Raw genomic sequence first — 72,089 nt, 5'->3', positions numbered from 1 at the left:
GCAAGAGTATCAGACTAGACTGGACTACTCCTTCTATTCTAAAAGCAAGCCTAGAGCCCAAAGCCAATGACCTTGCTTGCAGTAAGAGTTGGTATCAGAAAGTTCAGCCTGGTTCAACAACAAGGTATGTCCTTTTGATAAGCTAAAAACATAAATTATATTACCATTAATGATACCAAGAAAAACACCCCCTAGACCATGACCTGGGACAGCATTGGACAGGGAGTTGATTTTCTCTCAGAGAAGCATCAGTGAGAACTGTATGGAAAATTACCCCTGTTCCACACTTCAGCAAACTTCAACAGTAGCTCTTCTGTCACCTAAAGAACCCTAAGACACACTGCCCTCTTCCAATTTTTAGGGAAGTTGTCTTTAACTTTTTTGAAATGAAATAAAAGATTTGTTCCATTTCCTTCCAAAGAGTTAGGATGAAATGGTTCTACCATGTCTAGACAGCTAACTTTACTTTCTGAAAAGAGAAAAAAAAAAAAAAGTCTCTTAAATGAATGGAGTAAAAATACAGCTCAAAATAGAAAACTTATTGCAATTGTAACTATGTAGAAATTATCGGTCTGTATTAGACTTTCTGGAGTAGAGCTATCACCTGAGAAAGCGCATGTTTTCCCCAAGAAAATGATTGTGCTCATTTACTTACCTGCCAATTTTTTCAGTGTTCTTTCTTCCATCCTTTTTTTAAAAAAGTTCTGATGTTATCGAAAATTAATAATGTTTTACATAATGAAATAATTCATTGCAGTTGTTGATTTCCCGTTATCCTGTGGTTTTTAGTGAGGGGGTTATTTTTCTTTTTAAGTAGAAAAAAATTATTTCTTGGTGACATCTTGATAGGAAAATAGGGACTGATAATGGGTGAGTGAATGTCACTTGGTTGAGGGTAAAACAAATGATCCAATCATTTCTAACAGGACTACTTTCTGTTCTGAGAAAGTGCTAACAGAACTAAATAGAGGTGATCAGAAAAATGAAAGAAGAGTACATACTGGATACTTTTGACTTGCCTACAGCACATTGTACTTCTGAATTTATGGCAATTTGTGATAAGCTAGGACCGTTTCACATTTAAAAAAAAAATAGTTAAAATTATCAGTATATTCTAGAAGATACACTGGAAATTTCAACAAATGAACTGCAGTCAAAAAGAAATATAGAAAAGCTGTTGATATTAGAGGAAATGGCTCTATAAAAGGTAGAGAAATAGATACACTGAAAGTGTTCAGGACAGGAAAAAAGTTTGATAGTATGTGAGCACTTACACAATGAAAATGACATTCTAACAGGAAAGAGATAAAACAATAGAGGGATAAAAGAAATCTAAGAAAAAAACCCAAACTGCAGTTACGTTTAAAGAACCTGTAATAAACAATGCAAATGCAAGGATTTCACACTTATAATCAGTTAATTCAATAGAAGCTTTAAAATATTTTAAAACTTTATTTGTATGCTTGCGTTTTGTTTATAGCATAAAACTGCTCACCTCTGCCTATTTGTGAGTAGGAGTTTTAAAGGATTATAAAGGATTATAGATTATACTGAGTTTAACATACTCCTAGGACACTTGTGCAGGCAGCCACACTTCCTTCCACCTCTTATGCTCTAGCTCACCATATATCATCTACATGGGTAGCCACATTATTTTTGTACAAGAAAGTGACCCTGTTCAGGCCAAGGTAGCTGAACCATCTTTGTATTCCAGTCTTAGTGGTCACTAAGCTAACATGGAAGACTGTTGTCACTCAGATGCACATACTGTCCCTACAGACTTTCCCAAGATAGACAGTGAAAGTGTCTCTGGTACCACTTTTCCAGCTGATGAATGCGTACTATCTATCGAACTCATGTTTTATGCCTGCATGGTACCAAACAGTTTTATGATCAGTTTTCTACAGAGTTGCTGTAAAATGCATTCTGAGTTAATAAATCAATGCAAAGTGTCTAGTTTAATGAGGAAATTTGAGGAACACAAAATTAGTAGTTACATTCAGTAGTAACAAAGTGTAAGAACTAAGATGCTAATGCAACTTTCAGTAGATGTCCTTGTGACTAAGTTTTGATACTATCATTAATTAGAAAATCACATTTATTGTTTCAGAAGATGCTTGGCTGACCAACACATAGGACAGATAAATCAGTAAGACATCATTGTCTATAAAAGACTTTTCACTTGGGGACTGTAGTTCAGTTAACTGAAGGAAGAGTGGAATGACAAAGGAGCTATCTATGAGCTATGACGATCTATGAGCTATCACCACTAAATATTGCTATAGAAAATTGTAATATCCCTTCCCTCCAGGCTCAGGAAACAGAAGAATCATATCTTCTCATGTCCCTTTGTATGTATGGATAGCCTTTTATTACACCTTTTAATGCACTACTATGTACAAAGCACTGTGCAATGCTGTTTGATGCATAGATATACCTTGGGTTCTGAAAGCTCCACATTATCACAGACCATGATAACACTCGGCATATGCTTGCTCTTGCTTTCATATTTTGGCTGCCTTTCCTAGGCTAGTAAGCTCCTTACAAGCTTGCATGTCTTCTTGTGCTAAAGAGATTTGTTGTGCAAAAAGGGTGTAGAAGAATTTTCACCATCCCTATGGCTACAGCACAGGAACAGGAAGTGGTGGTGTCCCTCAGGCTTCAGTGTTGTAGGGTATTTCGGTCAATGTTTCTAAAGCAAAACCAAGCCTTTCATTTGCAACATTTCATTGTTCTAATTTCCTTTATTCTTTCTTTTTTTTTTTTTTTATTAAAATATTACAGCTTGAATCCTATTTAGAACAACAAAAACTCAAAGGAAAACATACTTGAATGCTAAGAAATTGTAGGATTGCATATTTCTTTGTAAGTATTGCTGTACTTTGGTAATATATTTTAATCTAAATCACTTGAAAAACTGTCCACTGTACAGCTAATGGATTTAATTGCAAATAATACTGTTCTGACCTTTCTCCATCTAAATGTAGACATTTCACGCTCTAGCAAATGCGTTTTTAAAATTCACTGATGACATATTGTTATTAATAGACAAAAGACCATTGATGATATCCACAGATCTAAGCTTTTGATTTAATCATCATGTTCCCTTGATTAAAGAAACTGCTTTTCTTTGGTCAATTATTCCTGCTATTATCTTGGGTTGATTTTCGTGGGCCATTGTAAAAATGTTCAAGAGACAAATTTTCATAATACTGGTACATTTGTGTGTTATTTGAAAATGTTGATTGACCCTTATTTGTGCTGGAAAAACAAATCATTCAATAAAGAACAGTGCTCTGAACTGAATACAGAGGCCTGGGAATCTCTGTTCTGCCATAGATCAGTTTGGCAGAACAGATCTATACAATCCTGCATTTCAGCAGAGGTTAATGGTACCTCGGGGTTGCTGTAAATGATGCCAAGTAAATACATTTCTGAAAGAACTATATGTTAGCTGAACATTGTTGTGCACTATTTGTACTAACAGCATGACATCTGTGCTACGACTGATTGGCATGGGTCTGTCAGAAAACAGCTTGAGCTTTGTCTCAGGAAAAGGTCTTTATACTTGGACTAGGCACTATGCAGGAACCCCTGGATGTGCCTGTACCTCCCAAAGCTCTTAATGCAGCAACCTAGTGCACCTGAAAGGAAAAGATTTTACCCTTTCTATATAGCAGCCCAGCTGGGTCCTTCAGGACTAAGAGGCCTTATGTGAGGAAGTTTTTAATCCTGTGCTGGCCTGTTAGGGTCACCTGTGCAACACAGAAGGAGTTGTGTGCTTGATCAAGCCTATGAGCTCTCTGTATTACCTTAAATAACAGAAGACAAAACAAAATGTTAAAAAAAAAAAACACCTTGTGAAAATCCAAATCACATCAATGAAGACACCAGCTTTTCTGTAACTAGTTATGTGACTATGCCAAACAACCTACAGGTTGTAAACCCCAGTGGAAAGTTACATTTTCATCCTACCTCTTTACACAAACTTATTTTCCAGTGAAATTTCTGGCTATGCAAATACATTATTTTTGCTTTGAAAAGCTCAGTAAAACTTAACAAGCTTACTCACTTAGTCTCACTGAGTTCAACTACACCTGATTCAAAGTCTTGCTTTTTCTGTTATGGACTGACACTCTTCTTCACTTCATGTATCTTGAAAACACCATTGATCAAGTAAGTTTAGTCATGAGGATTTATTTAATATACTCCATATTTAGAAACTTACAGCTTTATTTTTGCTGAGTTTGTTCCTACATCCTGCAACTGACCCTATACCCTTCCAAAGAGAAATTATTAACTTTCAGTTATGTTAAATATGATCTATAATTATAATGCCACATTAAAGGAGATATCTGTACATATATAAGGTGGGTGAGTGTGTAGATGGCAGAGGGTGGGTGAGGTATATGACCTTTGCCTTTGACAAAGATTCCTAAAGTAGTTGTGTTCTTGCAGATTTCCCTTGGACATAATCACACCACTTCAGGACATAACAGACTCTGCCTGGAATACAATCTACTTTAACTAAAGATTTTGAAATAAATATACAAACTGTATATTATGACTGTTGTCATAATAGCAAAATATTCAGTGACCATGAAATGCAAACACTAACCTGACTGCATATTTGCCATAATATACTGAATAATACTCTGAAGCTAGCTAGCTTCAGAAGAGGAAAGTAACCTCATCATGAGATTCAGTCATAGAATCTTACAAATTAAACTGTGAATTAATAATTAGAGCACCCAAGTTTTCTCACTCTAAAGCTAGATTATTTCTCAGTACATACATTTGATAATGCAGCCAAACTTCTTCATATTGCCCATATTATAAAACCTTTACCGATATTGTTCAAGTTACTTTTTTGTCTAATAGATTCCAGCCTTCAAGAGCATTTTAAACACCCAGTTTAAATTTTCCTGTAATTTATTTCTTCTTTCTTATGAATACGTACCCTAAAACTATGACCTTAAAAAGATTTCCCTTCTACGTATGTGAAAACTGTTACCATGTTGTGCTTGCACACTGCTTAATCAAACTAGATTTATTCAGCTTCAGAATTAGTCCCAGATTATTCTTCCCATTGATCAAAATGAATTATCTCTTCTAGGGCTGGCTTAAAAACTTCAAAGTTTTACACAGATTTCTCTTTGGCAAATTTGCCACTTGTTTCCCTATGAAGAACACTTCTCCAGGTTAGCAGTGACAGAAATTCATTATCATATAATGGCAGCTGGCATTATTACAGATTTCTTTCCCCTGTGGCATATGTTTTCAATACTGTTATTTATGATACAGCTTGAACGCGCTAACAGATAGTCAAAATCACGCAGCAAGCGTGCAAGGTTCTGAGCCAGATGCAAATTTAAAATAAAGAAAGCATTTCAGTGTCAGTGCCATGATTCAAATGTTCTTTTCTCAGCCAAGACGGACTCACAACTAGCATATTTTGTTATTGTGCCTTTAGAAGATGTGTTTTTCTCTCACTCCAACTGTATCAAAAATCTTTCTTAGTGGTATTTTCGAAGTACTTACAGGAATTAGGAATACACATTCCATTAATTTTTTTTAACCTGTTTTGTTTCTGAGGCACAATTTTGGATATTTGCTTTTTTTTTTTTTTCTTCAGTCAGCCCTTATACATACAGCATTATTGATGCATCTGATCCATTGTCTGTCATTCCCACTTCTCCTCATACCTGCCAAAACTTGAAATTTGGCCTATTTCAGCCAAAGCATGAGGTCAAAATCTTAAAGAGAAATTTTGCAAGTTTTGCTGTTTGGTGGCTACATAGAGGACACTGAGCCATATTTGTGTTCCACTAGGAATAAAGCATCAGTCATAGCTCAGCAGTTATCTTTTTTTGAGTCACCTCTTTCTATCCAGTCAGCAGGTATTCTGCCAGCACGTCAATGCAAAAGTATCTCTGAACTATTGAGAGCACATAATGTGTTCTGCACAGCTGATATCTGAAGACAGGAAAGACAGCTGAGGGGGCTGGTAAGTCTAATGGAGATGGGTATAAAGCTAAGCATAAATGGACAAAACTGCTAAAATGTGGCAAAAGAAGGGACTCAAGAATACCATATACAAATCCTCAGAAGATCACTATTATCTCTGTTTTTCTCAGAATAAATTGTTTTATTATTTCTATTAAAACAACAGAAACCAAAACACAGCCAGGGAACTGTGACAATAAAATGACTCCTTATTGCAATGAATTCTGAACATGAACAGGAATGGAAAATAAGCTCAGGATCTAAAAGCAAATGCATCTCTTTTTAAACTGTATAGATTGAACACAGCCAGCTAAGTCATCAGACTATAGAATTTTGCAGAGGAGCTTGGAGGAGATATACAGCTATATGATATTGCAGTTAGTGTGATAGCATCTGAGGAGTCCATCTCAGCACCCTGCTGCGCTCAGCACAATGTACACACATAGAGAAAACAAATATTTTCCACTTCCCCTGTGATTTTGTTTTCACCCATCTTCTTTTATGTCTCCTCCATCTATACATAAGGATAATTCCAGGGGATGAAGAAGAAACCCTCATTCACAGCAAACATCTAAAAAAATCCACTACTGTTAAGTCAGTTCCCTGTAATGGCTATTCTGGTGACAAGTGTGTTAGGGTTTTAGTGGCATAAGAGTAAGATAACTGTGTGATGGACCCCAGAGTAGTCCCAGCAGTATTCTGTCAACTTGCTGTCAATTTTCACTCCTTCTCACGCTACCACTGTCACACTTGTAAGACCGGATGCTATGTTACTGATGCAGTGAGATCAAGTTGCACTGATATTGCAGAGGTTTGTGAGTAATTAGAGAACACCAGACTACTGAGCTCCTGACTGGTACTGTCTGGGGCAGTAAATTTATCTCAGAACAGAACTAAAACCAAAATCAGTTTGGCTAGTTGCTTGACTGACTAGCTTGAAAGAAAAAGGAAAACTAAAAGGGGAAAACAAAAAAAGAGAGGAAAAAGGAAAAGGTAAGGAAAATATAAATGGAAAATGGAAAGACAAAAAGAAGGGAAAGGGAAAAGGAAAGGGAAAGCTAAAGGAAAGGGAAAGAGAAAGAGAAGAAAGAAGAGAAAGAGAAAGAGAGAGAAAGAGAAAGGGAAAGGGAAGCAAAAAGAGAAAGGAAAAGGGAAAGAGGGAAAATAGGAAAGGGATAGGGAAAGCGAAAGGGAAAGAGGGAAAAAGAAAGGAAAGGGAAAGGGAAAGAGGGGAAATGAAAGGGAAAGAGGGGAAATGAAAGGGAAAGAGAAAGAGGAAAAAGGAAAGGGAAAGGGAAAAGGAAACAAGTTTGGTTTAGTCCAGAAAATAAAAAAGGAAATGTTAAAATTTTTAGAAATAATACCCCTTAAAACCACCCCAGGAGTTCATACTACATATTGTTGGCTTTTTTTTAATATTGTAAGACATAATACAATCTCTCAGTCAAGAAAATATTTAGAGACATCTTTTTCAAAACTTTTTTTCACAAGTATGGAAAAATTTATCCAAACACCAAAAAGATTATAAATCAAACGTCATCCCTCCCCCCCGCAAATGTCATGAGATCCCTTAGAAACAAGTGATTTTCAGAAAATAGTATAATTTCAATCCTTGTTTATGTTTTCTGGGAGTTTGGAAAACCTTTTTACTAGTAAATGAGAAGATTCCTTGTTTTCTTAACATTAGAGTCCCACTTTGTATAGCACAGGGAGTCAGTCTTTATAAGACCAGGGACCAGAATTACAGCCAGCACCAAGTATCTCTCAGGCTTGTAGAGTGGTTGTGAGAAATACATTCTTGGGAAACTTTCACTGCTGTATTGGTTCACAAACATCTCATTAGCTTCCCTTTATCCTCTCTGTTTCGAGGGTATCAGTAATTCGGTAGGAACCTATACCAGCAAGACATTTCTAATACAAAAAGTTATAAAAATCAACTGTAGGGGACCAGCTTCCTGCTAGTCTCCTACAACTGCTGCTGCGATGTGCATTGTGAGTGATAAACAGTGCCTTTTCCCCAAAAACTGGAGCTCTAGGCAGAACCTCCTCCCCCTCAGCCATGGGATAACAGCATGTGCAGCATAGATAGGGGCTGGGACGCAGCCTTACCCTTACCTGATAGAGAGGAAACATTTTATCCAGTTTGTGTCACTTCACCGTTAGACAGAAGGAGAAAAAATGGCAGACCAGTTTCAGATAGGATTGAAAAAAATCAGGGCTGCAAAACCTTATTCAAAGTACTTCCCTGAAAAACTTCTAGGAATAAGAATGCTCCACACTCAATAGAAAATAGCTACGGCTTGTTCATAGCTGAGGAAATGCAGCGGAGAACTGTTTGTGATAAAGCAAAATACCCCTTTTTTTTCACCTTTTGCGACACCTTCCTTTTGTGCTCTGGATGTTCTTAATGAAAAACGGACACTCAAAAGATACATATAAGCTTTTTACAGTCGAGCATGAGCAAAGAAGCTATTCATAGAGGCAAATGCCCAGCAGCTCATTTGAAATACTGTTTCTGCTGATAGCAGAGCAGCATTCAGAACAGGGAGTTTGTGTTTTGGACAAAACATTTTTTACAGTTACTATGTGATATGCCAAAAAGAGAATACAAAGAAAAGCAATGAGTGGAAGGCAAGGACAGAGCTGATGTGGTTTCATCAGAATTACTGTAATTACAAAAGTTTTCAGCAGTACCGTGCGCGTGGGTGCACAGTTCTTTATTGAGTTCCTGAAATATATCACCTGCACCCCTGAGAATGCTGACAGCAAGTTCAGTACTGGCAGGAAAGTGTGGAGACCTGATGCCATTGCTAGCCAGGCTGTGATTCTCCCCAGCCGCCATGGTTTCATCCCCTCCACTTAGGCACTGTGTTCCAAATCCCTAAGTGGAGTCAAACCACCCAAAGTCACTCGCAGAAATGGGTCCATAGCAAAGCAATTAGATCCCAGCAACAGTTTTGCTGGCTCCAGAAGACTTAAAGCTGGGTAGGTGTTTTTCTGCTCTCTGGATCTGGACCCAGTTCTCATATTCAAGCTTAAACATGCTGCAAAACATTTCCAGAGAACACTTCTCTATTTTTTAAAACTGTGTTTAGCCAAAGAAATGCAATTAAGAAAGCGTGTTTGGACTTCACTTAGTTTTTTACTGGATTTCAAGGAAAAGCAAGCAAAAAAATATTTTCCTAAGTCATCCAGAGCAATAGAGCCAGGGGAGACCATGTTATGACATTCTTGTATTCTGATACTGTCCATAAACCTCCCACACGGGACAACTCCATTTACTAAAATGTTGTTCTTTCTTGCTTAAAGAAGCATTTGTTTAAGAGTAATGGAAAGTATTTCACTGGCATGGCTTGATTTGTTGGCTGGTTTTTTTTAAATAAGGAACAGCTTTTGTGTCAAAAGTGTGTTGAATTGTCACAGCACCTAACAGAGGAGTCATCCTTGTCATCAACACACTTGATTCTGACTTTGGTAAGTCATACAACAAGCTAGTAACATGTCAACCGGCTAATGCATCATGGGATAAAGTTGGGGTTTTTTTTAATAGTAATTTATTTTTATTTTTTTTCTCTGTCCAAGCACTAAGGATCTTATATGCAGTTTCCATTAATGTAGGTACTTATACCATGAAATACTACTGAAATCAATGGGACTATTTATGGAGTCATTCGCTATTCAAAGGGCTTGGTTCTCTGATTATTTATTCTGGTTTTTCACCAGTGTTACTCTGCTTACTTGAACAGAGTTACTTCTATTTTAGCTGATGCAAAAGAAACTACAGTCAAAGGTGACAAATTCTGGCAGTAAATCACTTTGCATATAGTTGCTTCAAAATAAAGGAAAATAATACCTTTGAATAAGTGCAAATCACAGTTTAATAAAAAGCCCGATCTAGATTTTGTATGTTCAGTTGGATATTCCAAACAAAAATTAATGCTCAATGGTAGCATTATTTTTGAAGCTCAAACACTCCCTATGCGCTTGACAAGCAGCATCTGTCTAGAATTAAATCTTGCCTCACTGATGTCATTAGGAGACCTTAAACAGAGATCAGATTTCATCCTGGGGAAGCAGGCTTACAAAGGCTTTTGTTAACAAAGTTCTTTGTTTCCTAATGCAGAGGTGCCCAACTCATGGGTCACGCCAGCACATTTCAATCATTTGAGTTCACAATCCATTTCCAGCTACCTCCTGTCCCAGGTGCCTCAAAGATGTGGATGGAGACCAAGCCACAGATGAGATGGATAATCCTAATAGTTGCAACCTCCTATTTCACAGCCATCTTGACAATTTGGTCTTCTGCTCAAAACACAGGTTTTCTGGTTGCGTGATGGGTACAAACCTCATCCCCCGGCAGGGTGAGGTTCAAAGGGTCCCCTTTTTGACAAAGGCAGGGAGGCAGCAAGAAACCATCTACAACTGCCTGTATATGAGCTATTGCAGGAAACAAAAAGGCTTATAAGGAGCACCAGACTTATTGTGCCTGCTTTGTACAGGCTCTGTGTAAATGTGTGCATACTTTCAGATTTTATGCACATGTGAAGATCAGCTGTCCCGGCTATGCATGGTGGGTGGCATGCTGTGGCAGGAAGAATGGGCTCCACAGTCGTAATTGGTAAGCTTCTGATGAGCTGACTGAGCACAGTACACACCATGTAGCACTTTTCACATTGCCAAGTTAACAGCTATCACCAGAGGTAGAATTTAAACTGCTGGAATAAACAAAGTCAAGGGGAAGTATCTTGCTGAAATGTCACCTCCCACAGAGCTTGTAGAAAGCCATTACTATTGTAAAGATGCATATATGGGATTTCAAAATGTATATTATGCCTTAAAAGATATACTTCAAGAATGCAAAACATACAGCAAGGGCAAACAATTATCTTTCCCAGAGTTTAAACAAGATTGCCATTTTTTATACATTGGAAGCTTCCCGGTAGCTTTCAGATGGTTTATTATTATACAAAGTAATCTGTCTAACTCAACTAAAATAGTTCACCAGAGGGGAAAAAGGAAAAAAAAATAAAATAAAAGTAATTTGTGGTTTAAACTTTATGGAGGTTTAACTTGTCTGCCTTACTTTGTCTGAAAGATAGGGCTATAATCTCAGACAGCTACCAGGAGAATTAACTGCCTCTCAAATTGGAAGCACTTCACCTATGCGCTATGCACTATGTCACAGGTAGAGCTGCTCAGGCATTAACCCTGTGCCAAAGCAAACCCAGGACTGTGGGTCTCAAGAGCAAGTATCTTCTTCCTTTATTCTGTCCCTTCTTTCAGGACTGTAAACATAAAGATACCTCCAGCTACCATGTTTCTCTTAGGGACTGTGTCTCCTGAGAGAACACAGAACCCCTTCAGCCAAACCAGCTGGTTCTGCCAGGCTTCGGAAAGGTAGAGCGAAGGGCAGGGACAGAAACCAGGCAGCCCATGCAAAGTCAGTCCTGTATGTTCCCAGTCCTGAGCAGGCTGTGCTGCAAAAGAGAGAGCTGTGCTGCATCACAGGATCTGCAGGGCTTGGATGGATCATGGACCAGCTGAGTGTTGGAGTTTCATCTCTGGCCCTTTTCCCTGTCCTTCAGGGCCAGAGCAGGCGGCTACGGCCCTGAAGCTCACTGACAGCGTGTATCTCTTGGTGCTAATGGGACCTTATTTGGGGGGCAGCCCCAATCACAGAACAGGGAGGAAAATATTGAAGGCCCTGAATCCGCCTAATACTGTCTGATTTACTGTTTTGGGGCACTGAACAAAGACTAGGTAGCTAGGGAAAAGGGCAGCACATTGTTACCCCCAAAGAGAAAACAGACTGGGGACCGTATTTTTTCACAGAGGGTTTACAGGCTGATACAAAAAATGCATTTCCAAAAATAACAGCTGTAGGGATTGATGGGCTGCCCTGTCCTCTCCAGGATTTTTGCTCTTGCTCTGGCAGATCCAGCAGCAAGGTGCCTCGGTCTATGAAAAGAGTCAGCTTTACCTGAGGAACAACTAGAAAGGTGGTAGGAATGAGGGAAGAAAGGCATGGTTGCAGAAGCGCAGGTTTCTGGTCAGAGAGCTCCCAGCCCAGCCCAAAGCAGACCCACAGACACGGTCTAAGCCTGGGAAAGCTCTGGCACAGCAGCCCCATGGCACAGAGGGGCTGCCTGCTGTACGGGAGCAGGACAAACTGAGCCAACATGCAACTCACTGTAGAGCATTTGCAGGCAACCATGGGCATGCCAGGAGTCATTTTTCTCTTGCCTGTTGCTAGCATGGGTCACCCAAACTGGGGCACTGTTGCATGCGATCACTAGCAACAAAATAAATAGCTGGAATATGGGAAATGAAGCAATTTGAAAAAGACTAAGAGCCTGCAATAGGGAAGTGTTACCTTGGTATCAAGCACTATTCTATTTGATATCCTTGACACACACAGAAGAATTGTATCCTTTTTTTAATTCTCCTCTCCCCCCCCCCTTCCCTCTCCCTCTTGTTGAGGTGACCCTGATGTATGCAGTGTATGTGATATGTGCATGTGAATATGCTGTTACCAAGACTGTGAAATCCCAAAGCAGGGTGTATTGCCCTGGCATCATTCTCCACCTTGCACTGGGAGCTAGGGGAAGGCAGCTGAAGTGCTGCTAACAAATTAGAGAAGCTAATAAGCCTCAAAAGGGACAAAAGCAGGGCAGGAGGCATTAAAGCAGCCCGCAGCCCTGCACCGAGGAGAGGAGGTGATACTCAATACCCAGGCAGGAAAGAAGGAAAGGGGATTGGGCAGGGCCGGGGGGAGAGTAGGGCTATCAGGGCTGTACCCTGAGAGACCCACCTGGGCTTCTGCCCTCCTGCCTGTTTGCCTTTGGATTGTTCGTTATCCCCAATCCGAAAGAAAGGAAAAAAAAAATGGAAAGGAAAGGAAAGGGAAAAAAAGAATGAAGGGGCAGACAAGTAAATGATTATTTTCCTTCTTGCTTGACTTGAGGGCTAGAGACTAATCTATTTAGCCCTTTCGTTGGTTTGAATTAATGTCAGGAGGAAGAAACGCACCCGGGAAAATTAGACAGGAGAAGGATCGCCTTTTGCTAAAAACGTATTTTCGTTACTCTAATTTATTTGTGCTTATTTTTCCCACGTCGGACTCCGATTGTAAGGAAATATACCAAGTGTGAAATAAACGTTTCGACGAAGTAAATAACTGTTATTACTTCTACCCGTCCACAAATATGTTATAAAAATAATAATCGATCACATTACTTTTCATTTCCCTGCTTGCACTTACTGAAGGACACGGTGCACCGAAAGTCGCCGCTGGTGCTGCCGAGGCGAAGCACGCCCGGAGGGGAGGATGGCCCTGTCCGGGGGGGGCGGTCCGGCTCGATGAAGACGATACAAGACCCCTTCCCCGCTGAAGAGCTCGGGAGGGCTCTCTGAGAAGTGGGCCAACGAAGGGGCCGATTAGAAAAGAGGAGGGTCGGGGAGACGATCCCCAGACTGATGGCGAGGTGTAAATTACTCCCAGGGGCGCAGAAGCGGTCCCCGGGCTTCAGGACCCCGCTTACCCCCAGGGGCAGGGTTGAGGTGGCACTCGGCAGGGCAGAGGCACAAGTGGGGTCGGGGGAGGAGACGGGGACCCCAGGGCCAGCTGGGGTGGGGGGGGGGGGCGCCGAGGGAGCGGGGCTCCTCCCTCCCTAGGCCGGCCGGAGCCCGCCGTTCCCGACACGTGGAGGGGCGCCGGGCGGGAGCAGTTCCCCGAGGCTCCCCCGGCAGCTCCGCGGCGCTGTTCGGCTCAGCACGACCTGCCGGGGCGGCGGGGCCCGGGGCGGCGGCCCGTCTTCGCCAGAAGCCGGGCAGCTAAGGCAGCACACACCCGGGGGGTGTGCCGAGGTACACCCTTACGGACACCTCCTGCGATGGCACCGGTGTGTTGTAGTCTCCTCCCCCTCGAAGCATCTGAGGGCAAGGGTCTGTTTTGCGTAACAGCCCTGGTAAAACTCAAACGTAAAACATACAGGCAGGCTCCAACCACCCTCCAGAGAGGGAAGCTGACACTACGGCTGGGATGTGACGTCCAGCGGACACCTTTCAGCTCACAAGAGACCATCAGTCCCGTTTCCCTACCCTCCGAGGATGCAGCACGAGGTTGTGGGTAATCTGGAGAACCAGGCAGCCAAACCTACCCAATGCTGCGGGGGGACACAGGGAAGGTCCAAAAAGAAAAAAAAAAAAAAACCCACAACAAACCACACACAAACAAAGGAAGAAAAAGATGGAAATTACAGATCTCAAGTTTTCCTTAGTTTATCTGCCAAGGCTTCCAAGCAGGAGGGAAAAGAAGCCTTTGGCTTTTTGCTAAAGGAATCTCTGCATTCCCGACCGGAAAGACGTTTCTATGCTGCCAAGCACCTCTCTTTCGGGTATGCTCACATTAGGTATGATGATCATAATAATAACAACAACCCTGAGACTTATGAGACAAGAGCACGTTTGACAGTGTTTGAGAAATTCAAATACAGCTGCATCGGCTTTGTCTCTGGTTCAGTCACATTTATTTCCCCAAGCTAGGCAGACAGCCTGAGTGAAGCATGACAATGAGTTTTGTAAATAGCAAATGGAAGGGTTTGCTGGGTTGTTGGGTTTATTGTGGGGTGTTGGGGTTTTTTTTCTTCTTCCTCCCCTCCCTGTTTGATTTTACTCTCGATCCAAATAACCTTCCTCAGTGAATGTTTCAAACAAGAGAATGTGAGCGGGAGGGGACGAGGGGGGCTCATAATTGCAGACTCCCTTTGGAGCTGGAATTAAAACGCTGACGGCGTGTGTTGCAGAGGAAAGGTGCGGAGGCAGCCTCCGCTCTGACAGCAGGACGGCTGTGTTGTTACTGCCAGAGAGCTTATTTACAGCCAAGCACTTGAGAGCAAACGCCGCTTCACAAGCGGGAAAGATGTGGGCCCTAATCTCTATGCCCGAGGCGACAGGGTGCCCCTGGTAGGAAAGGGACCCCGGCGGGAGAGACATAGAACCAGGGCCCTGCTCCCTTCCCTGGGACGAAGCGTTCCGATACCGCAGCCGCGCAAGGAGCGCGCCCGAGCGCGGTGCTATCTCTGGGCAATTCCACATTCTCACCTTTCCTATTGAAATCTGCGAGCCCCAAAGCGGGGTGGAGGGGGGGCTGGGGGGAGGGGGAGTGGACAGCTGGAGATGGCTTAAGAAAGTCTTGTCCAGTAGAGCAAAGACATGAACATTAAGGAAGCGTGTTTCGGTCTGTTACTCTTTACAGGTTTAAGTGTCCTGCCCTTGAACAGACTCGTACCGCAGCGAAGACATGGAGGATGGGGTAAAACGAGCCATTTCTTTTCCGTGCACCAGAATTCTCTGCCTTATTCAGGTCAGGTCGCCACTCCCTCTTCCACTGTCTCAGGAAAGCGAATAAACAAATTTTTCTTTTCTTTTCTTTTTTTTTTTTTAAGAAAGTAAAACCCCACACAACCACAGTGAGGGGAAAAAAAAAAAGAAAACAAGACCAACAAAAAAACACAAACAAAAACCAACCACATGTACAAAAAAAAAAAACATGAAAAAAAGAAAATAAAAGAAGAAAAAAATAAAAAGCTTGTTCTGTACAGACTGCAGTTCTTCAGAACTTTCCCTGCTCCCTTATCACAGCCACCTTGCCGGTGGGAGAGTCGGGAGAACTTGTTTGTTTGTTTTGGGTGGTCTGGAAACTCTCAGCTTGCCGTTAGTCCCTGCCCTGGGCGCCTGTCTCCTCCCGCGGCTTCCCCGGGCTGCGGCTATCCTAGAGCGGGACCCGCTGCGCTGAGCGCTTCACCTGGTGCACAAATCACCCCGAGTTCCAGCAGAGACTATCGTGCCCTGCTAAGCTGGGCCGCACATAGCGGAAACTATTTTTCTTGGTCTCTTCTTAGCCTCCTCGGCTCCAGTGAAAAATAAAAGGCTTCAGCCTTTTCCTGTGGCTGCCATTGCAGCCGCCACTCGTGAGGGAGGGCAGGAGCCTGACGCCGGAATCCTTAACTTTTCCTGAGAGGGCAAGGCGGGAGGAGCGGGAGGAAAGCGCTTTCGCTTCGGGAAGCCCCTCACCATGCCGGCGAAGCCCTTCCCCACTCTCCGCGAGGCAAGGAACGAGACTGTAATAATAGAATACAAACATGTGTTTTCTTTTCCATTAAGTCGATAGACCAGACAAGGTCTGCCCGGGGGAAAAGATGACTTGAGCTGTTAATGAGAGATGACACGAAGATTTAAATAGTAAGGTCTCTCTTCGCTAGCGGTGTCTCAACAGTATTGCTTTTTCTTTTTCTTTTTCTTTTCGTTATTTTTCCCCTTCCTCTTCAAAGCTCCGGGCAGTGCCCATACCAGCCGTGGGCAATGCTCAGGGAGGGCACGGGCCCCGGGGCCGCCTCCGAGAGGGGAGAGAGAGGGACCGTCATTGCTGCCTTTGTGCTTTGCTTTCATTGAGAAGCGTTTTTTGTTGGTTTTTTGTTTTTTTTTTTTTTTGGGGGGGGGTGGGGGGGCGAGGAGCGTAACGAAAGCTTTTAGATATTTTTTTCTCTCAGTGTCCCATGTGTGCAAACACTCGAAAGCGGCACCTCGAAGAGGGAGCACGCGTTTTGTACCTGTACCAGCGCCGCACAGGGAACTCTGGGGCGTTTGGAGGAGCGGAGAGTTATACAAAGGTGCCTGATCCTTGGAAAAGCAACGGGAAACGGCCTGTCGCGCGGGGAGTTTGTAACGTGCGTTACCGCCCAGCGCAGACTGGGGAGCGCCTTCCCCGCCTCGTCCGGTCCAGCCCGGCCCTGCCGCTCCTCGGGGCAGCGCGCGGCCGGCGATGGCTGCTCTCGGCCGCTAGATGTCGCCGGCGCCGTTCGCATGGGGCTCCCTCCCCGCGGGAAGAGCCTCCGCCGCTCCCCCACGCTCCCCTTTGCTCCCGCCGCTCCGCTCCGAGCCAGGCCAGGCCAGCCCCACGAAGCGGCCGGGCACCGCTTGGCTTGGCACGGCACGGCCCTGACCGTGAGGGGCCTCGGGGGCCCCTCGCACTCCCCCGAGCAGCGGGGAGAGCCTCGAGGGTCCCCAGGGGTGGCAAGGATTTCTGCGGCCACGGCTGGGTCTCCCTCGATTGGCGACACCGGGGCGGGACGAGGGACTGCGAGCTGAGGGACTATTTGGTGTGAATTACATGGCAAAAATGGTCTTTGCGGAAGACACGGGAGGTGTCGAGCTGGGAAGCCTCAGTAGCGCGTCCCCGCCGGATGTGCGGAGTTCGTGGCTCGGCCAGTTTGCAGAGGCCGTGGGAGGCCGGGGTACTGCGGAGTGCTCGGGCGGCTCCGAAGTGATCGGGAACCTACAGGCAGCGGCTGCCGGGCACCCCGGTCTCCGCCGCCCAGGGCCCCGGAGCCGCCTGCGACAGAGGCAAGGCACGAAACCGGCGGGTGGCCCTGGGAAAGGCTCCAGAGATGAGCATTTCTGTTGTGTGAAGTGTCCGCATTAGCAGCCCGAACACGTAGGGGAAGGCTGACATCTGCGGTTGGTACGAGGCACCCGAAAAATGACAGCCCTCCTGGTTCAGAGGGGAGCCACCGCTGCGGCTCCCGGGGGGAGGGACCCTCCGGCCCCCGGCTGCGCCTGCGAGAGCGGCCGGTTCCAGGGAAGGAGACCTCCGCCCCTGAGCCTTCCCCAAGTCCAAAGGCAGTGATACGACACGGTCCCCCTACTTGGGACGTTCACCATCAGTTCCCAGAAGTGAGAAGACAGAGGGAAACCTTCTGGGTAAACTTTGAGCCTGGTTCCAGTGGGAGCACAAATAATAATAGTTTCCAGGCTTTTGTCCCTGGTTTCCAGAATAACACGTAAAGTCGAGGGTGAGCCATGGGTCTTTTTTCTCAGCCTTTGTGTCAACACACCTCTGCTTTGACTCACCACCGCACAGTTTAGTCCACCCTGGATTTTTCCAAGCTCATCCAGATCTCTGACCTGGGTTCGAAAGAAGACCGAACTACTTTATTTGTAAGGAGCCTCAGGGACTGGCGAAACCCGCCTGGTAGACCCTGGGAGCCGACTGTGAAGGCGCAGTCGGATCGTCAGTGTGCAGGGGCCACCCCCTCTGTGAGCACATACTCACACACACACAAAACAGGGCAGAAATATAGACAACTGTCGAAAAAGGAAGATAAGTAAGCAATAAAACCAGAAAAAAAACACAAAACAAGAAAAAAAAAAGGTCTGAATTAAACAAAAACAAACAAACAAAAAGGCAGCTGGCAAAAGATGAGTCCTTAAACTTTCCTCTGGCTTTCCTCATATTTTCTGTAGTTTGAACTAGAGTGTTGAAGTCGCACGACGGAGGGCATATGCCATCACCGCGGATCTGCGTTTGGATTACCAAAGTATGCAGGGGCACTCTCTACTGTGGTGGGTTTCCCAGCAAGGATTCAAAAAGGAACGACACTCCTAAATGGGACATTGAAGTACCAATCTATTGGGCAAAGGATGTATTGTGAGAACAGATGAAAGTATGCTTGGCACGGCTGATATTTATTGACATTATCTAAAAAGAAATAAGTTAAAGAAATGTTAGGTATTCCGTGACACAATTGTTGCACAAACTGCCTTCAGTCAAGTTGTAGTTTGTTTTCAGGGCTCTTTCGCAAGCATCCTCCACACATTTGGTTTGGAGGAAGAGATCTTATGTGCTATTCTGCATTTTCAGGGACGATCAAGTCAAATCTGAGAGAAAAGAGTCGCTTTAGAAAAAGAAAAGGTGCTGCTTCGTGGAGTCCCATGTGCTTTTTAAAACGCCGCATCTCAGAGAAAAGGCCTGTGGTACCAGTTTCCTAGATCGTGTCAAATTATAACAAACTAAATAGCAAGAAGCGATTACAAAGGAAATATTGTGATAGGTGTTGTGGGTAAAATCAGAGCCGGGCTTATAAAGGAATATTAACTCTGATTTTTTTTTTTTTTTAATCAACAGCGATTAGATTTGTATTAAGCCTAAAGACCTTTTCCTGTAGATGGCGTCTTTTGGGTACTGAGTAATCAATAATACTACAGTCGTACCCAGGAGACTTTATTAAGCCTTGGATGTTAAAATAATTGGTAATATTTTTTTTAGTTACGCACTTATTGAAAGTGAAAAAGCCTTGATTTATCATAAACAAAAGTGTGTTTCTCCTTCACGTGAATTCAAATAAAAACTGTTTGAATGAATAAGTTGTTTCTGAACATTTTGTTGTCAAAGTGTTAAAAGTCCCCGTCATTTTTATTCAAACACTAACATGATTACAGCCAATTATATATTCACCAGTGTTCTTTATTTTAGAGTAATTGTACTTTCCACTAATAAAACAGAGACATAATGGATCGCTACTGTTCTGAATTTTAAAGCCATTTTCTGTTATTCGATTGAATTATACATCGTCTCCACTACTTTTTTTTTATTTCTGTATTTTGAAATCCTATTTTCTTGAAAATTGCAGCTCTATTCCCGTTTTGTTGTTTCTGAAGTAACGAAACCTTCTGTAACATTTATAAATAAATCCTCGTCCTTTTTGAAATGTGGAAAATCAGAATTTCAGCCCCAACACACTGATAGCTTTAGACTCATAATCTGAAAGTCCAGAGGAGCGCCTGAACCGGAACACTTGGCTCGACACGGTGTCCTCCTTCGAGATGAGGAGCAGAACACAGGCAATGACAACAAAACCTCGACCTGCACAGAAGGTTTGACTGCTTTATTGTGATGATTTGGTGCGCTTCTTGGGGCTCAAACACAGAATCACAAGCAGTTCAGGGGCTAATATTCACCACACAAGAATAGGTAAAGACGGGGGCAAACACAATGTCAGTTGCATCCCTCCAAAAGATTAGAGCGATTACCAGTATGTTCTTTTGGGTGGCAGCTGATGGGACGAAGCCCAGAAGTGACTTGGCTATCTTTGGCATAAACAACAGAGTCGCAGAGTGGTACATAAGTGCATGGAAACACCGCACACGCACGGAAAACATCGCGCCGCGTTATTACACCTCTCCTTGGGTGGTTGAGCTCTTAGAGGGCTGGGTTTTTGTTGTTTTTCAAAGCCGAAAACATGACTTTAATTTAGCAATTGTATCAACTATCAACGCGATGAGGTAAGATCCATGTTGTCGCCAAACACAAATCAAAAAATGATACAAAGGCTTTACAAGTTAATTTCATGTGACAAAACACGTGCCCACCACAACAGATAAAGTTAAACTATCGTTTGCAAACCCTGCGACTGCGTGAAAAGGTATCTCTTAGGTACATTTAGCACAGTCGAACGCGGATTTTATTTTCCGCTATTCTGTAAGGTAAAAACGAGAGGAGCCGCGGGACTCCCGGGGGGTCACCGAGAGAGCCCTTCCGTCAAGCCTTGGAAGGACCCCATCCCGACCCTCCTTGAGAACATGATTCTTGCCTATAACCCCAATAAATCAATCTTGGAAGGAAAGAAAAATGGAAAGAAAGACAGAAAGAAAGATAGAAAGAAAGATAGAAAGAAAGACAGAAAGAAAAGAAACAAAGAAAAGAAAGAAAAGAAAGATGGAAAGAAAAGAAAGATGGAAAGAAAGAAAGAAAGATGGAAAGAAAGAAAGAAAGAAAGAAAGAGAAAACAAAAAGACAAAAATAAAAGAAAAAAGAAAAAAGAAAAAGTGATCTATTACTATCGTTTTATTTATTCTGTTTTTATTTACGTTATTTATAGCGTACAATGACTTGTGAGCCTTTTCTTTACCCTTTCATTGACGTTTTGAAATGAGTGTGAAAACAAAGTGTAATGCCATCCTATGCTAGTATTCTGCTAGTAGGCAAATAGAAATTATTTACTTGATGTAGTTTCCAGACCTCCGGCAAGATTTCATTATTTAGGTGGAGTTTATAATCTCCATTATAATAAATATTGTTTTCTAAAAACTCCCTAGGAAACGTAACCTCTGAGTGTGTGTGAGAGTGTGTGTGTTTGTGTGCAAGCCTATGCGAGCGCCCCATCTAAAAGACGCAGAGGAGAAAACACACAAAGGAGAAGCATCCAGGGAGATCTCCTTCTTTCAACGTTTTTCCTCTCTGCATTGTCAGTGAGCAGAAAGTCTGTCTGCAGCCGCTTCTCTTTCTTGGTCAAATTATTGCCGAGACAAAACTACAAACCCCAGGCTTTAGTAAGGCACCGTCCGTGCTCGGTGGGAGGGACACAAATGGGATTTAACTTGTTGCCAGTCATTTTTTTTTTTTTTTATGTTTGTTTGTTTGTGCTGGTGCTTTAAAAGCGAAACAAATTCCCGAAACAAAGGGGGGGGGGGGGGAGGGAAAAGGAGGGGGGAGCTGGAGAGAGAGAGGGAGGGAGGGAGAAGGAAAACAAGCTCTGTATAAAAGACATATCATATTAAAATAATACAAGAACACACCCACTGATATCAAGGGTACGGTATCAGCTCTTCCCCAAGAAACTTATTTATAAGTCGTAGCGGTTATAATAATCCAGCAAGCCCTTTACTATCACTCCCCCCTCCCTCCGCTAAAGAAAGAAAGAAAGAAAACATGGAGACCACCCTGCCCGATATAAAAAGTGCTCAGAACAACCTACATAAAGAGGCAACGCCCGCCAACCCTGCTCATGCGAGGGGACCAAGGAGCGCCCAAGATCTGGTCTGCTTCCCGGGCAGCCTCCTGGGAGCTAGACCAAATCCCTTACACCGGCACTCCAAGCGCGGGTCCCGCAGCTGCCTTGCGCTGACGGGCCGTGCCCCGGCACCGAGTCCCTGAACCGCCTCCTCCCTCCTGAGCCCCAAGCACCCAGAAAGCCCAAACGGGCTTTGCCCCGCGTTTGGCCGAGCGCCTGCTCCAGACGGGTGTAGAGCTGCTCATGGCTTTTGTGATACAGCGGGCATTTTGCTATGGTTACAAGGGGGCCCCTGGGCGGGATGGGGGGGGGGGGGGGGGGTGTGGGGTGTGGGGTGTGGAACCGTAAGAGAAGGATGTTGCTGTTTTGTAGGCCCTAAAAATTGGATCCGCAGCTAATCTTGGAGAGCCCGAGATCCCGGCAAGTCAAGGGGTGCGGTGGAGGTGCGGTGCAGTGAAGTACAGTGCGGAAAGAGGAGCTGCAGGGCGGAACGGAGTGAGCAGCGCCGGGTGGGCAGGTAGGTAGGATGTGGGGGCAACCCCGGCGCCCCCCTTCTGCGGAGCGCTGGGGTGAAACAGCACCGGGAGGGAGAATACACCGGTCCTTGTGCAGAAGAAGGCAGGATAGAAGGGGTGGGAGGTGGGAGGTTTTTCTCTTGAGTTACCGAAAAACTGCAAACCAGATACATGTGTCATTTGCCAAAGATTACGTTTGTAAGAGGCTAAAGAGCTACACCACCATGAAAATATTCCAGCCACAGTTTTTAGGAGTCAAAAAGCAGCTAGAAGTCTTCTTCAAGCACTATTTGGGTTTGTGGGGTTTGGGTGGTTTGTGGGGTTTGTTTTGTTTTTTCCTTCTCCAGGTCTTTTTCTTGCCCTGTATTTTATTTCCCGAATCTTTAATTCAGTGTGATAACTCCGGCAAAAACACTGTGTTGGCCAAGAATATTTTAATAGTAAACACAAAAGAAAATAAAATTATGTATTTAAACCTCGAGTACAGTCCAAGGTTTTAAACTTGTCCATTTTCTCCCTGCATTTCATTATTGCCGTCTGCATAACTCTGTGAATAATTCTTAAGGGATATTTAATTTTTGGTTTGATTCCTGAATCAGGGAAAGCTTTTATTACACAGGGGCACCTATTACCTAGGCAGGTATGACGGCTCTCTTATGCAGACTGACATATAAAATAAGAGTGACATTTAGGATCTAAGAAACCACAAGTCTTAACATTAAAGTTGGCTGCGAGTGTAAAAATATTCTGTTCTGAAAAATTCTGGCAGTGGCAGCTGAGCACACCAAGTCTGATGGATGCTCTACACTCTCGATATAGGCTCTCTGTGGATGGTATTCCACAGCTACAGGAATAAATAAATAAAATCTCCAGCTTTTAACTAAGGCGATTTAATTCAGACCTCCCCACCCAGCGTAGCCGCCGTGGGAGATGTATACTCCAGTGTTTACTCGGATCCCTTTCTGCCACTATTCTATCTAGCCTTTCCCTTACGGCACCAGCGAAGCTTTCTGGTTCCCGCAGCCATGTTTCCCGGTTCCACGTTCTCTGCCCAACCTCCGCCCGTCCAAGAAACTTCTGAAAGTTCATCGGAAGGGGAACTCTCTGCACCTCGGTGGTTAATGTCACTGTTTTAACGCTACCTCTCCCCGAGCTGCGCAGGCTTCTCCAAGGTACACAGTGCCCCGCTGGCTGTTCTTTATGGTACAGTGCAGCTTCTCAAAAGATCATCGGACGGAGAAATTTAGCTCTTCTTGAAACATTTAAACAACTGAGCAATTAGTTCTGAATGGGGGTGGGAGGAGGGAAGACTAGAGAGCTTAAAGGGGGGGGGGGGAGTGGGGAGGTGGTGGTGGGAGAGGAGATACAACACAACTAGCCCGAAAACAACAGGGGTGGGGATACATGGGAGGGGGACATAAAATGTTTGTATTTAAAGGGTGCTTTCAAGGTCTTCGGCACAATATGTGCTGCTCTCCTTAAAGGGGCACAGAGTGCCAATAACCATTAGTCATCCAGCAGCGACTTTTCATTACAGATCTATCTTTAGGGGGAGTTCCCCGAAGTCTCCGGAGGGAACATAGCTGCGGATTTCAAACCCGGTCCGGTTCCAGTCACACAGTGCCTGCTGCAAGAGAAAGGGGAGATACTCACCAGAGTTTCGGGAGTGCGCGGATAGCCCAAAGGTCTATGCGGTGCTCCTTTCCTCTGCGGAATACTATCTTGCATCCGAGGCAGTTCCCAGTCTATATTTGATGTTACCATTTATGCTATCTCAAACACGAGGCTCTCCCATAGACATTTTTTCCAGGGTTTTCAAGAAAATTTCTCGGTGCCACAATGTTATGATGGAAGGATGCTGAAATGACAGGCCTCGTAGACGCTTGTCTTAATCATCGGCTTCTTAATTTAGTTTTAGTGCTGTGGTTTTGTATGTGTGTGCGTGTGTGTCTGCGCGTGTGTGCGCGCAAGAGAAGCCTCTGACAACCTGCAGCTTCCTAATGACTGACGAGGCAGGGCTGCTGCAGCAAAGTAACACTTCCCTGGTGTGAAGACCTCTTACTGGGAAGTTTAGTTCACTACTGTTCTCGCAATCCTAATCGTATAACCTGTAACCAAAACCCACGGAAGAAAGATACAGCATGCTAAATAGACTAACTTCTAATCACCAAACGTTAGCACCACTACCAGCTGTTGATGATTAATTGGAAGTTGGCTATAGACGGACACCTAAACTTAGATCCACAAATGCTGCTAGAAGGGTGGACCGTTGAATGCTTCTTCTTCTCCCTCTTTGCCTCCATTCATCCACCCACCCACCTTCAGTCCCATTCACCCCTCTTCAGAATGTTCGACTACCTCCTTCTCTTTGTTCGCGCACCGCTCCGTCCCCACTTGCCGTGCCTTGGCAGCAGGCTATCAGTGTCTGCTGGGCAGCCCTTACCTTAATTCCCCAGGTAACCTGGACTGACTAAGGTAGGCTTAGAGTCAAGGGGGAATAGACTTACATATGCATACATGCAGGCGTTTACTGTACCGAACGTGGTATTACTGATTGCTAAACCGAAGTGTCCCGGCTAGTTTAATGGAAGCATGATGCCATCGAAGCGTGGTTATTAAATACCCTTTCTTCATGGCTGAAAAAAACCTCCTTCATTTCTTAAGCTGTCAGTACATTTTAACCCCTTGAAAGAACCTGAGAGTACAGAGCAGCTACACCCCTGGGAAGGGGAATTGAAGGCTGGAGCTGGAGGGAGATGGGGGGCACTCTGTGTCCATTGAGCTTACACTAGAAAGAGTCTGATTTTCCTCTGGCTTTTAATTTAAAATAATAATAAAAAAAATTACGAGGGAGAAAATGTGCGGTTGAAATTCTATCTCTACGAGTTATACCCCAGAACTGCACGGAGATCGCTGTCTGACCACTTCATTCAAGATATTTCAGCCCAGCTACTCACCCCCACCGTGACCCCGGAGCTGGACGCTCTCCGCCCATCCCCTCCGCTCAGGGCGGCGGGTCCCCAAGCAGGCGGGAGCGCAGGTGAGCAGCTGCCTGTGAGCAGCGCCGGATCCCCTCTGCCTACCCACTTGTGTTCCGCAGGGCTGGTGCCGTGCGCTCCCTTTCCACTCACACGCTGCTCCTCCAGACACCCCACGAACCCTTCCCTGTCTGGGAGCGCTGCCGTGAGGGGCCTTCTGACAGCAAGCAGAGCTGGGGGCCCAACCGAGCTCCACGATGCTCAAAGCCACCACCGGAAGGGACGGGAGCGGGAGTCGTGGCCAGGGCAGAGCTCACGGAAGAGCTGGTGTTAGGGCCGGAGTCCTGCCTTTCCAAGTAAAAAGTAAACCTCCAGCTTTATACAAGGAAAATTCTCTGCGGGAGAGGGAAAATAAAAAGTAAAATAAAGAAAGAGGGACTCTAAAGTCCATCAGAACTAATAACTGAATTGGCTTCTCTCACATACCCTTCTCTGTCCTGTAAACAGAGAATTAATCTTCATGGGCTTAGAGATATATGCTACATATTGGACACAACATTTCCTTCTTTGGTAGAACTGTATATCCACGGCATTGAAAAAAAAAAAATCGTAAGTTTGTGCACAGAGCTTTATTCTGCATCCGTGACAAATGACTGTATGTTAAATCTAGATCCTCAAGCATTTTAAAAACTTGATTCTTTTGGTGCTAGCCCTTTGCTCAGAAATGCGAAAGGATAAAAGGTTTATTTTCTTCCCTGCTGCATTTTCACCCCTGATCACAGAGCAAAGTAAACTCAGCTTTGACCTAAGAAACACCTCAACGCATTAAAATTTCAACAGGCAATGTCAGTGTTACATTAAACGAGAACTCCTCCATCTCACTGCAGAGCTGGGATTTGAATAAAACGCTCAATGTTAACAAACAATACACACGTTTGGCACTTTGTGTATTAAATGGATCAAAGAGATTTGATAAGGCACAATATACCATTTGTACAGACCTGATTGAGTTAATATAATATCAGCAAATTTTACAGCGAAATGAATCTGTTTCTTTTCTTTGTGTTTAAAACCAGCACAGATTACAAATTTTAATGATCTGAAAATGTTTGGTATACAAAATCATGCTTATTTCAGTATTAGCAAAAACACAAGAAATTTTTCAACACAAACACCCAGCTGTGTCTATTTTAAAAGCAGTTCAATGACAGCTTGCACTTATGAGCATGCAATCAGCTAATTTCGCTTTTTTTTTTTCTTCTGTGTTAATCAACACTTTCCTTCCTGCATATCAGAGTACAAATAGTATAGTTACTCCACATCAGTAAATGTTTACGTAACCTGTCCTTTCTCAAGAATCCGGTTACACCGAATCATTACATGCTAGACCGAGTAGGAAAATGCACTGGGCCCAGCCACCCTAATGGGGATTCTAGTGCACCGTAATGACACATATTAGTTAATGATCATCATAATCATAATAATATGCAGGAATCTTACCTTTCCTCTTACCCTTTGCCATGGTCGACTCAAGCCATGTCCTTCACACTGCACTCTTTCTCGAGAATTCTCATGCATTGACTTCAGTGTTAAGCAATGAAATAATTACAAATTGACGTGATTTTTTTTAAACCGCTTTTCTAAAAAAAAAAAAAAAAAGGTAAAAAAAGTAAAAAAAAATCAGCGCGGTTGATCACTGACTTTAATCTCTCTCTTTTTTTTCTTTTGTCAGTAGCAACCTGTTATGAAATTGGATAAATAAATACAATTGTGGTAAGGTCATTCGAGGTTAATCCAATGCACAGAGTTCATGCCATTCCCAATTGCAATTGTTTATTACCGGCCCATTGTAATTGTTCTCCTTATTTACTCTCTCTTTCTTACACACTCTCTCTCTCCCTCACACACACACATCCACACACACAAACACATACACAAAACGGATATCCACACACAACAGCGTTTGCTGCAAAGATCTCTAACCTGAATTTCCCCGGGACAGATTGTTTCAACTGGGGTTAAACTGCACCTATCATTTCTACGGATTATCTTTTCCTACAGCACGAAAGTAAACTTTCGGGCACTGAGCGCGGCGCTGTACGTTCTGCTTCGGTTCTAGCGCGATCAGCACGCTCTCCATCCAGTACGTTTCCCTTCTACCTCCCGAGGGAGAAAGCTCCGCGGTTTATTTCGCTTTGTTTCAGGGCTGATTTTTTTCCTTCTCACGCTCACAGTGAGGCCCGAAGGGGTGCGGCTGGCGAACACCAGCCCCTGGGCCCAGGGACTCCGCCGCCCCGAGCCAGACTCTCTGCCACCGCCTGCATGTGAGGGGAGCAGGCAGAAAGCGGCGGTGCAAACCCGGTTCTTTTGCCCCTCTAGCAGCCGAGTAGCGGACCCCAGACAGCTCCCCTCCCCCAGCGACACTACACCAAACCCCCATGGCCGGACACCGCGGGCCGGGCCGGGCCGGGCCGGGGGGAGCGGAAAAAATCGTAATATATATATATTTCCTGGTTATTAGTAGTAGTATCTATTTTTTACACCTGACGCGCGGCCTGCGGTTTCCTGGCTGAAGCGAACCGGCAGCGCCAAGGCGGACACGGGAGGACTCGCCGCAGTGCCGGGCTGTGGAAGGGGAGCCAGGGACTAAGCCCGAAGCGCGAAGCCCAAAGTCCGGCTCCGCCACCGGCGTGGCGCTGCGCCCGCCAGCCGGGGATACGGGGACAGCACGGAGGACAGCGGAGAGGGCCTTCCCACCTCAAATGCTGTGCCTCGGCAGGCACGGGCCGAGCGGGCCGCGGGACAACGTCTTCCCCGGCAGGCCGCGGCCTCCGTCCCGCTCGGGCTACCGCCGGACTCCCGGCCAGTGTCGGCTGCAGGCCGGCCCCACCGCCCGCGTGCCCTCCAGCCGATTATTATTTTTTCTTTTTCCTCTTGGTAAAATAACAAACAAATAACCGGGGCCTAGAAAAATAAATTTGACGAGTGACTTCGGGGGGATCCGCAAAGTAGTACCTCCGCCCCCGGTGCGCCGAGGCCTCCTCTCCCACCCGGCCTCCCACCCCGCCTCCTTCGCCGCCAGAGGAGGGGGCAGAGAGCGACTGGGCAACTTCAGTCCACCGGAGGAACTAGGAAGTACGAAAACCCGGCCGGGCCCGCAGCCGTGGGACAGGCGCTGTTTGTTTGGCGTGAGGGGGTTTGTGTCGGGAGGCGGGAGGTTGGGGGGGCAGAAAGTGGGGGGGTTGTGCCCGCAAACCGCCTTGGTGATGCGCCCCTGCGCCGGTATCCCTGCGCCGCGGGAGCCGTGGCGGCGGCGGCAGCAGCGGCGGCGGCGGCTACGGGGGGCGGGCCGACGGCGGGCAGAGGGCGGGGCGGCGATCCGCCATTGGCCGGCGGGCGGGCCGACGCGCGGGCACGCCGCCGGCCCTGATTGGGCGGCCGGTGGGAAAGGTTAAACCAAAAAATGTTTTACAGCGGCGGTGCGTGTCGGCAGCTCTGAAATTAATTGCGGCCCCGGCGGTCCGTACCGCCCGGCTCCGCTCGCTCCTCGCCGACCCGCGGCTGCGGCTGCTCCATCCTCCCCCCTGCTCCGCAGTGCCGGGGGAACCGGCACCATGAAGTAGCTTTTTTTTTTTTTTTCCTTGTGTGTGTTTGTGTGATTTTTTTTTCTGTTGTTGTTGGGTTTTCAGAGGGTTGGTTTTTTTTTTTTTCCTTTTTCTCCTTTTTTTTTTTTTTTTTCCTCCGCTCTGACTCGGTTTAATTTTATCTGATTGGTGACTATTATTGTTACTATTATTTTTTTCCCTCTCCGGCGGTTCCTGTCCTTGCTACATGACTTGCCAGCGCTTGAGACTGCGGTCCAACTGCGCTGCCGCTGCCGCCGGTGGTACCGCCGCCACCGCTGCTGCCGCCGCCGCCTCGGCCACCGCCGCTCCGCGGGCTGCTCCCTCGGCCGCTGCAACTTTCCCCCTCAGACTAGTGTGTGATGTTGGACATGGGAGATAGGAAGGAAGTGAAAATGCTGCCGAAATCCTCCTTTAGCATAAACAGCCTGGTGCCCGAAGCCGTCCAGAGCGACAACAACCACAGCAGCCACAGCCACCACAACAGCCACCATCCCCATCACCACCACCACCACCATCATCACCACCACCACCCGCCGCCGCCGCAACAGCCTCAGCGAGCAGCCGCGGCCGAAGAAGAGGACGAGGAGAAGGGCCAGCTCCTCCTGCCGCCCCCCGCCGCCGCCGGCGCCCTGGAGGTGGCCAAGGCGGACATGCTGGCGGGCAAAGGCGACGCTGGCGCGGTGGCGGCGGCGGAGCTGGAGGACAAGGAGAAGGCGGCGGAGGAGAAGAAGGGGGCGGCGGAGGGGGCCAAGGACGGGGAGAGCGGGAAGGAGGGGGAGAAGAAGAACGGCAAGTACGAGAAGCCGCCGTTCAGCTACAACGCGCTCATCATGATGGCCATCCGGCAGAGCCCCGAGAAGCGCCTCACGCTCAACGGCATCTATGAGTTCATCATGAAGAACTTCCCCTACTACCGGGAGAACAAGCAGGGCTGGCAGAACTCCATCCGTCACAACCTCTCCCTCAATAAGTGCTTCGTCAAGGTGCCCCGGCACTACGACGACCCGGGCAAAGGGAACTACTGGATGCTGGACCCCTCCAGCGACGACGTCTTCATCGGGGGCACCACCGGAAAGCTCCGCCGGCGCTCCACCACCTCGCGGGCCAAGCTAGCCTTCAAGCGGGGTGCCCGACTCACCTCCACCGGACTGACATTCATGGACAGGGCAGGATCCTTGTACTGGCCTATGTCCCCCTTCCTCTCCCTTCATCATCCCCGGGCCAGCAGCACTTTGAGTTACAACGGGACCACCTCCGCCTACCCCAGCCACCCCATGCCCTACAGCTCAGTGTTGACTCAAAACTCCTTGGGGAACAACCACTCCTTTTCCACGTCCAATGGGTTAAGTGTTGATAGACTAGTCAATGGAGAGATACCTTATGCCACTCATCACCTCACAGCAGCAGCTCTGGCCGCCTCAGTGCCATGTGGCTTGTCAGTTCCCTGCTCCGGCACCTATTCCCTAAACCCCTGCTCTGTAAACCTCCTAGCAGGACAGACGAGTTACTTTTTTCCCCATGTTCCTCACCCTTCAATGACTTCTCAAAGCAGCACTTCAATGACGGCCAGGGCAGCCTCCTCCTCCACGTCGCCACAGGCGCCCTCCACTCTCCCCTGTGAGTCCTTAAGACCTTCTTTGCCAAGTTTTACAACGGGACTTTCCGGAGGACTTTCTGATTATTTCACACATCAAAATCAGGGGTCTTCTTCAAACCCTTTAATACATTAACATCCATGGGATCAGACTGTAAGTGAACATTTTACACACATTTGCATTGTAAATGATAATTAAAAGGAAGAAAAGAAAAAAAAAAAGCAAAACAAAAAAGCCCAGGTATTTTTTATTAAGTCCCCCATTTTCTGTACGTTTGTTCAGTCTTTAGGGTTGTTTATTATTCCACCAAGGTGAGGAGTGTCAGCAAGGTGCAATGTGGGGAGATTACATTGTAGACTATGAAGTTTGGAAGACAAAATTATAGTAGAATGTGTATCTAAATAGTGACTGCTTTTGCAATTTTTTATTCAAATACGATAAGTCTATCAGTAAAAGCCGCCAGATTCTCCATGTTTGCAGTATTATAAGTTATCATGGATATGTCGGTGGGTGCAGACCTTGAGAGGAAAAAAAAAGAAAAGAAAAAAAAAAAACCCAACCAAAACCATAAACCACTACTAAATTTATGAAAACTATAGAAAACTTAAAACGTAATTTGTATTTAAGCAGAATTAATACTGAAAGATGCCCGAGAACTACATTTTGGCCATTTCTTATTTTAGCCTTTTCTTTACTGAACTGCTTTTTTGGGGTTTCTTCTTTTTTTTTTTTTTTTTTTTTGTTTGTTCGTTTGTTTGTTTACTTTTAGACCAAAGATTGGGTTTTAGAAAATGCACTCAGTGTACGAAGTAATTTAAAAAACAGCAACATTATTTCAGTTTGCAGCACTGCCCGTTCAAATGAATCAGAAGGGGACAAAATTAATGATTGCCTTCAGTTTGTGTTGTGTATATTTTGATGTATGTGGTCACTAACAGGTCACCTTTATTTTTTTTCTAAATGTAGTGAAATGTTAATACCTATTGTACTTATAGGTAAACCTTGCAAATATGTAACCTGTGTTGCGCAAATGCCGCATAAATTTGAGTGATTGTTAATGTCGTCTTAAAATTTCTTGATTGTGATACTGTGGTCATATGCCCGTGTTTGTCACTTACAAAAATGTTTACTATGAACACACAGAAATAAAAAAAATAGGCTAAATTCATATATACTTGATAGGTTTTTTGTCTCTTTTATTAACTGAAATTAAAATGCCAGAGGCTTTAAAGTTACTGGGAGATCAGAGCACTGCGTATTACAGCAGTCCACCATTTTTTTACATGCTCCTTTCTCCCCCCCCACCTTTTTCCCTCCCTTCCCCCATCATACTGTCTTTAACAGCAGTATTTTCAAATATAAGAGATCAGGGTATTTCACTAACCATTACGGCCACTGTTGTGATGTCCGTTTTGGGGGCAGAACTCTTATCAAGTCTGCTTAAAAATTGTTAGTGCGAGGTAGGGTGTCTTACTAAAACCTCTGCTTTAGTTTGAAGATGCTCAAAATCGTGTACGTATATATGTAATTATATATACATACATTTAAAAATTAAGTATTTGTGCACGCAACAGAAAAAAGGTATTTTTGCATGATTGCATGATTACATAGATAAGTGTTGTTCTTGCAATCTCTGAAATGCATTCAAAGAATTATTTTGCTGAAAGAGATCAATTTCGACTCTATGGTAACTGGAGATCTATTAACGAGGAACGTGTATGTGTGTGTATATACATATACATATTAGCTCTCATAGAATCAGTTGATCAAATTTAGAAAGCTATGGTACGTCTGTGTATAAAATACAGTCCTTATTTTAAAGGAACACTCTTCCGGAAGTATCTATCCTCTATGTATGTATAGACTTTTAATGCTGCAAACACTTTGGCTTTGATGTTGCGAAAGCAGGGGTAGTTTTTGAGCTGGAAGCCCTCTCCCCTGCTCCTCTCGCCCTCCGGACGGGGAAGGAGGGGGGGAGGTGGGGGGGCTGAAGCTGCGGAACATTGCGGGGAGGCGGGGGGGGGGGGGGGGGAATGTGTCACGTGACGCTGGGCTTGCATACCGATGTTTAAACGCTGTGGGGTGGGGGGGTGGGGGGGGGAGGACCCAAACCAACCCCAAACCTGTGTTTGACTTAAATGTAAAGTTTTGAAAGGGAGCTCTTTTTCGCTATCAGGCTGCCGGCGGCAATGCTCACCGGAGCCCACAACTCCACGCTCCGCTGCCCGGCAGAATCAACCTATTAGATTTAAGGGGGCAACGCTAGGACTAATTTTAAGAAGCATTTAATCCTAAAAAAAGAATTGGTTTCTTGATGAGTTTACGGAAGCCTATAAAAGCCGCAACTCTTGAAAATAATTAGAAAAGTTTTGCAAAAGGTTTAGGAACTAATTGGATCCCGCGGTGAGTCCGCAGAGGACAAGTTGTTCATTTGTTACGTTTGTGTAGTCTGAACGGGGCTCCGCAGCCGTGCAATAAGCAGGGCACCGCTCACAATAGGCCCGATGAAAAATAATCTCTCAGTCGGAGATGTTATCACAAACGCTCTAAAAAGCTGATCTTAGAAAGACAGACAAGAGGAAGAAAAAGAGGTGGGGTGTGTGTGTGTGTGTGTGTGCTGGAAATGCTGGAGGGTGAATTAAGAAACAATAGCAAATTTGAATTCTTGCAAACAGAGTATTTGTCATGCTGAAAGAATCAAGGAGGGAGGGGAAATCTGAAAATAAGTAATACATAAACAGATGCAAGCAGATCTGCAGGAAAGACAGGGGAGTGAAAGGTTATGGATGAGATATGGGACACCCAGCTCTGCTCTATGTGGGGGAGAAGGAGAGAAATCTCTGATATTCTTGGCTTTCACTCTCGCTTCTGCAATTCAAAATTAATCATCACTGTGAGAAAAAAGGTTGCTTTGTTTGGGGATAAAGAGATGATACCACCACTTGGAAGCGCCTACTATCCCCCATATTCTTCACTCTATTGTCATTAAAAGAAGTTACAGGAAAAAAAAAAATAAAATTCCAAAACACCTTTACAACAAATCTACCTGAAATAATAAATATATGTGATTTAAACTCTCTAAGCCTAGAGACCCCATTCTGTATACTTGTGCCTAAGCAAATTAAAAGAATGGCATCTGCTGTATCTGACAAAGGAAATGTTTTATTATTTACCACTCTCAATTGGCTATATACCGTAGGAAATCCAATAGCACATACTTAAAAGTATTAGTTGGCAATGCAAAAAAATCCACTGTCAGCGTACTAAAAGGAGGAAAAATAGAAGTCAGGTTGGAGGAAAGCACAATCTCGCCATGTCAGAGATTGGGGTTGGCTAACAAGCATTAATTAGATAAGCGTGATGCGTTATAATTCCTGAAAAGGCTAGCCCCGATGTACGTCTCTCCAGACTTAGTTTAAGCAATTCTCAACTCGCTCTCAATGCTCTGCTCCTTTAGGTTCATTGTGGTAAAGTGCTGCCTAAGCAGTTCAGGTGCTACAGACTTTTTCCTCTTTCTCTTAGACTGGGGGAAGGGCTGGGTGTTGAGCTGGGAATTTATTCACGTTTCCATGTACATACTACTAGCAATGAGACTGGCTTTGTAAAGGAAAAAAAAAAACAAACCAAAAAAACCCCAAAAAACCAAACCCGAAAACAAAACCCAAACCGAAAAAAACCCCATAAACTCCCACGGATTGTAGCAGGTCTGCCAAGGCCCCAAATGTGCCTTTACCTTTGCCTGCTTCCCAGCCAGAGAAGCCCTTCTGCTCGCTGAGGATGTCTTTTAGGCTAGTCTTTGAGCAGACTCTTTCTGTACTGAATGTGAGGTGCTGGAGTTTGGCGTGTGTTGGGGGGTGTCATTCTTTATCTTCTTTTTTTCTTTCTTTCTTTTTTTTTTTTTTTAATCAGACAATAATTCTGATATCTAATACTTGTTTCCTTGGTGGTTTGCATAGCAAATTCTCAGGCTAAGCTTTTAGGATTTTTTTTTTTTTTAATTTATTTAAACATGCACCTTCCTAGAACGTTGAGGTGTCTTATCGTCATTTCTTTAGCATTTCCTAATTTAGAGTGTTTATGGGGAACGGATGGTATTTATGGAATTAAGGAGCTATTGTTATATTCCTAGTTGATGTTTGAAGTGATTAACTTTGCTCGCATAGATCGTAGAAGAAATCTCCTCATCAAGAAACCCCCAATTACGATTTTAAGATTGCTTCTGCAAACGTGATTGAGGGATAATAAACTGTAACTCGAATCCACAGTGTGATATTGGGCCAACCAACTTTTAACATATTTAAAATATTTTTCTTTTGTTTCTGTAAAATAGTATCCTTTACGTAGAATGTATTCTTACAAAAAGGTTTAAGAGAAAGTGAACAATAATATATTTTGCCTTCAATTTCACAAAACTACAGTTTGGGAGGCTGATAATTTTTAATCCGGTATTTGCAAAAAAAAAAAAAAAAAAAGGAGAAAGAAATTGTTTAACCGGGACGTCATTTTGCTCTTTATAACTTCTGATGATTATTAAGATTTATATCAGAAATTATGATTCAGGTGTACACCCCCACTTGTATTAATGTGAGGTCTCAATCCCTACAAATTCACTCAAGCAAAACTCCCACTACACTCCGGTTACGTTTTGACTGAACTACATCAGAGTTTTGCTTAAGAAAGAACATTGAGCTAGTTTATTAGTGACTGCATTCTTTAGTTCGTATTTTTGCTTAGGATGGGGGAAAAGGGGAATTAAAAAAAAAAATCTGCCTGTGGATAGTCACTGCTATGTACTTCGTGGTATAAGTGTGAATAATACACCCGCACAAGCACGAAAGTATATGCGCATACGTATTACATGACTACAAATTCAACTAATGGTAATAAGTATGTATACAGCCAGACAGACGCACACACAGCCCTACAGAGGTGTCTGTCCATGCACTAGTGTCTATAGCAGCTTCTAGGCAGTTTTTTGCACTGAGAAGTTCTTGTTTTGAATTTTGTTTTGAATTTTCTCCCCCACCCCCCCCCACCCCCACCCCGCCCCGTGGTGAAGGTGCCTGGGTAAACGGATGGAAAAGTGGTGGAGATCTGGGTTAGAAAGAGGTGAAGGTGAAGATCATTAGAGGTTTTAGGGCTGGCTGTGGCTGTTTTGCTGGGTTTGTGTGACTGTGCCCAGAGGGCGGAGTTCCTGCACATTCCTACCTCACCGGAGAACCTGCCCTCAACTCCACTGCAGCTATTCCAGAGAGATGGGACCCTCCAGAAGAAACCTGCCCAGCAATCCCAGCAAGCTTTCCCGCCAGAAGGGTAGGTGCACTTCAAGGAAACCTTCTCTACCTCTTCTCCTAGCAGGCAGATCCATGTGATACGAACAGAGATGACAGACTTCTGTCTGAACGTACCGTTTCCCCGTGCCCCTCGGTAAGCAGATCGCCCGTGCAACCGAAGCACAGTTTCAAAGCACCGGTTACACAAAAACTGCGTGTGCCTAATGTTAGGATTCTTTTTTTTCTTAAAACTCCTTTTATTTCTTTTTTTTGGGGGGGGGGTCTCTTCCTCAAAGTGTTTCCTCCCCCGGCCTCCCCCCTCCCCCTCGGGCTCTTTCGTTTCAATCGGTAAGTTGGAAGTTTCTTCGCCTGTTTAAGCAGTTCTCACGGTTCATCTGTAGATTTTTCAGTCTGTTTTGTTACCGTGCTCTTTGCTTGCTTGCCACAAACACCAGAGAAAGTCACACGGGTGCAATGTTGTGTTTGCCTTTTTTTTAAGATGCCAGGAGAAACTGCCTGTACCTGCAAGAAAGGCGCACGATGACACTTGGGGATGGGAGTCCTCCACCGGCGCAGGGTGAGTGCGGATTTTACTCCTCTTTTACACCCAGGAGTCAAATAACTATACTCGTGATCCGTGTCCTCTGGTAGCAGGGCGGAAGAGAGCGCTGTACCCGCAGGTCCCTGGGGGTGCCCTGACTTTTAGGTCGCGGTTCGGTGTAGAAATATTACGGGGGTTAGGCTAAATTCCCCTCCACGATGCTTTCCTGGATAAAATTTGCTCCTTGTTCCATCTCTGCTGTATGAAAGACGGTTTTAATATGGCGAGTATTGGCGGATTCCGTAATGAATTATTTCTCAAAAATCTGAGCCTGTCGCTCGAGAAAAAGCTGCAGGCTTCTCGCACCTTTTGGGGGTTGTGTAAAGAGTGTTTATATCCCTAAAGTCTCAGGAAAGCGACTAAAAGCCAAAAATTCTGCGAGACTAAGGAGAGAGACCTTGTATAGAGCCGTACGTCTAAAACTGATCTGGGTTTTGTTCTGAGTGCTTCAGCAGGGTAAATGCGCCTTTATAACAGACCATGGGCAAAGCTCCCTTTCACCGGCAAGTTCCAGGCACTCTCTTTGTCTCCCCACTCCCCAAATTCCGTGACTGCGTCCTGTGTGTGTGGAGATTTACGTGCTTAAACCGAAATCTCGGGATAGGGGCGGAGGTTTATAGCACTGATTTGCTCAGCGTGACCATGCTGCAGGGGGGAGGGAGCAGGGGGGCGGGCGCGTGGGCAGGACCCCGGGACGGGGCCCGCCGTGGACCGGCGCGCTCGCGTCCTGTTGTCCCGGCGTGGCGAAGGGAATGCGCGAAGGATCGTGACCCACCCGCGGAGGGCTTGAACTCCCTCGCTCCTGCCATGCGTAACCTCAGAGAAACAGTTCAATTTTTAACACACCGCGTTAAACACATTAAAGTTTTCCGCGGAGCGGGGCGCTTTGGCTCCTCAGCCCAGGGGCCGCAGTCCCGAGCGTCTGTCCCCTTCGCGCCGCAGGGAACGGCGCGGGTGCGAGAGAAGGTTGAGCTCACACGCGCGCAGCACACGCCGGAGTCAGCCCCTGACAACCCCTCCGCCGCGCTGCTGCCCGCCCGGCTCGCACCGGCCCGGGGATGCCCCGTGGGTGGGTCCCGCGGGAGGGGCTCCACCCGCCCTGCGCTGCCGACACCGGTGCCCACACCTACGTGTCTCGGCAAGGAAGGACCGGGTCTGCGGGACCCGCGCGATGCCGCCGTGCCCGGCCACGCGCGTCCTCGGGTCGAGCCGGCGGCCGGGCAGCCAGAGGGAGCGGCCGTGGTTCCCGCTTCGCGGGCTGGGGGCGCTCTTGCCTAGCAGGAGAGCGGGGCCGTGACCGATCCGCGGGGTCCCGCCGCCCGGCGAAAGTCGGCGCTTCCCGGAGCCTCGCCCGCGCCCCGGCAAGCCCTGCCGGCCTAACCCCACGAGCTGCACTTGGAGGGCGCGGGGAGTGCCTCCGCCCTTTCCTTAGGAAAGGAGCGTCCCTCTCCGTGCCGTCTTCGCATCGTGGTAGCCGCCAAGGGACGCGCGCTGCCGCAGGGGAGCACGTTGGAAGTCCTCTTCTTGCGAATTAGTGTAGGATGCTCCGGTCCAGGAGCGGTATAGTAAACCCATCCCACTCTACCCCCTACTCCGCCGGGGCAAAACAACCCAGCGAAAACCTGAAAAAACAAAACCAAAGGAAATAAATCAAACCGCCAAAATAAGCAAATAACCAAAGCAACTAGCAGCAGCTTTCCACCCCCCCATACCCCCTTCCCCCTCCTCGGCTTCTTAATACCGTGTAACAGAATACAGTATCAGGCCAGCGAATTAGACTTACAGCGAGAGGATTTACTATTCTCAATCGGGGAAATGAATGCAAAGTCCGTTTCAAATGATTATCTCTAGGGAGTATTCCGAGTGTATTTGGGGTTATCCGTGATTTGAGAGGAAAGACTAAAAGAGAGGTAGTCTGAGAAAAGCCTGCCATTGTCACCTTATCCTAAGGTGAGTAAAGCATCCCTGTAAAGTTAGCTGTAAAGAACTGCTTAACCTGAGACGAGAGGTGAAAGCTCTCTTCGCCCGGAGCCGCCTGGCCGGGGAGCCTGAATTCCGAGCTACAAAGGCGGCACGAAGACCGGGTTCTCCTGGGTTTATATATATATTTTTTCCGCCCGTGGGGAATTCAGAGCTCTTCACAATTGATTTCACAGAGGCATCTTTTTCAAGGCGGCAGGCCCACGTGAAAGGAGCCCTTCCCCTTCGGGGCGCTCCAGTGGCCAAGGGACGGGGTCTGCAGCGCCCGGGTGTCGGGGAGACCTCGCCCAGCTCCCCGCTGCCTTGAAGGCCCTCCAGGTTAGGTCTTCGTCCTGCTCTGTTCGTTAGCGGAAGGAAAAGATCTCGTAGCCCCCTCTCTGCCTTCCCCGCCCCCTTTCCCAGAAATGATCTGATCTCAAGTATTTAATATTAGATAGTCTGTTAAATTAATCATATCCAAGAGGAGACAGGTATCTGCCAAAAAATCTGGCTGAAACCTGGCTACAGAGTAAAAAAAAACCCGTAGTTCTTTCTCAGCCTTGAAGACGGTTAAAAAAAAAAAAAGAGGGAGAAAGAAAAAAATTTGCATTCTCATAAAATTAACTAAAACCTCGTTGTGAAGCACTGCATGCCCCCAGAGGCTGTAACTTTTGCGAATTAAGTACCGGTAATATTCACCGGTTACCAGACTGTTCTTTTGAAGCAAAAATTTGGGTGATGCTACTTTAGAACTTGTGTTTCCCCCCTTTTTATGGTCCTTGCACACTCAAAAGACACTCGCATCCCTACACCAGCCTATTTCAAAATGAGGATGACAGCTCCGACGACACTTTTCACAAGAACCTGAACGAAACAAAGCTGGGACAGATTACTATGAAGTCTATGGAGGGATGTGGTTAAGCGCATGATATAACTACTTACATATTTATCATGCCCAGGCTCATAGGTAACTTTAAAACATGCTAGTGATAAGTAAATTTCCTTTAAGGTTTCTGAACTGCACTTCCGATAGCGGGTGCATCTTGAGGCGAGAATCTCAGTGGTACAAAACGGCAAGGGTATTTTTATTAGCATGTAGTGCACACACACACTCATATGGGTCTTTGAGAAAACGGATGAGAATTATGCAAATAAAAATCGCATTGTTGTTTTATCAATGAACTTTTCCCGCTATATCTCTATAGCTATACACACACACACGTGTCTACACACATGTGTGTATGTATGCACGTATATATCCGCCTTATCTTTTCTGAATGTGAAAGTGTCCTCTAGCATTCATCAGCAAAGGCAGCACTGCAGCTCCTTTCCTTGCTTGCTATTTTATTCTGTTCTAGCAAAGTTGTTTGTTTTTCTGGGAAGCGTGAGTTGCTTTTAGTTATGTCATCACTATGATTTGCATTTAGGCGGAAGGGTAGGACTTATTAGCTCTATTTTTATTATTAAATCAGTAAAGGTAAAAGTGCTAATAATTAAATACGGATCTCTGATTGCAGGTTGGAACAGCAAAATCGATTGTCTCTTCATCAATAAGACAAGTGTTGAGTAGCTTGCTATTGATTAGTATGTTTATTTATGCAGAACTTTAGGTATTTGCTTACATATTTCGGGTTCTTTGTCTGCTAATTATTAAACCAGATTGATTTGAAAGAAAGAGCTTAGACTGGGAAACGCACTTGACAGATCCATTCTTAGCTAACCTGATAGTGGATTATTGCAATCCAATAAGTTTAACAAATTACTTATACGTGCTTGCCTTTCGAGCAATTAGGAAACCGTTTCAGATTAAAACCCCTTGTTGCATTTGGGGTCGCTTCTTTTAAATAAAGGTGCATTCTATTTAGATATTTTCCAAATGAAAAATGATTTTCTGGATTTACAGAGGCTGAACTGGGGTCGATGTGTGCTTCGTCTTCCGGGCCCTTGGCTTCTTTTGTAAGTGTAAAACTCCTTCCCAGCAGTAGCGTGGCCCCTGGGGGTTCCTCATAGATGGAATTTAAGAATCAGGGGTAATCTGAGCACAGAAAGCAGGAATCGATATTTAAAAAAAAAAAAAAAAAAAAAAAAAAAAGAAAAGATCGGCATTCAAATACCGAAGTACTCCAAGGCACAAGTTGCTTTTTGGGTTAGTGATTTAATCGGTTCAAAAGAAATCACCCCAGCCCTTCTGCTAAGCGGTTTGGTTAGAAGCTTTCGCCTCCCAGGACCGCTGAACACTTTGATATATTTTTTAACACGCTTTTTATATATAAACACATATTTTCTCTCTCCCTCTCCGACACTGGCGTTTTCTTCTGTGTCCGTTTCCGGGAGGGCTCGGCTTCATCAATATTTTGTCTCCCCCACCTCGCCCCTGGTGGCATAGGCACCTCGGCGGCGGAGGGCGAGCTCAGAACGGGAGAGCTGGCGGGAGACGGTGTGACACCCGTGTGCAGGGGAGCAGGCCGCCGGCCCCGCAGCCCCCAGCTCTCCCAGTCCCCGCCGGGGCGCAGGTCCAGCCACCGCCTGCCCGGAGAGCGGCGCCGCAGGAGCCCGAGCTACAGGCTGGGAAGCGGGACCAGGACCTGGCGGGAGGTGCTGAGCTAGTGTCAAACCCTTCTTCGTTCTTCATTTCTGCCCGCCTTTTGCTTTCGGCAACTTTGTCGGGGAGGGTGAGGTGGGATTCCGCCCCCCCACCCCCACTCTTTTACCTCCAGCAACTGCTGCTTTACAACCTGTAGAGATAAGGCGGCCTCACATCAGATGATCACCGAGATAAGTAATCTCTCCGCTCGGCCCGTGGTATAGCTGCCCGTATGCGCTTGAATCTCGGAGCGCTAAGTCTTTCCTGTGAACGAACGAGAAAACACTCGACAGGTCGTGAATAATCGTTTTAATGAGTGTGTAAAAGCGTGCGACGGGGTGCACGGAGCTGTCGGGTTAAACAAACAACTTGTACCCTGACGAAATCCGATTGTTAAAGTGCAAAGTGGTGTCAGTCCAATTTCCATCCCAGTTCTAAAAACCACAGATCTAAGTCGCGGGAGTCCAATTTTCCCCATTAAGAAAAATAACAATATTTTCTGAACGTAAGTGCGATCGTCCCTAACGTTAGCCTTTGATGAAAGACAGACCAGTTGCATATCCCAGAGGTACCAAAGTTCTGCCATTCTTTTTTTTATTGTTTTTAAAGACATGAGCTAAAAAGTGTGTAGTTGACATTTTCCTAGATATTATCAGATCAGTGCGGTAAATATTCTCCTTTTATGTGTCTCCCCCCTCATAAGTTTTTTCTTTTCTTTTTCTTTTTTTCTTTTTTTCTTTTTCTTTTTCTTTTTTTTTTTTTTTTTTTTTTTCCCACAGATCGCTGGAGGCAAACGTCGAATTAATTGGATCTCAGTGACTGAGGTTGGTAACTTTGTATTGAACTAAGGTTATCTCTGTCATAGTGCCCAGGTGTTTACAAGACATTTCAGGAGTTTCCAGAAAAGGTAGATCCAGAGAACACATATGATGGTATTAAAAGGGGTTACAGTATCATATTGTCCAAATCCAACTTATCTTACTCCTGTGCAGGAAAGCAGCTCTCTGTAGGTCTGTATCAATTTATTCAAAGATTACAAATTCAGGAGGATCATTCTGGATTGTTTTTTTGTTAGTTTTTTTTTTCCCCTTCCCCCCTTTTTATTTTCATTTCAGAAAGCCTGCCATCCGACTAGCCAGGTCTGTTTCCTTTACAACCAGAGCACTATTTTCAAAATGCAAATTCAAACTCCACTCTCTTAAGTCCACTGATTATTTTTTAAAGTTAGTAATGGCGCATATTACTAATGTTTATTGTTGCTAAAGACTTACTGACAGACCACAGGTCTGGTTCTCTCTTGTGAAAAGTCATTTTCAGATGCATCCTCCCTTTCTTTGAAAATACCGGTTTGAGCAAAGCTAAGGAACCGCAGCTGGAAACCAAAGCTTTTGAAAATTCTTCACTCTTCCGTTTAATACTCAGATTTTGAAAAATCGTGTGGCAATGGAAAGTAAACGGCATACCAAAATATATTGCTTGGCTGTAGACATAATGGGAACCCAATGCAGTTTCCAATGATACAAGTAGGAAATTTGCTTTTGGTACTGGTGGAAGTCGAATCTGACCATTAGTGAACTGGATAAGAGTAGCCAGATGGTTTTGGTCTCAAGCCAGTCTCCAGCGTTTTATCATTTTAGCGTTTGGATTTAAGACAAAGTTGGTTTGTTTTTGTGTGGTTTTTTTTTTTTTTTTTTTTCCCACGAAAACAATTGAGAATGAATATCTGTGAGTTTCGTGTCCCTGAGCGCAGCAGGACTGCCTTTGAGTATCTTCCTGTGAATTCGGTGGTAGAAAGCAAAGAGGGAGACAAGAAAAGAGAGGTAGAAAACAGAGAAGAGAGAAAAAAAGGTAACTCAGCTCCGCTGGAGTTGGTAGTGTATCTATAACTAGTGAGCCACCCGATCATATAACAGTATTTAACAAGCATCTGACAAACGTTCCGGGCATTTTCAAACATGGCTTTGTTCAGGCTATATGCCTTGAAATACACCTTTGGTCGGATCAGTCTGAACGCTGAAGACTGTCAAACCCGAAGTGTTGTTCCCACTGTTTTCCTGAACTCCCTGCGGGAGGAAAAAAAGGGTGTAGGCTCAGCCCCACGGAGGGAAGATAGAGGAGAATGAAAGACAAAGCGCAAGAACATGTGCCTCCCAAGCACAACAGGACAGGAGGCTGCATCCTGGGGGCTAGGAAACAGTTCTCATCCCAATGAATGGCTAATGTCCTCCTCCTGAAACAGCAATTTCCTCTGCATCAAAAACCCGCGGAAAATGGGCACGGTAGAGAGTAAAGCCCTATCAGTTTCCTGATGTAGTTCTGCTAATAAATAAACTTCTAAGTATTTAGAACACTCTATCTGTCACATTCACGAGATAGGTATTGTAAATTCCTGTTGCAAATATACAAACAGAGATGCAAGAGGTTGCCTCTGTTTTTGTATCTCTCTCTCACAAGAAATGCACTATCAAAACATTAATTATATTTGAAAGGGAGCAGATTATTTGTTTGAGAAAGAATTACATTCTTGATTTTATATTCCACGCAGATCTCTCCTCCTGTCTGCTGAGAGGGTTGAACTGTAAATATGTCTCAAATGATGTACCCCTAAAATGTAGGTAGGTGTGTCACATTAGAGAGATGGGAGATAATCTGTAGGTGCTTTTAGACACCTCTGTGGGATGGGTCGTTAGGGAATGTAGAAATCAACACGAAATTGCAAACCTAACATGTGAAGAACATACACCCTTATTCTCTGACAATGGGAATACAAACACACATAGACACGCAGAGTTGAACCTAGTTAGTTATTAAACGTTGTGCCTCACGGGAGTCATGGGAGTTAGGGCCTGCTTTCTTTTTGTGTGCGTGTGTTTTGGGTGTTGGGTTTTGTTGCTTTTTTTTTTTTTTTTTTTTTTTTGTGTGTGTGTGTATGGGGCTTTATTTTTCTTTGTTTGTTTTTTGTTTTGTTTGTTTTGGGGTTTTTTGTGCCACATGCACACCTTGTGGTAGCAGGTACTGGAAAAGCTACCAACAGTGTAAGCCACAAGCCAACACCTAAAGATTATACCTCATTTCCTGCTTTCAAAAAGATTAATAAGAGGGTTAAACAGATGCCGTCATACCTCTACCTTTTTTCTCAGAAAAATGGGGATCTACTGGGGCTTGGTTAGGAGCTCCTGCAAAGCTGTCTGCATTTCCCACCCTCCGCCAAGCAGTCGTTGAGTATTTCCTAACTTACCTTCAGACACCGTTCCCTATCTCAGCAACACCGTTCTCCAACATTGCAAGTGTTTTGGCAGGGACTGATGTGAACAGCCCGGTCAGAAAGGGTGCCTGAGTCAGTCGTGTCATGCTTGGGGAAACTCGCTGCTAAATAGGTACCCTTGGCTCGGGCCCCGGGGAAGCTGCGTTAGCGGCCGGCCCTGCAGAGGCTTTCCTATATTTCTGCATTTCTAGAGCCCTGGAAAAAGCGAGCCATGGGGCCTGAAGGGCGGTCGCAGGGAGCACGGCGGGGGGGGGGTTGGGGGGGGGGGGTGAGAGGTGGGCGGGTTTTGCTCTGCGGCTGTGCCTGGGATGTGCTCTCTCCCTGATTAGGTATCTGTGGAGGAAGAAGGTGACGTGACGAGAAACGCCTGACAGCCAAAGTGGGGAACTGTCCGGGAGAAGGATCCGTGATGAATGAGGTCTGAGCGGTCATGATGCAAAAGCAGAACAGGACAGTGTGCTGGCATCAAATGCAGGGTTTTGTTAGTAGAAACAAAAAGAAAAAAAGGCCGGGGGTGGGTGGCTGGGGGGGGAGGGGGGGCAGTGGGGGTTGAGAGGAAGAGATCGGAGAAGTTAGTGGCTGTCTGGAGTGTAAACACGAGTCCATCATTCTCTTCGGGAGAAGGGGAGGCTGCGTTTGCCAGACGCGCTAGAGCCCAGGCGAGGGGGCAGAGGCGTCACCGGACAGCTCCGAACCACCGTCGCGAAATCCTCATCCAAGGCGACTCGAGAGACAGTACTTTACGGAGTAATCGGTCCCGAAATCTCCCAGGCAGATGTCCGAGGTTAAGCCAGGCTCCTCGGTAACTGCCGCAGAATCACAGGGAATAAGATTTGCCCCGGGCTGGGGATCGGATGGGGGGAGGGAGGGCAAAGTGAGAGAAGCGGGATGACATAAACCAAACCCCACTAAAATTGCAAACACTATTTAATTCCTTGGGTACCTTAGTGCAGATCTCCGACTTCTTCCCCTGGCTTGTCGGGGAAGACTGCGGTGGCAGAGCCTGTAACTTCTTGCATTGTTTTTGACCGTGCACTGTATTGCCAAAATGCCAATAAACGCTTTAAACGCGTCTCAGGAGCGGAGGGCAGACGCTCCGGGCTCTCAGGCCAGGAGAAAACGCGGCCTGGCTCGGCCTGGGGCTAAGGGTCGCTCCTCACCTCCGGGGGCTCTTGGTGCTCTTGGAAAACGCGGATGGCTGGGTGGAGGACACTCGCATGGGGCTCTCTGTTTTCCTCGGGGAAAGGGGCAGTTTGGCTTGCAAAGGGTCCCAGAAGCGAAGGATCTCTTTGTTTCAAAGGGGTCAGTATTTCGGGACCCTGAGTTTAGCGGCTGGAGACATCCCTGGCAGAAGTTCCATCTACTTAGTGGCTGCCTAAGAGAAGCAGCTCTTCCTGTCGTGTAGCATGCCCCTATCGCTCCTTCTTCCAGTAAATGCCAGCAGATGGATGCAATTAAACCTCGACGGTCCTCACGACCGGACGCCGATACAGGGTGTGAGAGGACCAGCCTGTGGTCTAGTGCTCACCCCAAGCAGCTGCAGCAGGGAGAAGGAACCAAAAGTGGGTGCTCCTAGCTTCCATGTCCTACGGCAAGGGGAGCACGGCAGGAGCCCAAAAGTGCAGAAGAGTTGGAAGCATTCAAATTTCTATGTAATATTAATAATAATCATAAAATCCCAGCAAAACAACGGCTCCCTTATAAAGGAAATCTGAGGAGCGCAGTGAGCTAAGTGGAAGCTCTGTTTCCAAGGCAAGGCAGGATTAGTTCACTGCACATAATAGCCAGTGTGTAGGAATTGCAAATGAACATCCCCAGCAGTGCTGGAGTTACCCTTCTTAAATTAATATCAATCTGGCCACTCCGCACAACGTGCAAATAACAGGAGCTTCTTAGCTTTTGAGGGGAACAAGAATTTAAATATATATATATGTATATATATGTATTTTCCCCTAGTTTCATCCAAGAAACTCCTCCCCGGTGTGGCCAGTCAGCAGTGCGGGAATTTGGGGTAACGCCCGGAAGACCTGTTTTGCGGGTTAAAACTCCATCGATAACCAACAGCAGCAAAACCCCAAACCAGAACCAACGCGGGCACAGGCACGAGACAAGCATGGCTCCAGGCCCCAGGCGACACGCAGCCGTGCAGCGTGCTGCTCTGCGCCAGCCGCGGGCACCGGCCGGGACCCCCGGGTTCACCCTCACCGGGGTCTGGGCTCCTCCGGCTCCACGGAGCGGGGGGCTGTAGCCACACGCTCCCTCTGTGCCCCTGCAGGCGGAGCAGGCCCGTAAAGCTTCTACCCCGTTATCAGACATGCAAGGGGGGGGGAAGCAATACATCTCTCCCCCTCTGCAAAGAGGGAAGAGAATACTGCGAGCTCCAGGGCTCTTTCAAACACTTTAGGAATTAATGGGGGAGAGTGGGGGAGACAGGGAGGGAAGGGGCTAGGAGGATAGATGCATTAAAAATGGTAAAATAAAAACATGATATGAAGATATATTTACTGTCAGCTCAGAGCCAAAACATTTATGCTCCCACGCTTTTTTTTTTTTTTTATTTTTTTTTTTTAGCAAATCGGAACTTAAGTGATGCATTTTAATTATTTTAGGAAAATAAGCAAGAAGGGTCTTTTTTCAGAGTCTAAATAAATAGCAGTGTTCTGTGCTGATGATGTCTCTGGCTCGTGATGGCCTCATCTATGCAGCCACTACTGTGAGCTCTGAAATCCTCGGAAGAATGGGGTGTTACTGACAATTTCTGAAAAGAACTATCCATTATTTGTGGGGTTTTCTGAAATGCAACACGCAAAGAATTTTCTGACAGTTTGAGAGGTGAAAAGGGGGCCAATGTTTTCCTAAAGCTGCAGCTCAGAATGATGGGTACCTAAATCTCATTATTGTTTTAAGCATGAGGTGAGGAGCGATTTTCCTTGTTTTTCAAATAGTTATTTCAACTCCTTGAAAGTAGTGGGGAAAAGGTACATGTTTTCAAAGAAGGAGCTGGATCCCTTGCAGTTTCTCAGATCAGCTTGGTGATTTTTTTTCCTTTCTTTTTTCTTTTCCTTTTTTTTTCTCTCTCTTTTTTCTTTTTTTTCTTCACTGCTTGATCTAATCCCTGACAACTTTCTTCCTCCATACAATGTGCCCCTAATCTTCAACAGATTGCAGAGATCTTCCTGAACTACGGTGATACTCAGAAGAGCAACTTTTTATTTTGGGGTGAGGGGGGAGGGAAATGCTCCCTTCATCTAGAAGCAGAACCTGAGTGTTGTAAAGAAAAAAAAAGAAAAAAAACCAAAAGTGAGTAAGAACACTGCAGAAAAGAGTCCCTTTAAATTCACATTTAAATAAAATCATAAACAGGTGGATAGCAATTATAGCGAACACTAAACTGCACACACTGACAATTCTATGGCAGAAAATATTAGTCATAATTTCCCTGTGTAAAAAAGTCAAAACAATGATGGGTTCAGCTCTCTGCAGAAGCACCTAAAACATTTAAGGCCAACAGGTCTTAGTCCACAGTTTTCCTTTCTGACAGGACATACCTCTACATCTTTACTAAAGCTCTTCACCACGTTTCAGGTACTCCTCACCTCCACACCAGCTTCCAGTTTGGATAGCATACATTCTGTCACTCAAACGCTGCAGCCAGTTTCTGTCAGCTTAAAATGAGCTCAGTGAAAAGTGTGGAGTGCCTGTAGGCAAACTCTGTTCTTTCTCTTTGGTATATTTGTACTGTATCTTCAAGACTCACCAGTGAAAGTTGTTGCTTTGGAAGCTGTGCCATAGTCTGGCAGTTGCAGAAACTGAAAAAAAAGTCAAGAGCTAGGAAAAGTTACGTGGTTTTGGTTCATTATTAAAGCAGAACAGCAGCGTCAGTGACAGCTACATAAGACCATACCAAGAAGAGAGAAGAAAAAGGGAAGAAAACGTAATAGCAGTGAAGGCAAGTAAGTAGATGTGTTTTACAGAGCAAGGTAGTACTACTGGTTTCCAGCCTATATAATTGCTACCCCAAAGATGGAGCAGGCCACAGCCTGTAGTACCGAGACAAGTGATGGCAGAAAATAGTGCTAGTTTATGGGTGTTTGAGCATTGTCTTGGTTTTGCAGCACATCAGGTCGCCTTTATCAATGTCTCTAAGAGTTTTCTGACACATCCAAGCCTCTAGAAGCAAAGCAGAAAAGTGCTTGCTGCCTTGTTTTTATGTGGGTCATAAACATGTCCTGACTTTCACTGTACAGCTCCACCATGACCTCCTCGAAACTCTGATAGAGTGTCATTGGTTTACAGGAAGAAACTTGGACATCAGGACTTCCATAAGGTGGTCTGTGAGCAGAGGGGTACAAGAAGTGTCTGGGAAGGAAGTAGCCCAGCTGCCTTATCCTTCCCAAAGAACTTTCCTGCCTTCTGCAACTCAGTAGAGCTCATGGCACCTCTGGTTTCTTTTCTGCTGCTGCAGAGTCCATTGAACCTTTGCCTCCTTTCTTGATGGTTCTGGGTTATCAGTGGGAGAAATAAACTAACATTAAAAAATGTAAGAATTGGGTTTGAATGTTCTCGAAATATTCCTGATTGATGAATTGATGGAATCCGGTGAAAAAGATTCTTCAGCTAAATGCTAGAAGCCCCATGAATCTAGCCATTTGATACCAAGTTTGCAAGAAATCTAGAGAATAATGCAATGTGAGGAAAGCCCTTTCATTGTCAGGAAATAGATGGTCTATCATCATCTTTCATCTTTATGTTTTAAAGTTTCTAGTTTCAAAAAAGCATAAACCAAATTAGCATATCAACATGGGATCCTAATTTAAAAAATCAGTTATTTCAGAGTTTTTGGGCACTATATTTAGCTGATCCTCAAAAAATAAGCAGCAGTGTACAGTGTTGACAATACTGAACAATGCTGACTTTCAGAGTATTTTAATTACATTTCATAAGTAACATGTTATTCCACAATACCAGAGCTGTTCAATCTGCTTTTAGGGTCATTGATTAGACATTCTCCTGGCAACTAGCACAGGACCCTGTGTTCACTTTTACTGAAAAGTCTGCTTGATGTTTGGAGGATCTCTTAATTGGTTACTAATGGACTTTCAGGGTATGTATAAACTGCTGAAATCATGATACAAATGATCTATCCCATTTCTTTTTATGACCTTGATCTACTATTGAAATAGCGAAAAAGAGCTGCTCCCCTTGCCCATACCTAGCTCTATGAAAATAATCCTCAAATCTGAATGTATGTACTTGGGTTTTACTTATGAGGGACAAGAGGTCTTTGCCAATTGCTTAATTTGTTTTGTTTATCGGTTCATTTGTAACAATAAGTCTTTTGGGGTGGTTTCTGCAAGACAGTTGAACTCAGCACCTTGTAGGGATTTCAAATGTTCTCTGGAACTGAGGGACACTGGTTTTATGTACTTAATAAGATGTACACTTGAATAACTTGGACAATGATTTATAGATTGCTTTTTGTAATTGTGTATTTTTCCATAAATAGGATCACCCTCAATGCCATGCAGGGACTTGAATATCACACATGCATGCCATAGAAAGCCTGTCGTAAGAGACGGTGGACATTCCTGTACACAGACAGAGGAAGAAAAGTTGCTTCTGATGTGTGGCTGTCCTTCAAGGTGATAAGTTTTCATGGATGAGAAAGATGATCATGGTTTATTGCTTAGCACTGTAACAAGGCTAGTGCTATCATCATATGAGATCCATGCAATGGCTGATCTCAGCTTGCTGTTTTGCTTTGCTGCTTGCTTCATGCTTATCAAGTCATAAGTATGAAAGGACTATTAAAACACTGCAAATCCTGAACAATATTCAGTTGAAATGAGCTATTGTAGAAAAGATAGTATGTTGCAAGGGCAAAGATATGAGAGAAATCCATCTTTGCTGGTCTTGAAAATAGAGACTGGAGTTCATGAAGTGGTAGCTCTCCTTCAGTGAGAAGTACCCCAGATGCATGGAAGGCTGCTGTTGCTGTTACTTAATTTCTTCATGTTTCTCATGGTAACTTCCTTACACAGATGCATGATCATATGTATGCTCGGAAAAATCCTTAATGGTGAAAGTCCCTTCTGGATCCCTAGATATCTAATATATTAGTCTGCCATTCATCCATGAGTGCTCTAACTGGAGCAACATTTGGCATATTTCAAACTCCAGCTGTGGACTGAAGGTTAACACTTAGAAGTGGAATGCCGAAGACCTGATATCTCTTTCTAATAGATATTTTAGAGTGTTCAAAATATTGCTGGCCAAATAGACAAAAAAGTATCTCTGTCCAGGACTTAGATAAATGTGGCTGGGATGGTCTGTTTTGGGCTGCTGCATATTTTAAAGCCTAAACTAGAAGAAATAGCTTCCAATTTAATAAAAGTGCTTTGAAAGTTGCTAAGCAACTTCTAGAAACCTTGCTTTTTAAGAAGTTCAGTTGTTGTTTTATTTCAGGAAAAGGTTGCATATTACAACTGAAGTTCCATAAATCAACAGAGAAATGTGTAATGGAAATGCAATAGGACATTTCAACATTTTCTTTGCAATCAAAACCCTTTAATTGTCTTGTGAAGTTTCATTGAGTATTCAACAAATGTTATTTATATAAAAAAACTTTAACAGATTATTGACTATGCAAAGAACCAAAGGAAAAAAAATTAAACAGGTTTGTCATATGGTATGTGTTTATCTTAACCTTTCTTCTTCAAAAATCTCATCTACTAAGTACTTTTATCAAACACTAATTATACTCCTCCTGAAAAGAATTTCTCCAACACCCTTCAGTGCCTACACCCTTTAATCATATCTCATTACATCTACCTAATCCATCTCTTTTTTGCATTGCCAGGGCTCATTAATAGTTTTAAAAGCCAGTCCTGGATATTATCTTTCCTTTCTATAGAAATATAAATAATACCATTACTGTTGGTATATATTCTTAGATTTCATAGGCATCTATAATTAGATCAAAGTTATTTGGCATTATTGAAATTTCCTCTAAAAATAACTTTAATGTGCAATAGAATAGCAGTAGAAAGTTGTAAGTCTTTTCCCAAATGGTTGTTTTTATAAGCTATTTTAGCAGTGGATCAATAATCACTTTGAAAGGAAGCGATCCTTGACTAACGTTTAGCACATATTGTGCTTCGCAGATGTTTTATAGGCGATACATGTACCACCTTGTAAACAGTGTGGGTAGTTCAAAGAATATCTACATGATCGTGAGTGGAAAAAAAAAAAAGAAAGATGGCCTTCCATCATACCTAGGCTGTATGTGTGCCTTACATCACTGCAGCATGAAAAACATAGAATATGTTTCTACTGCAGTATCAGCTAAAGTGAACTGATCAAAGGAGAACAAATAATTGATGTGTCAAATTTTGATTTTTTTTTTTTTTTGCCTGTCTGCAAACAAGCTATAAAGTTCTCTACTACTTGTACCATTAAAAGTTATTTGTAAGTCACTTCAAGTGTTAATCCTCAGTCCATAGACCCTTCCCTTTTGGCATGAATTTTTGCAATTTGCAATTTACATTGTATTAGCCAATTAAGTAAGCTATGTGTTTTTTTTTGTGGTCTTATTTTCAGGATCGATAAGTCTACATTTGGCTAGCTTACCTCAGCTGAAAGTCTGAGTAGTGACACAAAAGCATGCCAGATGATTATTTTCAAAAGTCGTGACGTGTAACAATCATGGTTTTGAGGTAAAACCAGATTCCAAATATTGACTAAGAAGATTGCTGTTCCCCAGATGTGACCAGAGGGACCTCTGAATAGTTTGTTTTTTATTTTTTTATTTCCTTTTGTAATGAGGAATATGATTGCATTCTGTGGGTTATCTGGGAGTTCTTTTTAACATATTAAAATTATTGCTATAGGAACCTGTGACATTTGTTCTCAACCTTTGACACATCTTAGTTCTAGGTTTTGACCTCCTAATATAAATCCTAAATTAAGATTTCATAAAATCTTCCTTCCCTAAGATTTGGGGAAGTGTTTTCTGACATACTTTGGCAGAGGGAATATATGTTCCTTCAACCTTTTGTGTCCTTGACCATTGTGAAGAGCCATGGACACAGTTTGCAGCAAACACTTGTTCACAGTGTAGTTCCTTAGAGGCAAGGGAAAGCAGCCACAGCTTCCTGAATTTTAGGGATCTTGGGCTGACCAATGCAAATTCATATCATCCTTGCACCTATTCAGTGACTAATTGCAAGTATAGGGCTGACCTTATGGATCAATTCAGTTCCATCTTATTCAGCAATGGAAAACTCAAAATCAATTCTTTTTATGCCTTAAATCAAAAACATTTGTAGAAGCCAGTATAAATGTAAAACTAAAATATATTTGCATGCAATGTAACAGATATGTCATGCACGTACAGTCAATATAACTGACATACTAGCTGAAATGTAATTGAACACAATCTTCAGAGTCATCTGTGTATATGGTACTGGTTTGTTATGTTTGTAAGTACTGCTTCTTTTCTCTAAAGAGCTCATTTCTATAGTCCACCACAACATATGTAAAAACAGTAGATATAAAATTACAATCAAGTAGAATTTCCCTTGGTGACTACTAATGAATGCAGGCTGAAAATTATTTTCATAAGTATTCCTTATTACAGACCTATTGTATAGTTTGCAGGAAGCAAACATAAAGTGTCATACCTAGCGCTAAGCTGAAGGCAACATTTTATTTCCCAGTTTGTGAAAATATGTATGGTTTGAGATGTCTTTTTGTTCCCCACTGAAAATAAAACAAAACTATTTGGAACATCTTTATGTCAAAAAATTGCATATATCTGTTTTGTGGCCAAAAAGAGACAGTTTTTTTTTTGTCTTTTTTTTTTTTTTTTTGTCTGTGTGCATTTCTCTTTCCAACCCTTTCTTTGTTTCACTCTCTAATTAGGAAATGACTAAATAGACAAGCCAGGATATTTAGAACATTCCCATTGAAAACTTCATTAAAACTGACACATTTTTATGAAACATTATGGCTTCAATGGAAAGACATATTTAGATGAGGAAAAAAAATCAAATAAAGTATAACTAGTTACAAATGCAGTTAAACTGACATTCGTATTCAAATTTGAACTAATATTTACATGACAACTTTTCTAGAGATTCTTCAGACCAAATCATTTGAATAGGCCTGAGTAATGCCAACAGCTCTCTACCCAACAACCAAAGCTGTTGAAAGACACGTAAATCCACTGCACTAAGAAAGGTTTGAGCTTCACAGGAAACGGGAAACCATGGAAAGGTAAATAAGAATGGCTGATACCAAGCTGATCTTCCAAACTACACACATGTTCACAACAGGAGTTTTCTCAGAGTTTTAGGACATCACCAGCCAATTTCGGTATTTTTCTAACCTACTTTCTCAGTTTAAATAATAAGGGTTTCAGCAAAGTCACCATATCTTGTCACACAGAAAATGCAGGAATAACAAACTATTGGGAAATCCTGTCTTTCTAAAATAAGCTTTTGTTGTTTTTTTTTGGCATTAGAAATTTGTGGAAAGTAAAGGAGGAAAATACTGACCTGTAATAAGAAACACTTATAATTCCAGTAAAAACCATCATACCCTCTTTGCAATTAGAAAATGAACTCAATTGCTGCCTTTGGGAGAGCATGCTCTACTAGTATGAATGGAATCTTAAATTAATGAAACTTCCTTATATTTATTCTTTTTTTAATTCCAGGATGATCAGATGTTCTTTTAGAAACCAAGATTTCTAAGCAATAGCATAAAACATCAGAACCCCAGCAGAAAGCTTACCACTAAGTCAAAGATACAAGCTAAAGTTTTAATGTTCCTATACAGATCTGAATCTACAGTTATCCTGTATTTAGGAGAGTTAAGAAGTTATTCTACATTCATAAGTCCATTTACCTGCTTGCTGTTCAGAAATAAGATGAATCAGCACAAGGCCTTTGAGAATGGATATTTTATAGTTGTGAGTGTTGCAGACTACCAAAAGTGAAGTCTGTGAATGTTAAGAATCTACAATATCTATGTGCATTTTAATAGAACAAAGTTAATGGATTTTAAAGTGCAGGTTACAGCAGACAGAATTTATCACGTTTCTTGGAATGTATGTTTGTTCAGATGTAAGCTAACATTTCACTTCTTTTGGAACCATGTATTTCGGGTTATAGTCCCAAGGTTGCTTCAGTGCAAGTTGATGTGCAAGACAAAAGCCATAAAAGTGGAAAAAAAAAAAAAAAGAAAGAAAAGTCCACAGTGGGGTGTTTTTCAAACATATTTGCAAGCGGTGATTAATAAAAGTAAATACTTGTGAAGCTGGTGAGGTACTCTTTGAAAAATGGGTCCGTAAAGGAGGCTGGCACCATGGGACAGATGCAAAGTCATATGCAAAAGAAGCAGTGTCAAAAAACTGCAGCATAACTGATGTAGCAAGGAGTGTGACAGGAGAGACATGGTATGTGATTGTAAAGTAGGGTGGTGTTAGGAAAAACCTCAAAGAAGCTTTACTTTTAAGTGGAAAGTTAGACTGAAGGAATACAAAGAAAGGAAATTTTCCCGAAAGATGGTGAAATAGGTGGAATAGAAATATGAAGTAGGTAATAATCAATGCAATGAAAGGCAACAGAAATATTAATATATTTCTAACTGTAGTGGTGCGGAGTAAAAGGCAAGGCAAGAGGATTACTAGGATTAAATAACTGTAGTGATTTGCTGGGAGAAAAAGGGACAAGAATAAAACCCCAAAGTAGCGTTTATAGTTGAATACAGGGTAAGAGTAGTCTTTCCAGATGCAACAGAGAAATGGAAAATATACTGCTTTCTCTGTGTTGTACTGCTACTTCTTATAAAATGCCTAGATTACCACTGATGAGCATGGTTAGGCACTATAAAATGACAACATATGGTGACTTTCCTGAAATCCTTATTATTTAAACTGAGAAAGTAGGTTAGAAAAAGACCAAGACTGGCTGGTGATGTCCTAAGACTCTGGGAAAACACCTGTTGTGAACATGTGTGTAGTTTGGGAGATCAGCTTGGCATCAGCCATTCTTATTTACCTTTCTAAATTATGGAGCTTGAAGGACTGGAGGCTATACAATCATCCAAGATGAATGGTGTGTGAAAGGGAGTGGATGCTACTAAGAGCTCACTTGAGTACAGGGACTTCTCAGGATTTGTTATTTTGATTATCAGGGAGAGGCACACAGTCTGCAGAAAAAAGCAGATAAATTTGCTGTTAAACTTCTTTGAAGGTAGAAAGAGCAGCCACAAATCATGAGGATGACCAAAGCAAATTCATATTGCCTCATGAAGATAGATGATTTTTGGTATCATAGTTTAAACAGAAGTGCAGAGGAGGCCTTTGGGGTGATAGACACAAAAGCCAGTGACTGACTTTTCTTGTCAACACCACATGTAGACTGGGGATCAAAGGTGTTAATAGAAGTAGTTTTCTTTCTCAAAAGAGAAGGAGGTAGAGCTTGATTCAAGAACAACTGCAAAATTCAGCTGAGGATGAACACAGAGAGAGGGAGGGAAGGGCTGAAACAAAGAGAGGAAGTCAAGGTCTGAAATGATAGTGGTAGAAGCAGAGTCATTGGTTAAATGTGTAGCTTCAATCAGCAAAGCATTTTATGGGGTAAGTAGAAGGACTTTCTGTATAGAAAGATACATTGCAGAAAAATATTAGAAGATTACAATTAAGAGTTTGGCTGATAGTTTTGTTGTCTCTTCCATCTCCTGCAAACCAGTTGTTTTCATTTATCTATTTAGTGCTGACCGTCTGCTCAGCCTTGTGCAAAGCACAATAGAGGCTGCTCTTCTTTCTCTTCCACAAGCTTCAGGAAATATATTAGCAAATGTGAATGCTTGCTTCTGATTTCTTCATATCCTTTGCAGAATGATGTATCTTGATGGGATATGTCATAGAAGACTCTAAGGAAATCTTCTATTATCAGGAAAATGAAAAATTCATCTTTGTTAACCCATATACATTACCCCCCTCACCAGTAAATTAACAATTCAAAATCTTGCACTAAACTTCATTAACTTTCATGAATAATTCCACTGACATCTAAGCAATTTCTGTGTGAGAGGATGAGAAGACTTCTCCTTTTATACTGCACTTGCTTGTATAAAGGTAAATAAATTAGAGGGAACTAGGCTATTGTCCACATTTGACAAAGGAACATTGCTATACAAAATTGTTACATAATACTATTGACACTTATTGGAGTTTTTACTGTACTTAAACAATGTTCATGTTCAACCTAATTGTGATAGGAAATATTCTTAATGAGCGTTCTACAGACTGCTAGATATGTTGAGATGATACAATAAACTAATATACGATACTTAAATCCCTGAGGAGTTTCATTAGCTACAGCAGGAATAATATATGAAGAGTTTTTGTAAGAAGAGAAGCATACCATATCAGACAGTGACATTTTTGCCCTTCAGGATAAGCTGAATTTTAAGTCAGTTGTTAACAAAAAACATCACATGTTTAATGACCACAACTTGCCTGTGGACATTACTTAGCTTTTTGCTTAATGTCTAGCTAGCCTTGGAGTAACCATCCCAAATACCAATACAATATTACCTATGATTATTTATTAAAGCTGTTAATTTTTGTTCTTTGGTCATACAGTGGCTAAATCAGCGAGTGTTTTCTTTAGCACTTGAAGTCATGTCATGTTGGAACTTTAAAGATAATTAACATTCATTGGCAAATCATTTCAGGTTGTATGTAAGTTGGTTTAAAGACATTTCTTCCAAAATAGTTGTTACATTTTTTTGATGTTGCCGCATTGTGGATTTTTTGCTTAGCATCTGACATGTTTTCTCAACTACTGCTTTTTAATGAAAACATGAATGTACTCGGGGGAATGTGATAAAAGCAAAAATTCTATGATCTCTGCAAGGTAGATGACAGCATGGAAATTGTCACATCTGGATCAAAAATATTTCATCTGTTTACCTAAATACACATATCTAAACATGGGTAATTAGGTTTGTAGTTCAATGTATGTTTCCTTTAACAGCTTCTGCTTTCTCAATGCTAATTTCATTTGGTCATAAGCACTTAAATTATGCATATCTTGCTTTTTTAATTTCAAGAAAGCAACAGAAGATTTAAAAAAGATAAATTTTTTTTGTATCTCATCCCTTTTCCTATTAACACCTGTAACCTTTTTTGTCTTAGTAGAAAATCATGATAGGATGCACGAAAATGAGAGTAACTCTTTTCAAGACAGCAGAATAAACCCCAGCAACAATGTCATTGTTATTGATGTTTTAAAAAGAATATTTGTTATTCAATGTAGTCAATGTAGTAAATGAAACTTTGCTCCTTTACTCATGCTGGTGAAATAATTTATACTAAATGGACTTATGTGAACAAATAATGCTAGCTTAAGCATTGGTTCTCTGTCTAGCTACAAAAGCCAGCTTCTAAAACATAGAGAAGACTTGCTATCACACTTTTGTAGAAACATAGTATTTTAATTCAAAAGTAGCAGTAAACTGTGGTTCAGTTAAAACACTTCTTCATAGAAATAAACAGCTCTTTGACTTCTGTTTAACTGATTTTAATTTGTTAGCCAGCTTGTGATTTGAAGCAAGTTATCATGCAAAGATATACTTTGTAAATTGCATTTATTCACTTTTTTACAATGAATTTTTTTATTATTAATTGTAAATACAGATATTTAAATATTTTGTTTCAATTCTAGTCAGATGTCTTGCTGTGAAATTAAGATAATCATACCTCCTTGTTGAGCTGAAAATGTCTTCTTTGAATTTGGTCACAGGTCCTACTATTCAATTAATATAATCATACCTTCTTCTGCTGCTGAAAATAAAGCAGTTGTTTAATTAAACATGCCAGTTGTTTATAATATAATGTTTCAGAAATACTTGTTTGAAAGAAAGGCTAAAGATTTATATCAAACATTTCAATCTGACAAGTAAATTACATTTCCTCTACCATAAAGAAAGGTAAGGCAGGAAAATGGTTGCAGTATCAGAATAACTGAGGTTGTTGCACTGAGGAAAAGCACACTTGTTCTCATTACTTGGAGATATGATATGCTTCAGTCTACAAAGGTGACCTTTTACACTCTGGAGATTAAAGCTGAACATTTTACCTCTTAAATTAGGGAAATAGACATTATTTTGAAATTCTATACCTATTTTAATAGCTAATCAGTTCAGAGATTAGGAATGAAGTGTGAGATTTTCAATTAAAAAGTGAACAGAATGTAGTATCTGTACATCATCTTTAATAAAAGCAAAAACAATGCTTTCTCTAAGGGTTTAAAAAGGCCTTCTTATCCTCACTTGCTTTCCCACCCTCAAATTGTGATACTGTGCGTCTAAGACCCAAAAGATACAGGCTGCAGGAACAATCTCTTCTGTATGGAAGCTGGCATGATTTACAGCTTATCCCATTCTGTAGGCAGGTTTTCCCATAGGAAGTTCTGGTGCTGGAAATTAAGTACTCCATGGTTTCCTGCAAAACCCTGCTTCTGGTAGCTGTGATCTTGTTAATCTGGCTGGTGATCTTCAAGATTTTATTGAAGGACTCCAGTGGATCTTTAAACTGATGATACATTAATCTAACCCTGTTGAAATTAAAACATATTTTTGAAGGGGAAAGGGCTTTAACTGGTCTATGCCATCAGGATGGGCAGTCAGAGCTTCTTAACGCCTCTCTCTCTCAAACTGAAATAAACAGATAATAAAACAATAGAACAGATCATTTGAAGAGAAAGGAGGGAACAGTATCAACCCATCATACGAATCTTTTTCAGATCCTCAAAGACTGCTGCAGTTTTCTTTGATAAGCCAGCCTAGGCAAAATGTATGGACTTGTCATTGGTAACTGAAGGAATAGAAAACTTAACTTCTTCCATCTTGTAATTAGCATAATAATAATAAAAATGTTAGCTGTGATGTTGTTTTATGCCTACACTTCAGCATGACTTTGTGCAGGTGTGGGGGCTTTTATTTTTCCCTCATGAGCTAAAAGAATGAAGATGGGTATGATTTTTGCAAGGGTGAAATAGGTTGTCTGTCAGTTGGGTTTAGGCGACAGTCTGTCTGCAAGCCGTAAGATGATCTGCACAGTGCCAGAGGAAAGCAGGCAGAATTCCTGGCTTGCAAGCATAGATATTGATCTATCTTAGCCACCTAAACAATGCCTCACCTGTTTGCCTTGTCCATACCTTATTTTACGCAGTCTAATGCTTGTTTTGTTTGACTTTTCTTTTATTTCTGTGGATCTGAGCTTTGATACACTTTGGGGAGTACATAAACACAGTGTTGTACTTGAACATCACCATCCTGCAGAGTACTCTAGTGGCTCTGGACCACCCTTCCCTGTATGAGAACAGCGCTGTTATTGAAAATTATGAGTAAGCAACTAAGTAAGTAGACCACATATGCACACGTTTGATCTATCAGACTAGTGTCCAATGACATTGAATGTGAGATGCTACTAATTACTGCACTACATACTCCCAGTTAAAATTTCCTAAATTGGAGTCAGTAAAAGGCTCTATTTTTATAATTTTTTTATTTCTTTTTTTTTTAGCTGATGGTTACAAGATAAGTCACCACAGCATTTAGAATCCTATCCACTTATTTTGAAAACAACCATGTTATTGTGTACTGTCTCAAGCAGGAATGAAATAGAAAACGGCATTCATTTTCTCAGTAAACTATAACATAAATATTTTACCACCATTTATTATTAGTTTGCCATTTCCTGCTGACAGCAATTCCAACTTTGCCAGCAGGCACTGTGTCTCACAATCATATTGTGTTTGGAACAAAATAAGACAAACATAATTTCTTATAAAATAAATGAACAAAATTTGCAACAAAAACCCTCTACTGAAGCTAAATGAGCATTTCTTTTAAGTGCTGACACTTGGTATTATTTAATTTGCATACAGCACATTTCACTTTTACTGGAAAACAATTAAGTTAACGAAGAACTAAGTCATCTGTACTTTCAAGGATAATTGAACATTGCTTGATTTAGAACTGTTTTACGTTAACGCTATGAAGGAGCAGCCTACATCATGGGAAGTTTGTCAGTGGTTTCAAATGCAAGCATACTTTTGGCCCAAGGATATATGAAGTGGATGGATCAAAATGGAATGCAAAATGGTTTGTAATGACACTTAATGTTGAGCTGATATAGAAATACTTTAAATACAGGGCCTGACACTGAGTCTTTTCCCTTCTATGAAACATAGTTCTTTTTCATAAGATTATTTGAGAATTTAAGGATAATAAAGGGGGAAAGCCTTTATTTCTTATTAATTTTCTCTTATCTGGGTACTTTATCTCAGGCTCTAGAGTATTTTCCTGGATGCAGTGAGACAAATAAAGAGAGACCTTTGTGATGGGATTGCACCCCAGTCTTTCACAGGTGTGTGAAACAGCAATGAATCTATGACTTTAGGCTTATATCCCAAAGACTTTGAAGGCATGCTTTACTAACCATGAGATTGTGAGGTGTTTGGTTTGGTTTTTTTTTTTTTTTTTTCCATTTAGACTTATAGAGTAGAAATAGATAATTCTTTTGGATTTCTGATGTAGAAAACTACAAATAAAACTCACTGCACAGAAACAGAAATCTTAGATTTAGAACTAGTATTCCCTTAGAGGTAGGACTTGGTCCAACTCATTTATGCCTCACTTGAGCTGAGCTTGATTTAGATACAAAAACCTTGAGTGCATTTCCTTTCTGATTTTTCCCCCTCTTTGTTGAGTTCACTCTTACTGAAGGTGTCTACCTGATAACATAGATAACAAAAGTCTGCAGCTTTCTATGAAGTACGTGCACCATGTTAAAAAAAATTTCCTGTAAAATTCTGCAGATATCCTCCAACCTTTAAATCAAAGAGCCCACCCTTATAGATGAACGGCTGGTTTAACTTCTCCCTGCTGATTCATTCTTTGGCCGCTCAGCTGGGAATATCAATTGTGATAGTAATTCTTCTTCTTTAAATAAATTGAAAGGGTGACAAATTATAGTTGCCGTTGAGAAATTTTGTAGTCAGAAAAAAAAATACAATTTTAAAATACATTCCTTTAAAAATTTAAATAAGCAATACAATTAGCCAAGCACTTACGTTTTATTAGCAATAGCAAGTAAAATTAATAAGTAAATTCAATGAAAAATGATTATGTGTCACAGTATATAGTTTTTACATTGACATTTCACATAATCTGACTTTGCTGAGAGGAGAAATCACTCGTCTGTTAAAATTACTTTTTAAAAGCTGTCAAAATTGGAAAACCTGCTGTCAAAAATATGATGAGAAAAGTTTAAAAATGGTAAAGTATGTTGACTTAGACAAAAAATATTACCTTTAGAGTAGAAAACTTGAATATTGTATCATTATCTTCTACAAAGATGAAAATCGTTATCTTTTTCCAAGCTGGCCATTTTTTTTTGGTTTTACCTTTCAGATTTATGTTTTGCATTTACATTTCAATATGAATGGGACTTCATCCAATTTATACTGTAACAGAAGCTGAAAGTGGAAGGTATTTGGACATTTATAGTTTAATTGTATGCTTGAGTTTTACTGCTCTCAAAAATGTCCAGATTAATAGCCCTCCAAGGGTGAAGTCTGCTGTTCAACTAATGCTCTGGTCCTGCAAACTGCTATGTAGGAGGACCCTTGCAGTTGGGCTGATGCAAGGCTGGTGGACTTCTAGCAGAAAGAGGTCCATGCACAGCACCATCCCCAGACTGCTACAGGAGTGCAGGTTCAGCATCACCAGCAATCACAAACCCTGCTTCTCCAGCATGTCTCTGCCCTGTTTAAGGACAGTTTTGAAGGTGGTGACAATTCATTCTCCATGCACACACAGTCTTTGGCCTCTTTGTTGAGACTGCCAGCAAGGATGCCAATTAGTGCCATTCAAAAAAGCCCAGATATGCTGTGGTAATAATGAAGTACAGATTTAGAGGGATACAATCCAAAATCATAATTAAATGGAAATGAGACAAAACAGAATCTGAAATAAGATTTCAGTAATAACTACAGAAGTACATCTCTCAAAGTATATGTAATTTTTGATGGTTACTTTTTCAGCCATTGCTGCCTTTAATAGTATACAGCTTTTAATCTTGCATTGCCTTTTATAGTACGTTTTCTCCAAATCACAGTCCCTGCATACATATAGGCAATACTGACTATGAGAGGAAGTCGTGGAATTAATTGTGATGCCTTGACCCCAGTTCTAAAAGATCCAACTCAGAAGTCATTGGACTGGACGTGGGGGAGGGAAGGTAAGCAAATTTATTTTTTTCCCCTTATGAGTGTTTTATGCAGTCTGGCATTATGTTTGTGATGTTTCTCAGCAGTGTGAGTTGAAGGGAATTAAGTACTTGAGCTCTCAGACATCATTCCTTAAAGTGCAGCCTAATTTAATCTTGCTGTTCAGCCTGAATTTAGTAATTCTTGAAATATATTTTCCAGTTTTAAGAATGGCTACTGAAAAGTGATAATGGCAACCTCACAAAACATATAGGGAAGCCATTTGTATAAATGATATTTCCACTCAGTTCATGAACCAAAGAGGCCCATGTTTATTTTTTGTGTTCCCTCCTGATCTGAGTAGCTCTTTGCCCAGAAAACATTCTTCCTCCCAGATTTTCTATGCAAACAATCCTTTGCAGTCTTCCTCATAGAGTCCTTCTGGCTCTCTAGTCTGCTTCTGATGTTTAGACTCATCGATTCATGTCCTTCTTTCAAAATTAATTCCCACTGTGATGGCTCAAAAAAATCTTTTCCTACCTAATCCAGTAAGCGGTATTGTCTAAAGGCTTGAATGTGCTTTGCTATGGCTCACAGGGACCACAGAATTGCTTAACAATCTTTAAACTAGGTTGAGTAAATGAAGGTGTTTTTTTGGCTTTTTTTTTTTTTCTTTTTAGCAGAACGAATGGGAATTTAGAGTCAGATGTGGGAGGCTGCATCCCTTGCATTTTATAATCAGCCTGACTCACTTTAGGCTGTGTGGGGGCTGCTCTTTTAGTTCATGAATACCACCACATCAACACGAGATTCTTTGAGGTCCACCTATCTGTCTGTGTATCTGAACTCCCACGTTATTGCTTGGTATCTGAGTTCCTCTAGTGCATGTTGTCCAAGCCTCTTGGTGCTTCATATTGCTCTGTAGGGGCAGGGGGAATAATTTAACAGTAGCCTAATACCTCTAACAAGGAAGCAAGTCTGCATTCTCTGAACGTATCTTTAAAATAAGTCTAGTTAACACAAGTACTGTTGCCATTGAATGGTGTCCACTAGTTACCAGTCAGATACTATCTGACTTATGTCAATGTTATTTTGCTATTTGCAGAGAAATAAATTTATCACAATGATAATCCATGTTGGATCAAAAGAGGTTATATACTCATATGAATTTAAGGCCTGAAATTCTGGCAATGGGAGTGCTGCTAATAGAGAAACTCCCTGTAAATTCTGAGGACAACAACATACACAAAGACCCTTGATTAGTATTCAGTGAAAAACTGAAATAGCATAAATGAAGGTTAGTCCTCCCAGCAACAGCACCAGTTTGCCACAAAAGAGAACACCTTCTAACATTTTCTGGCAATTTTTTGTGGTATTCTATAGCACAGAAGAAAGCAAGCCTGCCTTGCTGTGATGCAGTGCAGAATGATATGTCATTGCTCCTGAGAAGTTAAGGAGATATTTTTTTTTGATAAAAATCTGAGTCTATTCTCAGGAGGGAAGAATTTAAGGTAGAATCTATATGGACCCTGGTCATTCTGGGCTGTTAATAAACTGTTACAAAGTCTGTCCATACATGACAAGGCAACACATTAGAACCTGAAGCTGAGACAGGATAATAAGGAAAGGAATCAAAATCAAGAGAGAAGTGAGAAAGTACTGAGGATAACTTTTGTTCTTTGTTCGGAGGAGGCAAACAGTATTTAAAATACATGGGTATAGAATTCTCGTACTAAAAGCCTAGTAGACCCTTCCTTTATATAGGAGCTGCTCAGATATCAGAACAATCTCAAGCACTCTCTTGTAAATTATCAGTCTTGCTGGTGGGTGATCCTTTGGAAAGGTTAGGCCATGCTGAATATAATTGTTGTAAGCCAGAAAAGAAAGTGTATGTAGCTATATGAAGAAGCTGGAAAATATGACTGGGAGGCTTTCATGCCACTAGAATATTTTATTGAGGAGGTAAACAGATGTAAATAGAGGATAAGAGGAAAATTTTGCTTGGGATGTTGAAACTCACAAGCTTTCTGGAGAATGTGTCATTTTTAGCTGACCTTTATGATCCAGATTTTATTACAAATTTATCACAAACATATTTTAGCAGAAATATTTTATGATTATATAAAATCTTTTATTAATTTAAACAGCTGATTGCAGCCATCTTGTATTCTTTACAGGTAAAATTTTAATTAAAATTACACTAGTTAGGGATCTGTTAGAGAAAAAAATACCATGAGTGTCCCTTAATCTAATAATTAGGAGAAAAAAAAAGAGTTTCTCTAAAATATCTGAAGTCTATAATTTTTATTCTTATTATTTCCAACCTCCAGGACCTTGTATGAGCAAATTTCACTTGGATGAGTGCTGTATGTCATTTCATCAGCAGACCACAGGTTCTGTTTTTTGATCATCCTAATCATCTCAGTCACTATCTATGGGAAGAAAGAGGAATCCATGCTTATAAAACCAGTCTGTACTGTCAGTAGACCATCAGATTAGCCAGAATGCACTTTTAAAGAGCAGAGAAGCTAATTAAGGCACAAGTGAGATCTATAGTACCTCCATGGAAACTCAGGCTCATTTATGAACTGCTTCTGTTTTTATCCTTGTTACACGTTTTAGGTTAAATACTGTTTTTAATGGCAGATTTGTTCATCGCTAAGGAAATTGCACAGGATCATCAGTATTAGTGCACCAAGGAAGGAAATACAGGCAGAAATGTTATATGGCTGTATTGCAATAAAACAAAAAGCATTCTCACAGACAGAAATAAACCACATTTGCTGGGTTAAAAAAGCCATCTATGCCATTTTCCTATTGCTTAGAGAGAGGCTGGTCTATGGCCTGGTCAGTCTGTGTCATACTAGGGCATTTACAGACTAAGAGATCCTTGTCCCCCCTGGATTATGTAGCTCCAAAGATGTTGCTGAAAGGCATTCAGCGAATCAGTTTCCTTTCTAACCCAAATGGTGCTAAGCAGTACTTGCAATGTACACATAACTTCCTTTACTCTGTCTAACTTAAAAAGCTTGATCAGAAATAGTTAAAAAAAAAATTAGCATAATTTTTGATTTACCATGCATCAGATGCTCCAGGTTAAGTTTTTGAGCCTTAATGCTTACTGTGAAGCTAATTCAAAGTAGCTCACCATCATTATCATGTGTGCTATGGGATTTCTCAGACATGTTTACTGCAGATCAGAGCACAGCTGATAACTGATTACTCTGTAATAATTTATTTGTGTTTCAAAGCCTTCTAGATTCCAGAATATTATGTACATACATGAAATGTTCAAGAGCTACATAGTGGGTGCATAAGTCATGAGATTGTCCTTAAAAATATAATGCAGCTGGAGAGAGAGAAAGAGAACATGAAAGATACAGAGCAGAGACAGACATAGGAATAGAGGCAGAGATATTTATTGGGTTTTTTTGATCACAGTGACTCAAACCATAGATTCAAGACTTTTTGCCCAACTAGTTTTATAGTACATGGAAGGGAACTTTAAAAAAGTTAGGAAGATTTAAGATTCATAAGTTCCATGACTTTTATTCTTGTTTTTAATAAATCACCAAATTATCATGACAGTTTGCAACAAAATCACAATATTCAGCAATGCTGTATTATTTGTTCTAGGGAACTGGCCCTCAGATTACTCTTGGAAATAAAACTAACTTAATTTTTACCATGTTTTTAAAATGAAGGTTGTTTTGCGCAGATTCATAGAGAATGGAATCTTCCTTTAAGCAGCATTGCAACAAACTTACTTTCGATGGAATTATTCTCATGTCACGTTCCCATATGGTGCTCAAAAAGAAATTTGATAAGCCATTCCTAAAGGACAGTTCTCTATATTCAGATACTGAAACAAATGGAATGGTTAAGAAAAGAGAATGGAACTTGTAGTGGAAATGGTTAGAATGTGTGCAAAAATCATTTTTCTCATAAAAGATGTTAAAAAAATAGGCTGTGCTGATCTGAAAGATTTTAAGATAAAGATTTTGATTAGTAACCCACTGAAGAAAACTATCAGTAGTTTAAGCTATAAGCAAACTGCAACCACTAAAGAATGCATTGCCTATTCAGTTCTTAAAAATATCATCCCCAGCTCCTAATCTGTGTTGCATCCCAGTTGTTAGAGAGACCCTGTCTGCAGGCATATGACTGGAATTCACTGAATACAATACATTTGTGTGTTCATATATTTACTTGAATGTTTTCCTTTTGCTTTGTATTTAATTGTAATCAGTGATGAGAACAGGCTATGAAGATGAAACCAGTGAGGAAAGGATCTTGGACTTTACTGTTTTATGCAACAAAGAAATAAATGGTAAACTACCAAAAATAGAATTATACTCTTGCCAGTTTCTCCTGACCAGTTTCTGGTGATAACTCCTGTAAAACTCCACAATAAATTGAAATGCTGAGTTTAAAAATCTCCAAATTTTCCAGACCTATAGGTTCCATAAATCTCTCAGGAATGAGTCTGTACTTAAATTTAGATAAAATTCTTACAGTATAATTTCCCTTAGCTTTATAGTGACAGTAGCGGTGACATACCAAAGTTATAATCAGTTCATAGCACGATGTATTACCCACTCTTTCAACTTTGCTATCATGAACTTTTGTGTAGGAGGATCAAACGCTGGCTATTAATGGTTTCTGAAAGAGGCAAATGAAAAGAAGAAATAGGACAATCCTCTCTGGTATCTCTCTTAAGAGGAAATCAGCAAAAGGAAAGCCTTTTGGTCAAAATGAATACTCCGGCATTTTAAAAAGTCATGTGCAATAAAGCATTTCTGAAATGTCCTCATAGCAAAAGCATTTTAACAAATGAAACAAGAAATTATAATTCCCTATCAAAAATCTGAAGAGGGAGGGAATATTTTTGCTGTGTGCAAGCTGAATCAAGTTAATGAGGCATCTAACACTGCGAAAAGAGCGTTCTCTATAAATAAATCCCGTCTGATTGGGATATATTAGTCTTCTGATAACATTCTATAGCCTACAGATGCTTTGAATAGAATGTGTATGTGTGCAAATACTCAGATTCATTGGAGTTACTGCTCTCCAAGTCCTTGTCCATCACGCATATTACAGTCATTTTCATATTTAAGCACTGAATGAAACCTCAGTCTTACTCCACTGCCCAGTTTGAATAGGTAAGGCTCAGCAGCTAGGCTCTGTGAAAGCTCTGGAGATTGTATTTCACAGACAACGATGTGGCTAAAGAGCAGCTGTGTAGCCTGTCAGTGGAGGACTCTGCTTGCCAGAAGTAACGCTTGTGCTCCCAAGAGCTTCAAAGTATCAAGGAGTAAGGCTTCCTGCCATGGGCTACATTTCCACATCACTATCGTTGCTATATGCTGTGTCATTGAGACTCTGTGGTGATTGTGAAGGCAGCATGGGCAAACAATGAGGAGAAAAATTACCTGATGTGAAGTTACAGTGTCTGGTAGCTTTCTCAGAAGCAAAAGTATGTTTAACTGTAAAATCTCTTAATTAGAATGACATTTAATTTTTGTGGAGAGGAAAAAAACCCAAAGCTTTTTATTGTTTTGCTTTGTTTTATCCTCCAGGGAATTTAAAGGTCTTTCTTTGTGAGTTATGATGCACTTATATTTCCTTGAAATTGTGTTGTAGTTACATATGCATGATGTTCCCACATTTTCCTAAAGGATTTGTTTCTTTGGAAATCTTGTCTATTCTCTCCCCAGTTTTGAGAACAAAGTGATGTGTGTCTTTGGAAAAGGTGCTCATGTTGGTTTGTTGTGGTCACCCAGTCTTTTCTAATAAATAAAAAAAAAAAAAAAAGAAAAAAGAAAAAAGAAAAAAAAAAGAAAAAGCTTCAGGAAAGATAACCCAGAGTTTTAGGAGAACTATGTATCAATTCAGAAGCCTTAGAAGTATTTACTCTGTAACAGTTTAGAGCAGTAGAAATTAATACCCAACATTTTAATGCCATGAAACACTTGAAATCAATAAAGCATAACTAGTAACGCAATCTTGAGAACAAATTTATAGCATTTCTATTTTCATATACACATTCTTGAAATATAATAATGTTGCTGTGGTTAGTGCCTTTTTTATTGTCCCCAAGGCTGGATAACAGGGTTTTTCAACTATGTAAGAGTATACTTGGTGGTCAAATTAACTCTTGGATAAAAATGCAAAAGTTCACACCAGCTTTTAGTTAGTTGTTAAGACACTGCTAATTTGAGATCACAAGAATTTTGGGCAAAGTAATTTTTGGAATTAAATGCTACCATGCCTTTTGGGATCTAGACCGCTGGATTTGGAGTGATAAGACTGAGAGTGAACAGTGATCTATCTAAAACTGTACCAACATATCTAGTTAGCAAAACACAGTTGTCCTGTAGTTCAGGATAATTTGGGGTTATTTTGTAACAATGTTGCATGAAATTAATGCTTTGAGATACAGTTTGCCTTTGCTAGTTTTATTTGCACTCATTTTTATAGTACACAAACTCAAATCAATATGCTGTTTAATAAATCAAATCTTAAAACTCTATGATCACTGCCATTATGCTTTTTGAAAAGACCTCCCTGAAAAGCTGATATCAATCATTCTTGTCTAAGGTCTGAAGCAAATGTAACCTGCAAAGGCTGGTAGCTGGGCTATCTGCCATCATTGCTGGCAGCATAAAGGCTCCGGATACAGCCTTCTAATAGGAGAAATATGGAGAAAAATCTGTCCAGTTTTAATGTGTGTTAAGTTTCTGAGATTAGTTCATGTTGCTATGTAAACTATGCGATCTAAACTTCAGGGCCTATGGATGTCTTTCCCTACCATGTCCTCTGGACTGTTTCTTGCTTTATGAACTCTGGCTTTCCACTTCATGTAAGACCATCCCTGTTTGTGAAGAGTGGCCCAGGAGGGAGATATTGGTCCATTATTAAGAGGGGCAGCGGTCTAGGACAGAGATGTTTGTTTTGTCACATGAATGTACAGTGCTAGGACAATAGGGCCTCAGTGAAGACAGGGGTCAAATTACATGAGGACAGGGCTAAAATAACTTTATTATGGCATAAAAGGACACTTAATGATCATGCAGAATATAAGGAGTGATGAACACTTCATACTCAGTAGTTAGCTACATGATTGCCAGAATCTCCTAGGATTTTTTTGTATTTCCTTGTTGTAGATGAAAAGATTGTACAAATTGTTAATAGTTGGATAACAAATATTTAAAGGGAATAGCAATGTCTGCTATGAGGAAAACATGAACCCTTTTTTTGAAGTTATCACTAGAAGAATGAAGTAAGAGCATGTGAACAAGAATAGTTATTTTAATTCAACATATATCATTTGCATAAAAATGGTGACATTATAGAACTGTTCAAAATATCTTAGAACAAATATAAATATGCTTCTTTTCTTTTTATGCTAACAGGTACTGTTGTCCAATAAAACCCCAACAACCTGTCAGGGAAAGTATACAAAACTGTTTTTCTTTTGAATGCATATTTAAAATGAAGGCATGATGACAGCTTTCATTTGAGCACTGGACAATTTATTTTTTTTCAGAGTTTGCTGCTGTTCATGCAAAATAAGTTGCTGTGATTGCAACATATGTATTATATGGCACATATGCTACCTCTTAGATAAAAGTGTAACTCTTGTGGTTCCTAGCATTTTTCTAAGGACATACAGTGTTTAACAGTAACAGATCTTTTTATAATATTTTTGCCATGTTTTTGGCAACTAAATATTTTTTCTTTAACCTTTCTCATTCATAAGTTAAATTTGTTGTTAGAGAAAAATGGAGTGTGGAGGTAGAAAGCAACAGTGTGAATAAGAGAGCAAGAGTGTTTTGACTGGCAGTTTTCTCTTTGGCTACCATTTTGGGTTTCTTTGTTGTAATGCAGGAGGGCAATAAATTGCCAGCTGCAAACAAGGGTCTGTTTAGCTATGTATTATACAGACAATCATATAAATCAATTATAGGTTAAAAATGCTGGTGTGGCACTTAAGGAATTAGGAATAAAAACTACTGTTAAGAATAATGTGGGTTTATTGTCTAATTTCTGACATATGCAGTAGAACATATATCTTTTATATCTGTTTGATTATGTTTGGTCCTTAAATCCTTCTCTGTATAAAGGTATGAGCTTTGAAATATGGTATACTGAAACATATTTTCACATACATGATCACAGCAAAACCACAAATAACTAAAACTCCACCCACAGTACCAATGATTAAGTGTTTTTTCCTGTGAATGCTGCCATAAAACCAGTGGAACTAAACATATGAATGCCTTTTACTACATGCATATGAGGAAAAAAAGTGAGTCCTGCTTTAGGTTTGAACACAAAGCAAGCTTCCTTTAAAGGACAGCATTATTTGTTCCCTTCATAAATCCTAAGCTCATGGAAGTGGACCTTCAGTCTTTTCCCTCCTACTCCCAGAAATGATCCCATTGTACTGGTAGTTCATAAATATGCAGTGAAGCCCATCTGTTCCAGCTTGTGATTTAAAATAGTATCTTGTAATTCTTTGTAATGTCTCTGGGTCTGATCACAAAGGTATCAGTGGCAATGATAAAGCTACCATTATCCTCAGATGTGTTGGCTCAGGATTCCTGAGAAGGTTTGACATGAGTATTAATCTCCATTGGAAGGGATCCGGTGTCCCTTTCTGTTGTCCATCATTCAGGAGAGTTCACCATCCACAGGGCACTTCCTAGAAACAGGGCTACCTGTGCTTCTGGAGAAGGGGGCCCTTGTAAATCTTTTGAGAACTTGCATAGGGATGGTTTCCCCAGATCAGGCCAAAGCACACAATTACACTGTCAGGTTCTGTCTTCAGATGGCGATGACTTTTTAGGCAATCTGTAGATCTGAGTTTACTGTCAGAATTATGAAAAGCCTTGGAAGGAATTCCATAAATGTTCAAAAATAGCTATTCATAAGCAACAACAGAATAGAAGTAACAGTTTGAGAGATTTTTAAACTCCATTACTTGTACATATTTATACAATATAGTGCCTGTCATGGATAACGTACAGCAGATTAATTTCATCATTTTAAGGAAGAGTCGTTTCTCTGAGTGACGTATGAAATAATTTGCAAATACACAAGATGCTGCTTAATAAAACAATTAGTTCTCCGAGGGCTCTGGCAGTGCTTTCTGAATTCTTATCAGCCCTGGTTTACAGCTGTAACTTCAGGATATAATAGGAGATTGAATCTTACACAAGCAAAGAAACAGATGATCAAATTCACAAGGGATCGTATCAGGCTTTTTCCAGTACCAAAGAAGCATATTAATCCGTATCACTGTTTTTTGAAACGCTGTGACAGAAATAAACCTGTACTGTAACTTGGCCCTTTTAATGAGCTTCTGGAGTGTGGGCTTTCCACTCAGCACCTGAAAAACACAACAAAACACCTTTTACATTAAAGATGTGAGGTTTGCTGCTGGCTAAATTTGTACACAGAAGTCTATAAACCAGTGCTCAGCCAGCTGGGAAGCAAGAAAGCAAATTCAGATTCTGCCATGAACTTCACAGACCAATTATCTACTTGGAATCATGGGAGTTTAACAAACAAATACCAGCCCCTGCTGAGCCTTTTCAGTCCAGCAGCTTATGGGTGATTCAGTTGCATCAGAGGCTTTTAGACTGATCAATTCTTAATCACAAAGCGCAAAAATTATTCTCAGACTCACGTCAGTTTCTTTGGACACCTTTGTTAACAATCTGCTTCAAATAATTTTTTTAAAGAACTGCAGACACTGTTTTT

General features: G+C 42.2%; 1 protein-coding gene and 1 long non-coding RNA gene across 2 annotated transcripts; one reads left to right on the top strand and one right to left on the bottom strand.

The window, feature by feature from the left end:
- Positions 1-22,578: 22,578 nt before the first annotated feature.
- On the bottom strand, positions 22,579-28,458 carry LOC136017221 (uncharacterized). Its single transcript, XR_010613862.1, has 3 exons — positions 27,886-28,458; positions 26,629-26,768; positions 22,579-23,777 (listed from the first exon to the last, which is right to left on the bottom strand). It is a non-coding gene; the product is annotated as an uncharacterized LOC136017221 (long non-coding RNA).
- Positions 28,459-28,616: 158 nt separating this feature from the next.
- FOXG1 (forkhead box G1) lies at positions 28,617-31,348 on the top strand. Its single transcript, XM_065685316.1, has 2 exons — positions 28,617-28,747; positions 28,972-31,348. Exon 2 carries the CDS (start codon positions 29,114-29,116, stop codon positions 30,482-30,484), a length of 1,371 nt encoding a protein of 456 aa, XP_065541388.1. The 5' UTR covers positions 28,617-28,747; positions 28,972-29,113; the 3' UTR covers positions 30,485-31,348.
- Positions 31,349-72,089: the final 40,741 nt, after the last annotated feature.

The sequence above is a fragment of the Lathamus discolor genome, chromosome 6, assembly GCF_037157495.1.
Source record: "Lathamus discolor isolate bLatDis1 chromosome 6, bLatDis1.hap1, whole genome shotgun sequence".
Classification (NCBI taxonomy): Eukaryota; Metazoa; Chordata; class Aves; order Psittaciformes; family Psittacidae; genus Lathamus; species Lathamus discolor.
The sequence above is the reverse complement of the archived record's forward strand: the minus strand, read 5'-3'. Positions and strand labels throughout refer to the sequence as shown.

Coding starts and splice junctions, on each gene's coding strand:
- FOXG1 (XM_065685316.1), top strand. CDS start 29,114: ATGTTGGACATGGGAGATAGGAAGGAAGTGAAAATGCTGCCGAAATCC.